This window comes from Saimiri boliviensis, chromosome 4, assembly GCF_048565385.1.
Source record: "Saimiri boliviensis isolate mSaiBol1 chromosome 4, mSaiBol1.pri, whole genome shotgun sequence".
Classification (NCBI taxonomy): domain Eukaryota; kingdom Metazoa; phylum Chordata; class Mammalia; order Primates; family Cebidae; genus Saimiri; species Saimiri boliviensis.
The window spans coordinates 133336255-133403159 of record NC_133452.1 but is presented as its reverse complement, the minus strand read 5'-3'; the positions used below and the strand labels follow the sequence as shown (position 1 = coordinate 133403159).

The 66905-nt window shown below is 53.1% G+C and overlaps 4 protein-coding genes across 29 annotated transcripts; 3 read left to right on the top strand and 1 right to left on the bottom strand.

The window, feature by feature from the left end:
- The first annotated feature begins 6316 nt into the window (after positions 1–6316).
- Positions 6317–26296, top strand: DDR1 (discoidin domain receptor tyrosine kinase 1). Of its 21 annotated transcripts, none has more exons than XM_039465046.2 (22): positions 7980–8296; positions 8390–8538; positions 9414–9501; positions 9830–10002; positions 10910–10965; positions 14897–15023; positions 15117–15219; positions 15413–15641; positions 17178–17325; positions 17586–17685; positions 18204–18390; positions 18500–18746; positions 19317–19412; positions 19521–19672; positions 20750–20915; positions 21580–21690; positions 22778–23022; positions 23178–23305; positions 23520–23738; positions 24214–24448; positions 25030–25179; positions 25298–26296. In XM_039465046.2, the coding sequence occupies exons 6-22, from the start codon at positions 14939–14941 to the stop codon at positions 25436–25438; spliced, it is 2742 nt and encodes a 913-aa protein (XP_039320980.2). In that variant the 5' UTR covers positions 7980–8296; positions 8390–8538; positions 9414–9501; positions 9830–10002; positions 10910–10965; positions 14897–14938; the 3' UTR covers positions 25439–26296. The 21 variants fall into 21 exon arrangements, with proteins under 21 accessions (XP_039320993.2, XP_039320980.2, XP_039320970.2 ...); XM_039465036.2 differs by having other exon boundaries at positions 8387–8538; XM_039465052.2 differs by lacking the exon at positions 8390–8538.
- Positions 26297–34856: 8560 nt separating this feature from the next.
- Positions 34857–41333, top strand: GTF2H4 (general transcription factor IIH subunit 4). Its single transcript, XM_010332618.3, has 14 exons — positions 34857–35094; positions 35686–35825; positions 36070–36174; positions 36565–36696; positions 37905–38001; positions 38076–38164; positions 38381–38492; positions 38651–38719; positions 38897–38980; positions 39208–39340; positions 39519–39649; positions 40300–40347; positions 40504–40582; positions 41027–41333. The coding sequence occupies exons 2-14, from the start codon at positions 35689–35691 to the stop codon at positions 41197–41199; spliced, it is 1389 nt and encodes a 462-aa protein (XP_010330920.1). The 5' UTR covers positions 34857–35094; positions 35686–35688; the 3' UTR covers positions 41200–41333.
- Positions 41334–41402: 69 nt separating this feature from the next.
- Positions 41403–53936, top strand: VARS2 (valyl-tRNA synthetase 2, mitochondrial). 6 transcript variants are annotated; one of them, XM_010332622.3, is made up of 30 exons: positions 41403–41515; positions 42005–42232; positions 42354–42435; positions 42551–42651; positions 42937–43058; positions 43162–43228; positions 43323–43420; positions 43994–44075; positions 44221–44340; positions 44811–44922; positions 45976–46064; positions 47184–47274; positions 47534–47661; positions 47777–47880; positions 48112–48193; positions 48508–48584; positions 48684–48759; positions 49041–49143; positions 49377–49447; positions 49565–49690; positions 49912–50016; positions 50163–50231; positions 50355–50433; positions 50549–50676; positions 50806–50958; positions 51824–52030; positions 52732–52843; positions 53001–53176; positions 53337–53465; positions 53569–53936. In XM_010332622.3, the coding sequence occupies exons 1-30, from the start codon at positions 41477–41479 to the stop codon at positions 53668–53670; spliced, it is 3258 nt and encodes a 1085-aa protein (XP_010330924.3). In that variant the 5' UTR covers positions 41403–41476; the 3' UTR covers positions 53671–53936. The 6 variants fall into 6 exon arrangements, with proteins under 6 accessions (XP_010330924.3, XP_074254406.1, XP_010330923.3 ...); XM_010332621.3 differs by having other exon boundaries at positions 41460–41515; positions 42000–42232; XM_010332620.3 differs by having other exon boundaries at positions 41513–41577.
- Positions 53937–59392: 5456 nt separating this feature from the next.
- Positions 59393–60758, bottom strand: SFTA2 (surfactant associated 2). Its single transcript, XM_039467771.2, has 3 exons — positions 60370–60758; positions 60044–60126; positions 59393–59613 (listed from the first exon to the last, which is right to left on the bottom strand). The coding sequence occupies exons 1-3, from the start codon at positions 60524–60526 to the stop codon at positions 59527–59529; spliced, it is 327 nt and encodes a 108-aa protein (XP_039323705.1). The 5' UTR covers positions 60527–60758; the 3' UTR covers positions 59393–59526.
- Positions 60759–66905: the final 6147 nt, after the last annotated feature.

Below are 66905 nucleotides of genomic sequence, written 5' to 3'. Positions count from 1 at the left end.
CACATTCCCAGATGGTTAAGGCATTCTAAGTCACAGGATGAGATAGGAGGCCGGCACAAAATGCTGGTCATAAAGATCTTGCTGATAAAACATGTTGTAGTTAAGGAGCTGGCCAAAATCCACCAAAACCAAAATGGCGACGAGAGTGACCTCTGGTCGTCCTCACTGCTACACTCCCACCAGTGCCATGACGGTTTACAAATGCCATGGCAGTGTCAGCCAATTACCCTATATGATCTAAAAAGGGGGACCGGGAGTGGTGGCTAACGCTTGTAATCCCACCACTTTGGGAGGCTGAGGCAGGTGGATCATCTGAGGTCAGGAGTTCAAGACCAGCCTGGCCAACATGGTGAAACCTCGTCTCTACTTAAAAAAATACAAAAATTAGCCGGGCGTGGTGGAACACGCCTGTAACCCCAGCTACTTAGGAGGCTGAGGCAGGAGAATCACTTGAACCCGGGAGGTGGAGGTGGCAGTGAGCCAAGATCTCACCACTGCACTCCAGCCTGGGCAACAAGAGTGAAACTGTCTCAAAAATAAATTAAAAAAAAATAAAAAATAAAAAGGGGAGGCACGAATAATCCACCCCTTGTTTAGCATATCATGAAGAAATAAACATGAAAATGGGCAACCAGCCGCCCTTGGGGCTGCTCTCTCTACAGAGTAGGCACACTTTTATCCCTTTAGTTTCTTAATAAACTTGCTTTTACTTTGCACTGCAGACTCGACCTGAATTCTTTCTTGTGCAAGATCCAAGAACACTCTCTTGGGGTCTGCTTCTGAATCGAGGTCTTTTTCCTGCATAGGATTACAGTCGTGAGAAACCTCACCTGGCCAGTTCTTGATTCTATCCTGTAAATTGTCCTTGGAGTTTTCCACAGGTGCCTGCCCTATGACTTCCTCACTTTGTGACTCAGTCCTTCACATCCTCCTCTCTCAGTAACCCAGAAGCCCCAGGTTCTAACTTCCTTGTGATACAGGAGTTAAAAAGAAATTACGTAGGCAGACCGTGAGGGTACGGAAGTCCTTGGTAAGGTTTCTCTTTTAATGAAAGCAGGCCCAAAGCATTTTCCCTTGTAACAAAGAGCAGCCTGTAAAATCGGGCTGCAGACATAGCCGGCGGCAGTTGTGCCAATCATGTTCAAAATGGCAGCCCCATCTTCCCTTCTCTGCCAGCCACGTGTACAGTAAGGAACAGACATGATGGCACCAGCCAAGGGGTGGGTGAGTTCATTTGCATAACAAACTTAGTGTGGGGTGGCCAGCCTTCCCAGCTCTGGAAACATCGAACCTGATCAAACCAATCTGTGAGCCTTACCTAAATCAGACACCGCCTCCTCAAGCTGGACTGTAAAGTCCAGCCAGCCTTTTCCTCTTGGAAGTCCCTTCTTTCACTAGAGAGAGAGAAAGCTGTTTTCCTTTCTCTTTCTTTTGCCTATTAAACCTTCCCTCCTAAACGCCTGGTTAATTTTTGTATTTTTAGTAGAGACGGAGTTTCACCATGTTGGCCAGGCTGGTCTTGAACTCGTGACCTCATGACCCGCCCATCTTGGCTTCCTGTGCGCGACCGATTTTTGGCCTTTAACAGGAACTCCAACACTTCAGCTTTTCCTTGGAGACTCTTGATGGCCCAGGTTTAGTTTATACCTACTGTGAGAGCAAGAACTTGAGTAATGTATGGATGGACCCTTTTGGAAAGAAAACAATTTTCATGGACTTGACTTAAATTTTTTCTATAATTTAAATGCGTACAAACACGAGTAACTATGAACTCCGTATGCTTCAGGTATTTAAGCAGTTATAAAACCAAAGCAAAGTAGCAATAGATACAAACAAATATATAAAGGCAAGGTTAACATTAACATTAATTTAATGTAATAGTGTTTTTTCTGAAGTGAAGTTGCTGCTGGCAACAGACCAGGTACTGCCTGATGAAGGTTCTTCTGCACTTGGCACAGGATTCCACTGTGTGCCTGGCAATGACTCAATTCTTCCCCTTCTTGTGTCTATTCAAATTACTGCGAAATCCTTGTTAGTACTTGTCTTCTGGCCTTCACTTGGTACAAATGCGACCAAGACAATTAAAGCGATACACAGGTAAATGCAAATGCAGGCACTCACAAGCAGGGCCAGGATCAGTTACAAACTGCCCAAAACACGCTTATAATACTTTTCAAAAGCTACTAAGGAAAGTTAGACGTGGAACTTAACAGTTTTCACAGGTATTCATGGGTCCTCAGGAGTCCAGGGACCTCAGCTTGAGAAACACTCTCCCAGCACTGACCTTGACTTCCAGTGTGACCTTGAGGTATTGACCATTTTTGGATCTCTGTATATTTTTTGTACACAAACAAGAGTAATATGGGCCACCAGTTTTCTTGGGAGATAAAAGAAGCTAGAGGAGTTAAAGACAATGTTCCAAGATGTTCAAGGATTCGAGGGAAAGGATAGAATGTATTACAGACCTCGAGAGCTGGAAAAGAATGGTGGCTGAGATCCTCCAGCCTAGCTTTGGCTCTGGAGTCAAAAAGACTCAGATTTGGGCGAAGCACTGTGGCTCTAGCCTGTAACCTCACCACACTGGGAGACTGTGGCAGAAGGATCGCTTGAGTCCAGGAGTTTGAGACTAGCCTAAGTAACATGGTGAGAGCCTATCTCTACCAAAAAAAAAAAAAAAAAAAAAAAGAAAGAAAAAGAAAATTGGCCAGGCACGGTGGCTCACGCCTGTAATTCCAACATTTGGGAGGCCGAGGCAGGGTTATCACCTGGGGTCAGGAGTTTGAGACCAGCCTGGTCAACATAGTGAAACCCTGTCTCTACCAAAAATTATCTGGGCGTGGTGGTGGGCACCTGTCATCCCAGCTACTTGGGAGGCTGAGGCAGGAGAATCATTTGAACCTGGGAGGCAGAGGTTGCCGTGAGCTGAGATTGTGCTCTTGCACTCTAGCCTGGGAGACAGAGCAAGACTCCATCTCCAAAAAAAGCTGGTGAAGATTCTAAGATTCTGCCTACAAATGACAATATCTCTGATATGTGCAAATTAGGTTATTGCACCTTAAGCAGCCCCGCGGCTGCCCTAGGCTTCCAGTCAGCCTTTCTGACCTCTCTTTCTGTGGCTTTGGGGTTCTTCCCGCCATTTCCTGCCCAGGCCGGGAAAGCCGCTTTCACTTTCCTTCCACTTTCCAGTAATTGGAGTTGGTCGCCTGTGCAGCAAGCGCCCCCAAGTGGCCTTCCTGTTCACTGCTGGGACCATAGGCCGAAAGAATACTCCTGTTAAGTTTACCAAGGTGGGGCTTCCCAGAGAGTTAACAGTCCAGTCCAGAGGCCCAGCGAGCCATTCTACATCCCCCTTTCCCTTTTGGAAGACTGAGATGGAGGAATGCAGGGGAAGTTTTGGGTAGGAAGCAGCCACTTGCCATTAAGTGGCAATTAAATTGCCGTTGCAATTTAAGGTAAATTGCAGCGCCTCTGGGCCTAGTTTTCTTTCCTCTCTCTCCTTTTTTTAGTGATAGAGTCTTGCTCCATCACTTAGGCTAGTGTGCAGTGGTGTGGTCGTAGTCACTGTTACCTCGAACTCTGGGGCTCATGCCATCTTCCTGCCTCAGCCTATGGGTAGCTGGGATTACAGGGTTTTATTTATTTATTTTCTTTCTTTTTTGAGACAGAGTTTTGCTCTTGTTGCCCAGACTGGAGTGCAGTGGCATAATCTCGGCTCACCGCAACCTCCGCCTCCCGGGTTCAAGCAATTCTCCTGCCTCAGCCTCCTGAGTAGCTGGGACTATAGGCACGCGCCACCATGCCCAGCCAATTATTTTATTTTTAGTAGAGATGGGGTTTCACCATGTTGACCAGGATGGTCTCTATCCCCTGACCTTGTGATCCACCCGCCTTGGCCTCCCAAAGTGCTGGGATTACAGGCGTGAGCCACCGCACCCGGCCAGGGTTTTCTTTTTATGAAGAGCCCTGCCCCACTCATGTCAGAGGGCCTCAAGGAGGCAAACACAGGGAGGTTGAAAATGCTGGTAAAACACCTAGCATGTGCACTGCTGTTCTAGCTGGAGGATAGGGGAAAGCACCATGGGACGGCACAGGATAAATCGGGATTAACTCCTCCCTCCCCTTAGCCATTACTCTGAACTCTGTATCCCACGTGCTGCTGCCAAAAACAACTTTAAACACAAATCTGAACATGTCATTTCCCAGCTCAAAACCCCAAGGTGGTTTCTCCTCACCTTCAGAATGAGCCAAACGACTCAACAATAGGTTCCAAATCTGCCTTTCTGGTTTCACTCATGGGGTGGACCCTTCTTCCAGGCGAGGCTGCATTTGGACATAGCCATATTCACGACCCCCTGCCTTGGCTCCTCTGCTTCTCCAGCCAGGAATGACCTGACCTCATCTCTGCGCATCTCAGCACGACTTAAAGCCCAGCTCAAGCTCCAGCCCCTCCCTGAGGTCCTCCTAAGTCTTGCCTCCCGTCCCACTCAGTAGGCCTGGCCTGCGCCCTCTCTAGGTTCCCACAACCCTTTCCAGCTCTGCCTGTAGCACGGTATTCTGTCTTCTGTGACTAAATACATATATATGCCTAACACTCTCTAGATTGTAAAGGCCTGGAAGGTGGGGAGCGGGTCCATTACTGAATGCATCTTTCATAGCTCTCCCTATCAGGTCCCTGCCCTATGCAAACTTTTTTTTTTTTTTTTGAGATGGAGTTTCACTCTTGTTGCCTAGGCTGGAGTGCAACGTTACATTCTCGGCTCACTGCAACCTCTGTCTCTCAGGTTCAAGCGATTCTCCTGCCTCAGCCTCCTGAGTAGCTGGAATTACAGGTGCCTGCCACCATACGCAGCTGATTTTTTTGAATTTTTAATAGAGATGGGGTTTTACCACATTGGCCAGGCTGCTCTTGAACTCCTGACCTCGTGATCCACCTGCCTCCGCCTCCCAAAGTGCTGGGATTATAGGTATGAGCCACCACACCCGGTGCCCTATGCAAACTCTTAATAACAACTGTTTGTGGAATGACTTGGGAGGTGGCACTCAGAGATCCCAAGTGACACATGAGAAATCCAGAGAGCGATCATGTTTGTGGAGTCTGGATGGTTGCTTCCATCAATGGGCCTGTACCTTACAGATACCGTCTCATTATCTTCCAAACAGATTCCGGGTCAGTGATTATTACCTCCCTCTTATTGGTGTAGACTCAGCCAAGGGAAGCCAGATGGTGAGTCAGAATCGTAACTTTCCCTCTCAGCTGCAGAGCCCTGCTTTCTCCCCTCCTGTTTGGTCCTCTGCTTCCTCTTGCATGCTGTGAGAGGCCTCATTACTCCTCTTCTCTCCTCCAGCCCCTCCAAGCCTAATTCATCACCTTTGACTTAGGGATCATAGTTTCCAAACCAAGGATTTCTAAACATTGTCTGACAATGCCATTTTTTTTGGGGGGAGGGGCAGGGTCTTGCTCCATGGCCCAGGCTGGAGCGCAGCTGTGCAATCAGGGCATACTGCAGACTCGGCCTCCCGCGCTCCGGTGATCCTCCCTCCCAGCCTCCTGGCCGGGACTACCGGTGTGCATCACCACACCCAGCTCATTTTCGTATTTTTTGTAGAGACGGGGTTTTGCCGTGTTGTCCAGACTGGTCTCGAACTTCTTGGCTCAAGTGATCCATCCTACTTGGCCCCTCAAAGTGCTGGGATTATAGGCATGAGCCACCTCAACTGGTGACATTGCCCTTGGTCTTTAAGAGATGATGGTTTAGGCTTTGAAATTGGGGTTGTTTGTGAAAACTGAGAGTGTTTTTGGTCTCAGATACTTTCTATGGCCATTGGTGTAACTGGAGGGAAGCTCTCGCCATACATAATATTTTTCAGGCAGCCAACTAAGAAACTGGGATTCTGGTTCCCTCCAGGGCACAAAATCCTGTGAGAAGGAAGTGAATTCTCAGGGGCCCAGAAGGATTCTCTGTCCCTCTGCCAGTCAATTCCAATCTCTCTTCTCCCCCTCAAGTCAGCCCCCGCTCCTCCCCTGCTTCTGGCTCTTTCTCAGTCTCTCCTGGATTCTCCCCCTCTGGAGAGCCTGAGCTCCCGGCCACCACCAGCCAACACCGCTTTCTGCTTCCTCTGCCTCCCTTCATCTCCCTTTGTCTGGGGTTTCTTTGTCTGGGGTCTCCGTTTGGTTCTGTTTCACAGTTCTCAGCCTCCCCTCCCTTTCTCCCTGGCCAGGCTGCTCCCTCCCTCTCTGCGGGGGCCTCAAGGCTTGGTGAGGGGAGCGGGACTTGGTTGCCATGGTCACATCGAAGCCAGCCGCAGCTGGCCCGGGCAGCTGCTCCTGGGCCCGGGGCTCCGGACTCTCGGACAAAGCCAGGCGGCTTTGGCAGCCCCAGACCCGAAACCCCAAAGGCCTGAGACTGGGGGGACTTGGACCTAGGAGAATCCTGAGCTGGAGGTGAGAGGGAGGAAGCCAGAGCTGAACTGGGAGGGCAGGAGTGGGTGCTGGAGCTGGGCCCTCCCCTTGTGGGCAGGGACCAGGCTTCCTGGCTGGAGGTGCGGTGGGAGGAGGGGATCTGCCCAGAGCTCGGCAGGGAGGAGGGGAGGGACCGGGAATAGAGCTGGGGGTCATGGTGTGGCAAATGGGCTGAGGGGCTAGGGTGTCCCCAGCGGGGGGCTGTTGTCCAGAAACAGGTTAGATTCTCTTTGGGCCTCATGTGTCCATCTGTCCCGCAGGTGCCTCTTCCTTTCTCAGCCTTTTATACTTCTCATCTCCCCACGTCCCTTAGCTTCACGCTCTGCACCCCAGTCTCCTCCTCTTTCCTTCGACTTTGTTTCACTGCAGCCCCTGCTCTCCCCTTGTCCTTGCTTCATGTCCCCTTGGTCTGTCTGCCCAGCTCCCAGCCTCCTCCTCAGTTCCCTGCCTTAGGCTTTGTTCCCAGCACTGTTTCCCCTCTGAGTCCACTGCAGTTCCCTTAACCAGTTCAGCCCTTTTCTTCCCAAACTTCAGTCTCCTCCTCTGAGCCCCTGGGGCTTCCCACCTCCTTGCGTCCTGTCTCCATCCTCCTTTTCCTCTCTCGGAGCCGTCTGCTCCGCCTTGGCCTCAGTCCATCTCCCGTCTCTCTGGGAGTTCCCTCACCATCGTCCCCAACTGGCCATCAGCCTCCCCTCCCTCCTCTGGTCCCTTGCCCCTTTCTTCCCCGTCCCCCAAGCTATCCACAGCTGAGCTCTGTTTCATCTCTCTCCCAAAGCTACATCATCTCCATCTCCTCCTTCACTCCCTGGCCTCAGTTTCCAGTTTGTATTCAGTGGCATCAGGTCTGACTCACACCCAAGGCTCTGTCCACTCTTTCACCCTGCCCCCTACCCATCACTTCTCACTCCCCCCAGCTGCTGACCCAGCCTGCTCCCCCGGAGGCAGCTGCAGCTCCGGGAAGGGGACTGCGGTCAGTGGTTAGTGTATGCGTGGGGGCCCATCTGGTCTATTCTCTCGCTCCTGGTCCTCCTGGGCTTCCCTCCTGTGGCCAGGCGGACTGCAGGCCTGAAGCTGCCCTCTCCCCTCTCCTACGTGCCTCTTCTCACATTTTTTCAGCTGTTTCCCCTCCTCTCCTTCCTGGGCAGGAGGATGCCATTGGCTTGAAGGGGAGGGAAGCCCAGCATGGGAGGGCATGGTAGAGGGTCATTTGGGGGTTCTGCGGGACACGGGGGGCCTCTGGGATTGGGAGTGATGCAGGAGATATAGGACGGGCTCTGGGGATCACGGATGGGGGATCAGGCCCTCTTGGTCTTTGGTGCCACTCTCTGGGCCCCAGGATGGCTGGGATTTCCCTCTCAGGCCCCTGGGAATCTCGGCTCCGAGTCCTGCATTCCAGCTGGCTCCAGCTCCCTTTCTGTTGTCACTTGACTCCACTGGGCCCCAGCCCTGCATCCCTCCCACTCCTCCAGCCTGGAGCTGGGGCGAGGTGGGCATCACCACTAGGAATTTCTCCTGAGGCAGTGAGAAGAGGGGACAAAGGTTTCAGGACTCTCTAGCTCCCTCTGCTCTCCCTAGCGGACCCCTCTGTCTGGCACTGCCATGGCACTTAACCAGGGTCAGCGTGGGCCTGGGGTGTGGAATGTCCCACCAGGGTATGACGGGCTGTAGCTTGCCTGGCAGGCCTGTCGGGGCTTTCCCAGAGCACAGCTCCTGGAAGGAGGGGCTGCGGCTGCCAGGTGAGGTGACTTGGGAAGCTTTGGTCCCACCTCCAGCCTGGCCCCACCCCCAGCCCAGCGTCTCCTGGACCTAGATTCCCTAGCTGCTGTCTCCGGAGGGGTAGGTGCTCTGGGGGACTCCCTGGGGGCTTGGTGGGACCGGGAGGTGGGAAGAGGCTGCTCTCTGAGTGACCCTGGGGCTGTCTGTTAGCAGGTCCCTCAGCCGTTGGAACGTCCTTGGGCTTCTGAGCCAGTGCCCATGTGTGCCAAGGGCCAGCTTCTTCCTGGCAGTGCTTTTGTGTACTTGTCTGGTTGGGACTTTGTGTTTCTTTCTTAGAACTGTTGTCTGGGACTGCAAGCAGGGTATGTTTTTATCTACTGTGAGGGGCAGGGGGCGGAGATCTGCAGTGGAGAGGCCGTCCTATGACCGTGACATTGTCTCGGTAGTGAGCAGGGGTAGGGGTTTGGAGAGAGGTGAGGGGCTGAGGTAGTGCTGAGTAGGGAGAAAGCACCTCCCACCACAAGCTGTTCTGTCCCCTCCGCCCTCTGCCCAGTAGCTCTGCCATTTGCTTTGCCTACTCAGTCTCACTGTGTCATCTTCTCTGGGTCTCTTGGTGCCCTTCCTTTTTGACTGTGTCTGATTTTCCCTCTGCCTCCATCCTTCTCCTGTTCCTCTTCTTCCTCCTCCCCACCACCCAACTTGTCCTGGCCTCATTTTTGGCCTCTTCTGGCCAGTGATCAGACCCTCCAGCCCACCAGGGCCGGAGCTGGCTCGGGCTGAGGGAGGCTTGCTGTGAGGAGGACTCCTGACTCCCTTCCCCTCGCCACGCCATTGGGAGCCCAGGGGAATCAGAGCCTGGGAGCCTGGACCCCCGGGTCCCAGAGACGGCCCGGCAGAAAGAGGAACTGGGAGGAGAGGGGAGAGAGGAAGGGGTTAGAAGACCCTGCAGAAAGAGGAACTGGGAGGAGAGGGGAGAGAGGAAGGGGTTAGAAGAGAGTGGGCCCGCCATCAGGCTCTGGGACCTTCCAGGTTGGGCCGTAGGGGCGGGAGCGCACAGGCCGCTGGAGAGGAGCAAAGGTTGGTGGAGTAAGAGCGCTCTAGGGCCTGGCTGGACAGGTGATCCCTGAGCCCGGCTCCCTTCTCGGGGCGAACTCCCGCAGCTGGGCTGGGCCGAGCCTGTGGGAACCTGCTCCTAACTCCTTGCCCCGGGGCTGCTCCCCTTCGCCTCTCCCCACAGGAACCGAGCCCAGAAGTAGGAGGGGCGTCTTCCCCTCGTGGGCCCTGAGCAGGCCTGCAGCCGACCCCCTGGGGCGCCAGTTTTGGAGGTTCTCGTCCGGGGAGGCTGGCGGCTGGGCTGCCTGAGAGCGGCTGGGCGCGCTCGGCGGGCGGGTTACCTGGGGGAGGCCGGGCGCAGGCGCGCGGGGTGGGCGTGGCGGGCGCGGGGCCGGGAGCGCGGCGCCGGGCGTGGGAGCCACCGGGAAGACTCGGTCCGGGAGGGGGAAGGGAGGGCGGCGAGCCCGAACGCGCGGCGACAAGGCCGAAGGGAGGGAGCCGGGCGCCAGGAGCGGGCGGAGGAAGGGAGGGAGCCGAGGCGAGGGGGAGGCGGCGCCTGGGCCCGAGCCGCCCCAGCCCTGGCTCCTCTCCCCGGAACAGGCCCCCGACAGCTGCTCGCGGGAGCCGCCTCCCGACACCCGAGCCCCGCCGGCGCCTCCCGCTCCCGGCTCCCGGCTCCTGGCTCCCTCCGTCTTCCCCGCCCCTCGCCCCGCCGCCGAGGAGGCCCCGCTCCGGGGTCGGACGCCTGGGTCTGCCGGGAAGAGCGATGAGAGGTAGGGAGAGCGGCGGGCGGACCCCGCGGGCGGAGGCCGGGGGCTCTCAGGGTGCGGGCGCGCGGTGGTGGCTGCAGGGCGAGGGGCGGGGGAGGCAGGACGTCCCGGGCAGTGCTTGCTCGTCCAGCTCTTCCAAGCCTCCCTGCCCGCCTCCCCGACACTGGGCTTACAGTCTGAAAACCGGAGGCGGGGGCTGGGGGAGGCGAAGCCCCTGACCTCCCAGCATTGAGGGAAGTCCCCCTTCACTCAGTGTGGAGGAACTGAGCCCCGGGAGGAGGTGCTCCCGTGCGGCCCCACTGAGTCAGCTCATCTGCCCCCTGGAGAGCTGGCCCTGCCCTCTACCTGGCCAGTCCCCGCGGGCATCTACTAACTGCTAAGCCTCCACTCAGCCACGTCCCAGTGGGACAGCCTGGTCACAGTCCAGCAGAAAGAGGAACTGGCACGCTAGCCCACCAGTGACACCGCTCTTCCCGGCTGGATGGTCAGTTGGCTCTGCCATGAGGGAATGTCACTGTCAGTGAGCGCCAGCCTCAGGGTCCCACCCCCCACGCCTGGCTCCTGGCTGGACATTCCTTCCCAGCACTTCCAGCAGCCAGAGGCTGGCGCCCAAGGCCCCTGGCCGTTGCTGAGGGCCTGTAGGTGGGTGCAGGACTGAGGGGTGTGGTGGAGAAGGTGAAAGGAGAGCGACTGGAAAGGCAGGGAAAGGCTGTTGTCCTTATTGCCACTCTTCCCACCCAGCACCCACCTGTTCCCTGCCCCCTCTACCACCCTCTGGCTCGGTCACCCATGTGTGTTAGAGGCTGGGCTCCAGTTCTCTGGGGATCCTGTGCCCAAGGGCTGGGGCGTGTGAGTCTCACACTGTCTTCTGGTCATGGAGCATGTGGTGTCTGTTATTTCATGTTCACAGGTGTCTGAAGGTGGCTATTCACTGAGCGATGGGGTTGGACTTGAAGGAATGCCAAGGTGTGGACGGGCTGATGTGTGCATGAGCTTCTGTGTTTGCCGGGTCTCTGGAACTCTGTGAGGGTTGTCAGAGATACTGAGAGGGGGGTGTGCGCATGCCACATTTAGCCTCGCTGTTTAGAGCCAGCTCAGTAAGTTTGTGTGTCTCACCGTGTATTTGTGTGTGTGTGTGTGTGTGTGTGTGTGTGTGTGTGTGTGTGTGTTGTCTGAGTGGGACATGGGGTTGGGAGAGGAGCATGAAGGGCTTGAGGCGGGGTAGGTGGCCTGGCCCCTGGTTTGTCTTGGTTGTAATGGGGTGGGAGGGGGTGGGATTGGGGAAGGTCTTCTGGGCCTGTCCTCTCTTGCCCTCTGTGTGTCTGACTGTGAGCTGAAGAACCAGTGGAGAGAGAGGAGGTGACTGGGGGTGTTAGAGAATGGAGAGCCCAGATGTCTCTGTGCTTCTCTGTGCTCCTCTGCTTGGCTTTGTGCCCCGTGTTTCTGAGCCTGCTCTATTTACCTCTTGCATCGTGGCTCTCGCTCTGTCTCCCTGTGCCGCCTATCCTCTGCCTGCCTTTGTATCTCTGCCCCAGGCTCCTCTAGGCTCTGAGTGGCTCCGATGACTCATCTGGGATAGGCAAGAAGGTTACTCTGGGGAACAAGAGCCCCGCTGTTCCCGAGGGAGGTGGGGGTGGAGAGCGGCACCCAGGAATTCCGAGCCAGTCTCCTGGGACTCTGGGGGCCTGCTCCCCTGTGCTGGACCCTAAGGGACCAGGCGTGATGCCTGCTGGTTCTAGCCTCTAGCAACTGAGTGCCCCCCACAACTCAGTCATCCCCCTCAGCTGCTGCTTCAGAGCTCTGGGGTCTCAGCTGCCTCTTACATTCCTGCCCTAGTGCATTGTGGGAGCAGCTGGAGGAGGACAAAGGGATGGGGGAGTATCCCCCACTCCTCCTACCTCCTGGGGTGACCTGCCTTCCTTGTCTTTAGACCCGCCCTCATCTCCAAGGCAACTCAGCCTTTCCTCAGTCCCTCAGAGGCAGCCACCTTCTGAAAGTGGGAACTGGGGGGACGGGATGTCTAGGTCTCAGGAAGGCATAGCAGGAGTAACTGGGTCCAGGACGCCCTGGACCTATAAGAGGTGGCAGCAGAGCCCCTCAGGACTCTAGGGCCTGGAGACTTCAGTACAGGGCTCTGGGGCAGGGGAGAGTAGATACTTTCTGAGTTTGTAAGGAGATGCCATTTAGAATGGTTTTAGGTGGGATAAGCTTTCTGGGCCTGAGGAACAGAGTAGGGATTCTCAAACTTTAACGGGCACAGATCACCTGGGGATTGTGTTAAAATGTAGACAAATGCATTTATGTTACAGAATTTAGAAAAATAGTATAATCTCCCTGTCTTTTCTCTTTTTATTTGCTTTTCTTTTGCCTCATTCATGTTAACTCTTGTTACATTGTTAGATTCTATTATATATTCTCTCTCTCTAAGCATAAAAACAGGTATATATGCAAACATGGATGCTCGTTTATTCTATTTTTGAAAGGTGGGGCTGGGTGAGGTGGCTCATGCCTGTAATCCCAGCACTTTGGGAGGCTGAGGCGGGCAGATCACCTGAGGCCAGGAGTTTGAGACCAAAAACGCGGCTCTACTAAAAGTACTAAAATTAGCTGGGCATGGTGGCGGGTGCCTGTAATCCCAGCTACTCAGGAGGCTGAGGCAGGAGAATTGCTTGATCCTGGGAGGCGAAGGTTGTAGTGAGCCAAGATCACGCCACTGCATTTCAGCCTGGGAGACAAGAGCAAGACTCTGTCTCAAAAAAATAAAAATAAAAAAAAATAAAGGTGGGATAATTTTTTAGACTTCTGTAGCTTGCTTTTCATATGCAACAGATGCATGGGCTGGGCACAGTGGCTCATGCCTGTAATCCCAGCACTTTGGGAAGCCAAGGCAGGTGGATCAAGAGGCCAGGAGCTCAAGACCAGCCTGGCCAACATGGTGAAACCCTGTCTCTACTAAAAATAAAAAAATTAGCTGGGCATGGTGGCGTGTGCCTGTAGTCCCAGCTACTCTAGGGGCTGAGGCAGGAGAATCACTTAAACTGGGAGGCAGAGGTTGCAGTGAGCTGAGATCATGCCATTGCACTCCAGCCTGGGTGACAGAGGGAGACTGTGTCTTGGAAAACAAACAAACAAACAAACAGATGCACAGGGAAATTACACTGTTAGGAATTTATTGCCTCTTTGTTACTTTTCATAGCTGCGTAGTAGTCCATAAACTTATTTTTTAAAAAAATTCCAGACTGTCCCCTGTGGGCATTCACGTCTTGCAGATTTATGTCCTTACAAAAGGTGCCATAATAAACATCTTTGAACATATCTTCTTTTTTTCCCTTCTTTTTTATTTTTCATTTGATTTATTTATTTATTTTGAGATGGAGTTTTGCTCTTCTTGCCCAGGCTGGAGTGCAATGGTGCAATCTCGGCTCACTACAACCTCTGCCTCCTGGGTTCAAGTGATTTTCCTACCTCATCCTCCTGAGCAGCTGGAATTACAGGCATGTGCCACCATGCCTGGCTGATTTTTTTTGTATTTTTAGTAGAGACAGGGTTTCTCCATGTTGGTCAGGCTGGTCTTGAACTTCTACCTCAGGTGATCTGCCTGCCTCAGCCTTCCAGAATGCTGGGATTATAGGTGTGAGCCACTGTGCCTGGCTATTTTTTACTTTTCTAAAGAGATGGGGTCTCACTATGTTGACCAGGCTGGTCTTTAACTACTGGCCTCAAGTGATCCTTCCATCTCGGCCTCCCAAAGTGCTGGGGTTACAGGCATGAGCCACCAGACCCAGCCCTGCGCATGTGTTCTTACATCCTGGTGCTTCTCTCACCTCATTTGGGTAGATCATTAGGAGAGGGAATGCTGGGATGAAGAGGATGTGCATTTTTAATTGTAATAGACACTGCTAGATCACTTTCCCAATAGAGGATAACACTACATTTCTGCCATCGAGCATGGTGCCTCCCTTTTCATCATTCTCCACCACTTGTATATGTTACAGCCTTAAAAAATATCTTGTCAGCCGGGCGTGGTGGCTCAAGCCTGTAATCCCAGCACTTTGGGAGGCTAAGGCGGGTGGATCACGAGGTCAAGAGATCGAGACCATCCTGGTCAACATGGTGAAACCCGTCTCTACTAAAAATACCAAAAAAATCAGCTGGGCATGGTGGTGCGTGCCTGTAATCCCAGCTACTCAGGAGGCTGAGGCAGGAGAATTGCCTGAACCCAGGAGGTGGAGGTTGCGGTGAGCCAAGATCGCGCCATTGCACTCCAGCCTGGGTAACAAGAGCGAAACTCCGTCTCAAAAAAAAAAAATATATATATATATCTTGTCAATCGGCTTGGTATTTCCCTGATGCTCGTGAATTTGATCATTAAAAAAAAAGTGTTTGTTGGCAATTTGGCTTTGCTTTTCTATGAAATGACTATTCACATTCTTTGGCTGTTTCTTTGTTGGGTTGCTTATATATTTTTTCTTGTCAGTTCCTAAGGGGCCTTAGTTTATAGTACTTATTAACCCGTTTCCTGCTGTGTGTGTTATAAAGATTTTTCGTGCACTTGTTTCTCCTAAGCCATTGTTATTTTGCCCGTTTTTGATTGGAGAAATGGGGCTTTAGGAAGTTATCTGATTTCTGCCCCAGTTCCTTCATGTGTTAAATATGGAGAGTAATAGTATCTACCATATGAAGTGACTGAAGATAAAATTATGGATTCTGTTTAAGGGTTTAGGCCAGTGTCTGGCACAGGGGAAGCATTCTAAAAATACAGCTGATGCTGTTAAACAATGACTGTTGTTGTCGTTTTACTGTTATTATCCCCAAAGTGGCCCATTCTGTCTATTGCTGTCAGCTATGACTCAATCCCCCTGATGAACTTACCCACCACCCGTTTTATCCCCTGCAGAGATGCTGCCCCCACCCCCTTAGGCCTGCGGGATCAGGAGCTATGGGGCCAGGGGCCCTCTTATCTTTACTGCTGCTGCTCTTGGTGGCAACTGGAGATGCTGACATGAAGGGACATTTTGATCCTGGTGAGGAGACTGAATCATGGGTCCCTGAGGGACAGGGCTTGGGAGGTAGAGAGTTGGGGGCCTTGACCTGTCACATGCCTGTTTTTTACTCAGCCAAGTGCCGCTATGCCCTGGGCATGCAGGACCGGACCATCCCAGACAGTGACATCTCTGCTTCCAGCTCCTGGTCAGACTCCACTGCCGCCCGCCACAGCAGGTACTTAGCACACCTGGCACAGCTGCAGCTACCCCGAGGGGAGCTCCTGGGACCTCAACTTCCCCTCCAATCCCTCTGCCCATGCCAATGAAACCCCTGAAGTCTGAGGGGGCGAATGAAGTGGGGTTTAAGTACTGGAGACAGGGGCGGACCTGGGGCCAGATGTTCTCTGTGCCCCCTTTCACCCTCCCAGGTTGGAGAGCAGTGACGGGGATGGGGCGTGGTGCCCCGCAGGGTCGGTGTTTCCCAAGGAGGAGGAGTACTTGCAGGTGGATCTACAACGGCTGCACCTGGTGGCTCTGGTGGGCACCCAGGGACGGCATGCGGGGGGCCTGGGCAAGGAGTTCTCCCGGAGCTACCGGCTGCGTTACTCCCGGGATGGTCGCCGCTGGATGGACTGGAAGGACCGCTGGGGTCAGGAGGTGAGGCTGGCACGGGCAGCACCCAGAGGAGGGTGTCTCTTCTGACTTCCAGCTGTACTTTAAACACCACCTTTACACTGATGACTCGCCAGTGTATTATCTCCAGCCCAAGCCTCTCACCTGACCTCCAAACAGTATTGTAAACCTGGCCACGTTTTGGACTTCTCCACCTAGATGTCCATTTTTTTTTTTAAACAGATGGGATCTTGCTATGTTGCCCAGGCTGGTCTTCAACTCCTGGGCTCAGTGATCCTCTCACCTTAGCCTCCCAAAGTGCTGGGATTATAAGCACTTGTAGCCAGCCACCTAGATGTCTAATAGGCATCTCAAACGTACCTTTAGCTTCCCAAGTTGAATTTGATTCCCATTCACACCCTAACCCTGCTCCTCTCCCGGCATTCTCCACCTCAGGAATTGGTATCACCATTGCCTGGTTGCCCAGCTGTATGCTAAGATGATGTCCTTGATTCCTCTTTTTCTTTCACCTCCTTCCAAAGCAGCAGCCCAGTCTGTTCTACCTCCATGGTGTTCCTGAACCCAGACACTCCTCATCACCCCGCCTCTACTGCCCTAGGCCACCTGCCCACCATCTCCAGCTTAGATGAGGGCAGTAGAGATGCCAGATGGGTCTCCCTGCTCCTACCCTTTTCTGTCTGGAGTCAAATCTCCACCTGGGGGCTGCATCCAGTGGACCTTAGCGCATGTAAATCAGATACATCACCCCTAGCTTACATGCCTGTGCTGGTTTTCCACTCTGCCAGAACAAAAGCTGAGCCCATAGCTGGGTGCAGGGTGCTCAGCCCGACCTCGCTACCGCCTGCCTCTCTTGCTCCGTGTGCCTCCTTGGCCACACTGCCTTTCTTGTTGTTGCTGGAACACGCCAGGGCTCGTTCCCACAGCTTCCGGACATTTTCTGTTTTCTCTGTGCCTGCAAAGCTCCTCCCCCAGATAACCACAGGCTCTCCCTCCATTCAGTTCCCCGCCAGGTGTCACCTCCTCAGAGAGCCTTTTCTGGCCACCCACTTCACTGCTCTGTCCATACACCCTGCCTCCTTTTCTTCACAGCGTTTCCGCTGCTGGGATCTCAGTCCTGCAAGGGCAGGGACTGACGTTCACCATTGAGAACGTGCCTGGCACAGAGCGGGCAGTCAGCCAACTTCTGCTGAATGGACAGAGGGAATGGGCTAAAGTGAAGGGGAAGCTGAGGCAGGGGTGCAGCGCTGGGAGGATTGGGGAGAATCTGGGAACAACGAGATGACAGGCTTGGAGACAAATGGATGGAGCCAGGCGAGAAGAGGGCAGCTGAGCCTGGAGTCTGAGGACGGACCATCAGAACTGCGAGAGGGTCAGAGGTCTCAGCTGCAGACCTTTGGTTTCACCCATGCCTGGCTGCACCCCACAGTGCTGTATGCTTGGCACCACCCCTCACAGGTCTCCAAGTGGCCACTGCGGGCTGGGCCAAGGAGCAGCTAGTGGCTGGGAAGTTAGATCTGACCTGGACCCTATCCCACTCACCCCCCGTTTCCTGGCCCGCAGGTGATCTCAGGCAATGAGGACCCTGAGAGAGTGGTGCTGAAGGACCTTGGGCCCCCCATGGTTGCCCGACTGGTTCGCTTCTACCCCCGGGCTGACCGGGTCATGAGTGTCTGTTTGCGGGTGGAGCTTTATGGCTGCCTCTGGAGGGGTGAGTGGCTCAGCTCCCTGAGAATCTGTTTCCTGCCTCGGGGACTGGATGGTGGGGAGTGTGGAGAATGGGGATCCAGGATCCCCTTTCTCCTGCTGGGAAGCTGTCATTCCAGGGAGGGGGCTGGCCAGCATTATCTCCTCTGTGCCAGTGAGCCAGTGGAGAGATACGAGAAGGGACCTGAAACCTGCCCAGGCCTGATGCAGGGATGGGGACGGCTCCTTCGTGCCTCTGACCCTCATCCTCTCACCCTGCCCCAGATGGACTCCTGTCTTACACCGCCCCTGTGGGGCAGACAATGTACTTATCTGAGGCCGTGTACCTCAACGACTCCACCTACGATGGACATACTGTGGGCGGGTGAGAAAGGCCCCTGCAGGGCATGGAGTTTGGGATGGGAGGGAGCACTGTGTGTGTGTGTGTGTGTGTGTCTGTGTGTGTGTAATGGGGCTGGTAAGTAGGCTGTGGAGTGAGATGGAGGAACTGAGAAGAGGGATGTGTTAGGTGAGGCCTCAAAGGGTGGGACTGTGGTGACCACTAGCCCATGTGACGGTGAACAAAAAAGGCACCCCTTTGCTAACACACATTGTTGGAAATTGCCGCAATAAATATGCACATCATAGATTGAAATGGTGCCCCTTGGAGGTGGTGCCTTTGTGCTGGATGTGACCTGCAGAGTACATGTGATCGTGCTGGGGCAGGGGTGGAGAGAAGAGAAGGGCCAGCTGCATGAGCATGGGGTGGGGTGGGAGTGGGATGGGTGGATGGGAGCCGGGCTGGCCAGGCCACTGGGCAGGGGGGCGGTGTGGGTGCACAGTGCTGGATGTCAAGACCCTCTTCCCTTCCAACCTCCTCTTCCTTGGTCCCCTCTTCTGCAGACTGCAGTATGGGGGTCTGGGCCAGCTGGCAGACGGTGTGGTGGGGCTGGATGACTTTAGGAAGAGTCAGGAATTACGGGTCTGGCCGGGCTATGACTATGTGGGATGGAGCAACCACAGCTTCCCCAATGGCTACGTGGAGATGGAGTTTGAGTTTGACCGGCTGAGGGCCTTCCAGGCCATGCAGGTGAGTGAGGCCGGCTCTTGAAGAGGGCTCTGAAGCCATGGTGGTGCTGCTGGGGTGTCCCCAGCACTCTCCTAGCCTTGACCCTGTGCCCTGTTCCCTTCCCCCCCAGGTCCACTGTAACAACATGCACACGCTGGGAGCCCGCCTGCCTGGCGGGGTGGAATGCCGCTTCCGGCGGGGCCCTGCCATGGCCTGGGAGGGGGAGCCCATGCGCCACAACCTAGGGGGCAACCTGGGGGACCCCAGAGCCCGGGCTGTCTCGGTGCCCCTGGGCGGCCGTGTGGCTCGCTTTCTGCAGTGCCGCTTCCTCTTTGCTGGGCCCTGGTTACTCTTCAGTGAAATCTCCTTCATCTCTGGTAAGCCCTGGAGTAGCCCCATCCCCAGCCCCTGAGATTGACAACTGATTTAATTCCTAACTCTCCAGTGCTCCTAAAATATTCATTGCTCGCATAATATTTACCCATCAGCTACAAGGCTTCTCAATTAGGGATGCCCCAAATGGCTTGTGCCCCTTTCTGTCTCTTGCTCTCAGCATATCTGTGTTTCCTTTGTAAGCCCCTCGCCCGTGACTGTTACTGAGCCAGTGTGATAGTACTGATTGTTAAAATATTGAAATACTTCTGTATTACTTGAGAAATAGCCTCTTCTCTAAGCCTCCAGATACCCACCCTCTGCTTCCCCACAATCCAGCAACTATAGGGTTAACACCCACCACAGCTGGGGACTTCCAGGACCCTGCTCCCCCAGCTGCCACTGGTCAATGCTTGCCTATTGAGAATCAAATTTGTGAAGTGGACCATATTAAAAAAAAAAAAAAGAATCACCCCTGCTTCTGTTCCTTTGTACAGCAATCCACTGCCCCCCTCCCCTCCCCCCCGGCTTTCCCCCTCATTTACCTCCCTGCTTTCTTCTGTTCCTTCTCCCAGATGTGGTGAACAATTCCTCTCCAGTGCTGGGAGGCACCTTCCCGCCAGCCCCCTGGTGGCCACCTGGCCCACCTCCCACCAACTTCAGCAGCTTGGGTGAGCAGCCTTGGGTGGGAGTGTGGACCCTCTGCACCCTTCTCCCTGGGCCTCCCCCTCTGCTGGGGTGGGAGCTCCCTGTGGTGCTGACCCTGCTGCCTCCTCCAGAGCTGGAGCCCAGGGGCCAGCAGCCCGTGGCCAAGGCGGAGGGGAGCCCGACCGCCATCCTCATCGGCTGCCTGGTGGCCATCATCCTGCTGCTGTTGCTCATCATTGCCCTCATGCTCTGGCGGCTGCACTGGCGCAGGCTCCTCAGCAAGGTGGGCACAGCCGAAGCATGCGGGGTGGCGGGGGGAGGCCAGGCCCCAGCATGAGCCAGGGTCCAGTGGGGCCTGCAGGGCACAGCCCACTAGCATCCCAAGAGGAGGGCTTAGTAAAGAGACCACTTACACCATGTCGAAGGGGGTGTGGGGCTCAAGGAGGGCTGCTCCCCAGCCCCGGGCCTGCTAAGCAGAGAGGAGCTGGCAAATACCAGGACCTGGAGGAGAGGGTCTGTGGAGAGGGCACCTTGACAGGGGCAGTAGACTTTGGTTCTGGGATGCAGCTGGCCCGTGTCTACCCCTCAGGGAGGGCCTGGGAGAATAGATACCCTGACCTCACTTTCTGCCCCAAACTCCTGCTGGGCTCCTCTCTGGCCACCCCAAACCAGGTCTGTTGGTGCAGTCCCCACTGCTCAGCCTTGAGGCAGAAGCAGGGTGGAGACAGGTGGAGAGTGGGGCTGGAGGGGCAAAGGGAAGGCGTCTGGCACACCCCAAGCCACATCTTCTAGCTGAAGTCCAGTGGCAATGATAATATATTAAGGTTGATGGCTGGGCACAGTGGCTCACTCCTGTAATCTTAGCACTTTGGGAGGCCAAGGCAGGAGGATCACCTGAGGCCAAGAGTTCGAGACCAGCCTGGCCAACATGGTAAAATCCCATCTCTTCTAAGAACACAAAATTAGTTAGGCATGATAGCTTATGCCTGTAATCTCAGCTACTCGGGAGGCTGAGGCATGAATCTCTTGAACCCGGGAGGCGAAAGTTACAGTGAGCCAAAATCATGCCATGGCACTTTAGCGTGGGCAACAAGAATGAAATTCCATCTCAAAAAAAGTAAAAGATTGATAGTTACGGACTGGGCAGATGAGGGTTAGAATCCCATTGTGGGTCATTAGGGAAGTTACCTCCATGCTCTTGAGCCTCGCTTTCTCTACCTGTGAGATGGTGCTGATGCTGTCTACAGTGGTGGGACTCCTGTGAGGGCTGAGGGAGGGAACGTGGAGATGCACGCAGCGGCGGAGCGCCAGGCTGTGTGTGCCGAGCAGCATGGGTGACGCCTCCCATCCCCATGACAAGGCTGAGCGGCGGGTGTTGGAAGAGGAGCTGACGGTTCACCTCTCTGTACCTGGGGACACTATCCTCATCAACAACCGCCCAGGTCCTAGAGAGCCACCCCCGTACCAGGAGCCCCGGCCTCGTGGGAATCCGCCACACTCCGCTCCCTGTGTCCCGAATGGCTCTGGTGAGACCCACCCTGTTCCAGTCGCATCTCTGTTCTCTCTGCTGTTTTCTTATGGTATCCCTTTCCCGTTCTTTTTTTTTTTTTTTCTTGTCTTCCCCAGTTTCTACTTGTTTTCTTCTCTCTGTGCCCCTGGTTACTGTCTATATCACTCCTTGTCCCTACCATATAGTCTCTCTCCAGAGTTCCCCATGTATTACCCATAACCCCCCGTGGTCCCATCCTGTCTGTGTCCCACAGACATCTCTCCTTGTACCCTCTCGTCGTGTCTCCCTGGCCCCTCTGCTTTGTATTAGACTCAGTCCTCCGTCATCTTTCATTCTGTTTAAATTCATAAATCTATTCATCCATCCATTCACCCATATCCATCATCCATCATCCATCATCCATCATCCATCTATATTCACACATCCATTTGTCCATCTATTGTCCATCCATCCAACAAAATATCAGTTTACCATCCATCCATCTATTCATATGTCCCATCTGTCCATCCATTCACTCTCCAGCCAGCTGTCTGTCACTCTGCAGGTCCTTGTTTTATGTTGTCTGTCTCTTAATGCAATCGTCCCGTCAGCCCTGGTCTTGCCCTATTCAAGGTCTCCCTGTCTGTCTAGCCTTGAGTCTCATCCCTTCCCCGTGTTTCCCCTCCTCCTTCTCCCGACAGCGTTGCTGCTCTCCAATCCAGCCTACCGCCTCCTTCTGGCCACTTACGCCCGTCCCCCTCGAGGCCCGGGCCCCCCCACACCCGCCTGGGCCAAACCCACCAACACCCAGGGTAAGCCCCTCTGCCCCTGGGCTCTGCCAGGCTCCCCATACCTCTACTGGGGCAGGGAAAAGCCCTCACACCTTGCACTTCCTCCTCTCCCCACTGTGGCCTATTCTGCTCTCCTGAGCTCCCAAGGAGGAAGCTCTTGTGCCCTTAGCTCATCTCTGCTGCTGCTTGCTCTTTTTTAAGGCCTCGCCCTTGAGCTGAGGAGTAGAAAGCTTACTGGTCCCAGCTCTTCTCCCTCCTCCTCTTCCACACCATCTCTTCGGCTCTCCAGAGCTAGAGAGGAGGTTGCTGTGGTGGTCCCCAACTCATGTAACTCCTCCTTTATTCTCCCCTCTCTAGAGCTGGGAGGAGGAGGGCTCTCACCCCGGGCGCTTGCCCTCTCCCCTACATGTGTCCTTTCTCTGCAGTCCCAGAGGTGAAGGCTCATGCCCTGACCCTTTCCGTCTGCCCCTCCTCTCCTTGGTGTTGCCTTCTCATTGTGGCCCCTTCCCCAGGGCTAAGAGGGGACAGCTCTGCTTCCTCTCTTGTCTGTAGACAACTCGTGTTGGGGCTGTGAGCAGCTGTTACCCTCCCGCTCTCTGTGTGCCTCTGTCTCTGCTTGTTGTTGAGCTTGGTGTGTTGGGTTGAAAGGGTTGGGAGGGCTTGGCTGGGAGGAGCCAGGCTGAAAGCTTCAGGAGAGAAGCTAAGTGAAGGGGAGGGAGCTGGTGGTGAGCGGGACCAGGGTTTGGAAGGTGGAGGGTGCCTGGATGCTGGGACCGTCCTGAGGTTCGTGGATGAATTTTTCCAGCCAAGACTTATCTCATGGTCTTTTGAGAGACCCTAGGGAGGCCCTACAAAGTAATACTGTATGACAGATTTGCTCAGCCATACTCATTGCCTTGAAAACCTCTGGAATAGCTAACTCTCATCCCATGCCAGTGTCTTCCTGGTTTGAGGTCGGTGCATGGAATACCGGGAGGATACAGCATAGACCCAGTCTCTCACTGGACTGGGAGACTCGGGGCCCTCCAGAAGGCTGAGGCGGGGAGAACTACAGCTCTTGGGCTGTTCCTGACGCCTCGTCCTGTCTTCTTTCCCCTCATTCCTGCAGCCTGCAGTGGGGACTATATGGAACCTGAGAAGCCAGGTGCCCCGCTTCTGCCCCCACCTCCCCAGAACAGCGTCCCCCATTATGCCGAGGCTGACATTGTCACCCTGCAGGGCGTCACCGGGGGCAATACCTATGCTGTGCCCGCGCTGCCCCCAGGGGCAGTCGGGGATGGGCCCCCCAGAGTGGATTTCCCTCGATCACGGCTCCGCTTCAAGGAGAAGCTTGGCGAGGGCCAGTTTGGGGAGGTAAGGAGGGTGCCTACCCAGCCATCAGTCATGTCTGGCCCTAGTGGGTGCTCTGATGCCACGCCTACACATCCCCGCCCAGGAACCTCGTCATTTGTGACCATGTTAACCTGTTTGACCCTGTGACTGTCCAGTAAATGAGCTTCTTTCTCCAGGTGCACCTGTGTGAGGTCGACAGCCCTCAAGATCTGGTCAGTCTTGATTTCCCCCTGAACGTGCGTAAGGGACAGCCCTTGCTGGTAGCTGTCAAGATCTTACGGCCGGATGCCACCAAGAATGCCAGGTGAGGACCAGGGATGGCATCTGGAAGAAGGGAGGGGAGGCCATGAAGAGTGGGGAGCCACCTAGAGAGAATAATAGCAGAGCCCAACAGAGGGGTGGCATCTGGGGGAGGGGATTTGCGTTTACGCTGGGGGTGGGAGCGCCTGATCCACCTGAGCAGGAGGGGAGGTGCAGGCCACCCACTTGGCTCTCCTCATCACCTCCCTGTTCTCCAGGAATGATTTCCTAAAGGAGGTGAAGATCATGTCAAGGCTCAAGGACCCAAACATCATCCGGCTGCTGGGCGTGTGTGTGCAGGACGACCCCCTCTGCATGATTACCGACTACATGGAGAACGGCGACCTCAACCAGTTCCTCAGTGCCCACCAGCTGGAGGACAAGGCAGCCGAGGGGGCCCCCGGGGATGGGCAGGCTGCGCAGGTGCCCACCATCAGGTACCTGCCTACCCAGGCTGGGCCTTGCTGAGAATTCCCCAAGGGGGTCTCCTCATCTCCCCTCATTCTAGCCTGGGAGAAGAGAGGGGATTGTGGGGTGGGGAAGGCAGGGAGAGGTTCCAGGAAGGCCTGGGATGAGGAACATGTGACAAGTTAATCCAGGAACATGGACAGAAAGGCTGGAGGTGACTACGTGAGCGTGGTGAAGGGACTTGGGCCCTGTTGTGAAGTCCTTTTTGCTTTCTCTCACCCTTACTTCCCTGAGTCCAGACTGGGGAATAAAATAAAAGAAGAGCCCCCCAGGGTTGGATAGGCCTGGGAGACTGAGAGGGAACTGACGCCTGGCCTCACGTGGGCATTCTACCTCCGCATGGGGAGCCAGAGTGACCTGGCCCGGGGAGTGGGCTCTCTTTCCTCTCCTGGGTGGGAATCTGCGAAGCTGCCCCCAGTGACCCTCTGTCGGCTCCCTTCTCAGCTACCCAATGCTGTTGCACGTGGCAGCCCAGATTGCTTCGGGCATGCGCTATCTGGCCACACTTAACTTTGTACATCGGGACCTGGCCACGCGGAACTGCCTGGTTGGGGAAAATTTCACCATCAAAATTGCAGACTTTGGCATGAGCCGGAACCTCTACGCCGGGGACTATTACCGTGTGCAGGGCCGGGCGGTACTGCCCATCCGCTGGATGGCCTGGGAGTGCATCCTCATGGTGAGCAGCCTGAGGACAGGCAGGCGGGGGCAGGGCAGGTGAGAAAACACTAGCTGCCACTCACAGCCAGCCCTGGTCTCCGTCAGTCACGTACTTTCTCTGAATTGCATTTTACCGAACCTCTTCTGTAAAATGAGGTTCTCCTGGCCCGAGGGACTGGGGAAAGCAGGAGCTGCAGTGTGATGGGACAAGGGTCCAGGAGCCAGGAGTGGGTACTGGGGATGGAGACAGGGTGGCAGAGAGCTGGAGAGATGAGGAGAGGGAGGAAGCTGGAGATAGAAGGGGTTGGGTAGGGAGACCGAGGGTCAGGACCAGAATGTGGGGGTGGATGGAGAGGAAGGAGCAGCAGAAGGAAGAGGTGGGCCAGGGCCCTGGAGAGAGGACCAGAGCATGGAGAGGAAAGGCAGAGCCTGAGGGAGAGGAGGTGGAAAAGGTGGCCAGCAGAGGAGAGGAGAGCCTGGTGTGGGGAGGGATCAGGCCTGAGTGGAGCCCAGAGTGGACGTGGGGCTTCCGACAGGAAGGAGGAGGGTCTTGGTTGCCTGATGTCCCTGTCTGCTTTTGCTACCTTCTCTGCATCCCAGGGGAAGTTCACAACTGCAAGTGACGTGTGGGCCTTTGGAGTGACCCTGTGGGAGGTGCTGATGCTTTGCAGGGCCCAGCCCTTTGGGCAGCTCACCGACGAGCAGGTCATCGAGAACGCAGGGGAATTCTTCCGGGACCAGGGCCGGCAGGTCAGAGTGGAGGAGAGGGAATATGGGTCCGAGGTGGGGGACGGAAGGGGCAGAGCTCCTCACCTTGGGACTAAAGAATATTTGTTCCCTCCCTCTCATCCACACTTCCACAATGCAGGTGTACCTGTCCCGGCCGCCTGCCTGCCCGCAGGGCCTATATGAGCTGATGCTTCGGTGCTGGAGCCGGGAGTCTGAGCAGCGACCACCCTTTTCCCAGCTGCATCGGTTCCTCGCAGAGGATGCTCTCAACACTGTGTGAATCGCACATCTAGCTGCCCCTCCCTCAGGGAGGATCCAGAGGAAGCCAGTGACATTAAAACAAGAGGAGCCAATGGCACCCCTGCCCTTCTCCTCCCGACGGCCTATCACCTCTAATAGAGGCAGTGAGACTGCAGGTGGGCTGGCCCACCCAGGGAGCTGATGCCCCTTCTCCCCTACCCGGATACACTCTCATGTCCCCTTCCTGTTCTTCTTTCCCAGAAGCCCCTGTTGCCCACCCAGCTGGCCCTGTGGATGGGATCCTCTCCAACCTCCTCTAGCCATCCCTTGGGGAAGGGTGGGGGGAAATATAGGACAGACACTGGACATGGCCCATCGGAGCACCTGGGCCCCACTGGACAACACTGGTTCCTGGAGAGGTGGCTGCACCCCCAGCTTCTCTCTCCCTGTCACACACTGGACCCCACTGGCTGAGCATCTGGGGGCTGAGGAGGACAAGGAGGAGAGGAAAACCTTCCCTTGTGCCTGCTCCTGGACTTGTCCTCAGCTTGGGCTTCTTCCTCCTCCATCACCTGAAACACTGGACCTGGGGGTGGCCCCGCCCCAGCCCTCAGTCACCCCACTTTCCATCGGCGGTCTTGTAGCTAGAACTTCTCTAAGCCTGTACGTTTCTGTGGAGTAAATATTGGGATTAGGGGGAAAGAGGGAGCGACGGCCTGTAACCTTGGGGTTGGACATCTCTATCGTAGCTGCCACATTGATTTTTCTATAATCACTTGGGGTTTGTACATTTTTGGGGGGAGAGACACAGATTTTTACACTAATATATGGACCTAGCTTGAGGCAATTTTAATCCCCTGCAGTAGGCAGGTAATAATAAAGGTTGAGTTTTCCACAACTGTGAGTGGGTTTCTTGGGGATTTGGAAACTCTGCCCCCTGCACCTCCCTCTGAAACCACTTCCTGTCTTCCTTTTTTCCTCCCTCTCCCCATTCCATTCCCCATCACCTATTTTGCCCAGCATTGTGTTCTGTTTCTGCATAATCCAGGCCTTTGCCTGTGGGACCTCAGGAGATGCATGAATGTCTTGGCGCCTGAATCTTCTCAACCCAGAGGGGTGCTCTTCGGAGGCCTGGCAGGAATGCAGTCAGGCCAGGGCTTCCGAATCTTTTTTGTGCCATAAACCCCTTTGGTAGGCTGTAGAGTTCTACTGAGTCCTCCTCAGAATTAGGTTATAAAAGTCCTCCTCAGAATTAGGTTATAAACTTATAAAAGTTTTAAAATCTAATTCTTTTTGGAGAATTAGGTTTTAGCCACTGGGCTGGGCACAGTGGCTCATCCACGTAATCCCAGCACTTTGGGAGACTGAGGTGGGTAAATCACTTGAGGCCAGGAGTTCGAGACCAACCTGGCCAACATAGTGAAACCCCATTTCTACTGAAGATACAAAAATTAGTAGGGTGTGGTGGCGTGCACATGTAATCTCAGCTACTCAGGAGGCTGAGGCAGGAGAATTGCTTAGAATCCAGAAGATGGAGGTTGCAGTGAACCGAGATCCCACCACTGTGCTCCAGCCTAGGCCGCAGAGTGAGACTGTCTCAAAAACAAAAACAACAAAACCCATCAAATGTACAGGATTATAAAGAAAACCAATAGGAACAGTTTACCAAAATGCTAAAAAATTATGAAAGTAATGTGCTTCTTTTTAATATATTTAATAACAAGATCTAGAAACAGGTGTAATAACCTACTGACGTTTTCCAAATACTAATGAGCATAAGCCATACTTGAGATTTCCACAACAATCACAGTGAGACTTAAAAGTAGCTGTGGTATCAATTAGTGAGAAGTCGAAGGTACGGCTAAGAGTACTGGAGGTTTTACCCATATTCGTAATTGAAGGAAATGCTGAATTTCAATTAGAGGTTAGTAAAAATAAAGGTGTAATTTCTTTTTCCTGTCCAAATTCTAGAACCCATCTGGCTCCCCAGGGTCTGGAAATCCCAGGCTGGAATCCCTGGGTTAGGCCAGTCAAGTGTGCAAATGCCCCAGTGGGGGTGGGGGATGGGTTGTTGGGATGGAAACCAGAACCAGAAACCCGAACCAAGAGCCTCAGTTATCCCAGGCTTGGAAGGATGAGCTGCAACCACCAAGAGAGCAATTAACAGAAGGGTTTAAATTTGGTTGGAAAGAAAAAATCGGCTGTTGTAATCCCAACACTATGAAAAGCAGAGGTGGGAGGATTTCTTGAGCCCAGGAGTTCAGAACCAGCCTGGGTTGAACATTGCGAGCCCACTCTGGCCCCCATTTCTATTAACAACAACAAAACAATTAGCTAGGCTTGGTGCACACCAGCAACTTGGGAGGCGGATGTGGGAGGATGACTTGAGCCCAGGAGGCTAAGGCTGCAGTGAGCCATGACCGAATCACTTTACTCCAGCCTGGGTGACAGAGCAAGACCCTGTCTTAAAAAAAAAAAAAAAAAAAAAAAGTCAGTTGCAGGGATTGGACAAGGCAGTCTGATCTTGATGGCCATTCATGTGAAATAAAGACCCTGGGGTTTTGGTTGATGATGTTCACAAAATGAGCCAATTGGATAATGAGGATCACAATAAAGATAATTTAATGTGAAGCTGAATTAATAGGCTCTTGGGGCCTAGGTCACGGATCTAATAGTCCTGCTAAAACCTCCACGGGTCAGACCACTGTACACTATGATTTAAATTGTTAGATCCCAGAATAATGAGCAAAGGAAGCCACGGCAGTGAGCCTGATGACCCAAATCTCTCAGCCCAGAACTGTCTTTCAAGCTCTAGACCTACAGAACCACCTGGAGTTAATTTTTTTTTCCCTTGAGACAGAGTCTCACTCTATTGCCCAGGCTGGAGTGCAGTGGCGTGATCTTGGCTCACTGAAACCTCTGCCTCCTGGGTTCAGGTGATTCTTCTGCCTCAGCCTCCCAAGTAGGTGGGACAACAGGCACATACCACCATGCCTGGCTAATTTTTGTATTTTTAGTAGAGACGGGGTTTTACCATATTGGTCAGGCTGGTCTCAATCTCCTGACCTCGTGATCGGCCCGCCTCGATCTCCCAAAGTGCTGGGAGTACAGGTGTGAGCCACCGTGTCCGGCCTCACCTGGAGTTAATTTAAATGTCAGGCCCAGCTTGTCCAGACCTGCTCCTCCTCCACAGTCTCCTGATTCAGTGAGCGGCAGCATCATCCACTTAGCTGCACAAGCTGCACAAGGTGGCCTCCCTGACGCTCCCTCTCCGTTACCTTCCACCTCCCAAGTCCAGCCCAGCACAAAGCGCTGTTGATTCTGCCTCCCACATCTCCCTGGAACTCGTCATCTCTATCTCCATCGCCTTCCTGCCACATGCATCTTGCCTGGATTCCTACAGTGGTCTCCAAGCTGGTCACCCAGATCCGCCTCTGCTCCTCTCTGGGTTGTTTTCAGCCCTGCAACCACAGTTATCTTTAAAACACCTAAATTTGACCCTACTCCTTTCTTTCAAACCCAGCAGTGGCTTTTCATGCATCTTAAAGAACAAAATCTTCCTGGCCAAGATTGGCCCCCACATGCCTCTCCAATGTCCTCTCCCACCCGCTTGCTCTCCTCTGTGCACCACTGGCCTTCTTTGAGATTCGCCCAATGGGCCACAGTCCTTCCTACCACGTGGCCTTCGGAGCATGCTGTTACCTTACCTGGAACAATGTTCCCTGCAGTCTGTGCCTTGTTAACTCCTGCTTGCCCTCCAGCAGTCTTTCCTGACTTCCCCAACTGGGTCAAATCCCCTACTGATAATCTCAGAGCATATGAATCTCTTCTTTGCAGCGCACGTAGTTACACAATTACATGTGTAATTTTACATGTATTTGTGCATGTATATATATTTTTTATACCTGTCCCTCCCGCTAAACTATAAGGTGCGCAAGGGCAAATTTCTGGAATGCAGGGCTCAATATGGGTTGACAGAAAGAACTGTATCAAATATCTGATGGACTGACATAGATTCTGTGTAGTTACAGAACTAGAACTAGGATTAATAAGTGAAAGTTACAATAAGAATCATGATGACATATTACTGAGCATTCACTATATGCCAGGTATTGAAATTACTACATATTATCTCTTAATACAACAATAAATGAAGTAGTTAAAATTACTTCACAGAGAAAAGAATTCTGTTAGGTTAAGCAATTTGCCCAAAGTAGCACAGTTAACAGTGAAGCCTGTTGGAAGTGGGCCTGTGGGCTCCTGGCTCTCTGCTCTTTTTTTTTTTCTGAGATGGAGTCTTGCTCGGTAGCCCAGACTGGAGTGCAGTGGCACGATCTTGGCTCACTGCAACCTCTGACTCCAGGGTTCAAGTGATTCTCCTGCCTCAGGCTCCTGAATAGCTGGAATTACAGACACCTGCCACCACGCCTGGCTAATTTTTGTATTCTTAGTAGAGACGGAATTTCACCATGTTGGCTAGGCTGGTCTTGAACTCCCGACCTCGTGATCCACCCGCCTCAGCCTCCCAAAGTGCTGGCATTACAGGTGTGTGCCACGGTGCCAGGCCTATTTATTTAAATAATTTATAAGACACAGAGTCTAACTCTGTGGCCAAGTTGGAGTGCAGTGGTGTAATCGTAGCTCACTGCAGCCTTGAACTCCTGGACTCAGGCAATTTTCCTACCTCAGCCTCCTGACTAGCTAGGACTACAGGTGTGTGCACACCCAGCTAATTTATTTTTCTTTCTTTTTTCTTTACTTTTTTTTTTTGGAGATAGGGTCTCACTCTATAGCCCAGGCTGGAGTGCAGTGGCATGATCACAGCTCACTGTAGCCTGGACCTCTTGGGTCCAAACAATCCCCCTGCCTCAGCCTCCTGAGTAGCTGGGACCACAGCACCAGGCCTGGCTAATTTTTTAAAATTTCTGATATTTTGTTTAAACTTTCTTTTTGCTTTGGCCAATCTTTCTTTCTTTCTCGTTCCTTCTCTCCTGCTCCCTACCCCTTGCCAGTTCTCCCCTCCCCAATTCTCCCCTGTCCTCTCCTCTCTTCCCCTCTCCTTTTGAGACAGGGTCTCATACTGTTGCTCAGGCTGGAGTGCAGTGGTGCTCTCACTGCTCACTGCAGCCTCAATCTCCTGGGCCCAAGTGATCCTCCCACCACAGCCTCTGGAGTAGCTGGGACTGCAGCAGCACACCAGTACACCCAGCTAATTTTTTTTTTTAATTGCATTTTAGGTTTTGGGGTACATGTGATGAACATGCAAGATTGCTGCATAGGTACACACATGGCAGTGTGCTTTGCTTCCTTCCGTCCCCTCACCTGTATCTGTCATTTCTCCCCATGCTATCTCTTCCCACCTCCCCACCCCCCCGCCCCTCCCCCATTTCCCCCCAACGGACCCCAGTGTGTAGTGCTCCCCTCCCTGTGTCCATGTGTTCTCATTGTTCAACATCCGCCTATGAGCGAGAATATACGGTGTTTGATTTTCTGCTCTTGTGTCAGTTTGCTGAGAATAATGGTTTCCAGGTTCATCCATGTCCCTACAAAGGACGTGAACTCATCGTTTTTGTTGGCTGCATAATATTCCATGGTGTATATGTACCACATTTTCCCTATCCAGTCTATCATCGTTGGGCATTTGGGTTGGTTCCAGGTCTTTGCTATTGTAAACAGTGCTGCAATGAACATTCGTGTGCATGTGTCCTTGTAGTAGAATGATTTATAATCCTTTGGATATATACCCAGTAATGGGATTGCTGGGTCAAATGGGATTTCTATTTTTAGGTCCTTGAGGAATTGCCACACTGTCTTCCACAATGGTTGAATTAATTTACATTCCCACCAACAGTGTAAAAGTGTTCCTATTTCTCCACATCCTCTCCAGCATCTGTTGTTTCCCGATTTTTTAATGATCGCCATTCTAACTGGTGTGAGATGGTATCTCAATGTGGTTTTGATTTGCATTTCTCTGATGACCAGTGATGATGAGCATTTTTTCATATGTTTGTTGGCCTCCTGTATGTCTTCTTTTGTAAAGTATCTGTTCATATCCTTCGCCCATTTTTGAATGGGCTTGTTTGTTTTTTTCTTGTAGATCTGCTTTAGTTCTTTGTAAATTCTGGATATCAGCCCCTTGTCAGATGGGTAGACTGCAAAAATTTTTTCCCATTCTGTTGGTTGCCGATTCACTCTACTGACTGTTTCTTTTGCCGTGCAGAAGCTGTGGAGTTTGATTAGGTCCCATTTGTCTATTTTGGCTTTTGTTGCCTTTGCTTTTGGCGTTTTGGTCATGAAGTCCTTGCCTACACCTATGTCCTGAATGGTTTTGCCTAGATTTTCTTCTAAGGTTTTTATGGTATTAGGTCTGATGTTTAAGTCTTTAATCCATCTGGAGTTAATTTTGGTGTAAGGTGTCAGGAAGGGGTCCTGTTTCTGCTTTCTGCACATGGCTAGCCAGTTTTCCCAACACCATTTATTAAACAGGGAGTCCTTTCCCCATTGCTCGTTTTTGTCAGGTTTGTCAAAGATCAGATGGTTGTAGGTATGTTGTATTTCCTCTGAGGCCTCTGTTCTGTTCCATTGGTCTAGATCTCTGTTTTGGTACCAGTACCATGCTGTTTTGATTACTGTAGCCTTGTAGTAAGAGGTGGGGTTTCTGCATGATGCCCAGGCTGGTCTGGAACTCCTGAGCTCGAGTGATCCACCTGCTTTGGCCTCCCAAAGTGTTGGGAATACAGGCTGGAGCCACTGCTCAGGTCTCTTTTCTTTTCTCTTTCTCTCTCTCCTTCCTTTGTTCCTTCTTTCCTTTCCTTCTTTTCTTTCTTTCCTTTCTCTCTCTCTCCTCTCTCTTTCCTCTTTCCTTTTATTTATTTATTTTTTTTGAGGCGGAGTTTCACCCTTGTTACCCAGGCTGGAGTGCAATGGCACAATCTCGGCTCACCGCAACCTCCACCTCCTGGGTTCAGGCAATTCTCCTGCCTCAGCGTCCTGAGTAGCTGGGATCACAGGCACACGCCACCATGCCCAGCTAATGTTTTGTATTTTTAGTAGAGACGGGGTTTCACGTTGTTGACCAGGATGGTCTTGATCTCTTGACCTCATGATCCACCCGCCTCGGCCTCCCAAGTGCTGGGATTACAGGCTTGAGCCACCGCGCCCGGCTCTTTCCTCTTTCTTTCTCTCTTTTTTTTTTAGCTGCTCCTTGCTGAGCAAGGCTAACGACTAAGCAGTGGTCAGCCCCCATCTTTCTATTATGTTTCTTTTCCTTATTGCTTTGTAACAGCTTTTTGTTTTTTGTTTATTTCATCAACCATTTATTCCTAGATTGTAAATTGTCTTTCAACCTTACCACAAAGAAGCTTTGTCAACTTTTAGCTGTTCTTTGAAGATTTTAAAACATTGATTGCTGACTGGGCATGGTGGCTCACGCCTGTAATCCTAGCACTTTGGAAGGCTGAGGCAGGTGGATTACCTGAATGGGAGTTTGAGATCAGCCTGACCAACATGGAGAAACCCCATCTCTACTAAATGTACAAAATTAGCTGGGTATAGTAGCACATGCCTGTAATCCCAGCTACTTGGGAGGCTGAGGCAGGAGAATCGCTTGAACCCGGGAGGTGGTAGTTGCTGTGAACTCAGATCGCGCCATTGCACTCCAGCCTGGGCAACAAGAATGAAACTCTGTCTCAAAAAACAAAACAAAAAACAAACAAACAAAAAACCCAAAATACTGATTGCTAAGAAAACGGGGGCAACAGAAAACATGGATAAGCTACAAAGCATAACAAAGCCGTACACAGTCATTACCATTTTGATCCCTGGTCTCTTGCAAATGTGCTTGAAATCCCAGCTTGGGCACTTTCTGTCTGATTGTAGGCATTTTTTTTTTTTTTTAAGAGATGGGGGTCTCAGGCTGGGCACAGTGGCTCATGCCTATAATCCCAGCACTTTGGGAGGCTGAGGCAGGTGGATCACATGAGGTCAGGAGTTTGAGACCAGTCTGGCCAACACGGTGAAAACTCATCTCTACTAAAAATACAAAAATCAGCTGGGCATGGTGGTATGCGCCTGTAGTCCCAGCTACTTGGGAGGCTGAGGCAGGAGAATGGCTTGAACCCCAGAGGCCAAGGTTGCAGTGAGCCGAGATTGTGCTACTGCACTCTAGCCTGGGCGACAGAGTGAGAGGCTCCGTTTGAGAGAGAGAGAGAGAGAGAGAGAGAGAAAGAGAGAGAGAGAGAGAGAGAAAGAGAGAGAGAAAGAGAGAGAGAGAGAAAGAGAGAGAGAGAGAGAGAGAGAGAGAGAGAGAGAGAGAGATGGGGGTCTTGCTCTGTCGCCTAGGCTGGTGCAATCAGAGCTTACTGTAGCCTCAAGCTCCTAGTCTCAAGCGATCCTCCCGCCTCAGCCTCCTGAGTAGCTGGGGTCATGACTCTAAGCCACCTCGTGAGGTTGCAGGCCAATTTCTTAATTTTGCCAGGCTCCGGTCTTCCAGTCTATAAAGTGGGAATAACAGAATTTTCTTATAGGAATTTGGAGAAATGTGTAGTACTGGCTTTCGGTGAAGACCTCTGTCTTTTTCTGTAGCAGGTTCATAAATCAAATCAGAGAAAACAGCTGGTCCCTTAAAAACTGTATTTATCAGGGTCTTCTAAGAAAACGGTTTGAGGCGTAGTGGCGGCAGAAATTAAGATTTATTTAGTATTTAGGGTCAAGTAAGGCGCACTGGATGGCGTTAATCGTTAATTTGTGGAAACTGTCCGGAATGTGTATACTTTCTTTCTTTCTTTTTTTTTTTTTTTGAGACAGTTTCGCTTTTGTCGCCCAGACTGGAGTGCAATGGCACGATTTCGGCTCACTGCAACTTCCGCTTCTAAGGTTCAAGCGATTCTTCTGCCTCAGCTTCCTGAGTAGCTGGGATTAAAGGCGCCCACCACCACACCCGGATAATTTTTGTATTTTTAGTAAAGACAGTTTCACCATGTTGGACAGCCTGGTCTCGAGCTCCTGACCTCGGGTTATTCGCCTGCCTCGGCCTCCCAAAGTGCTGGGATTACAGGCCTGAGTCACCGCGCCCGTCCCGGAGTGTGTATTATCTCAATTTTACGAGGAGTAATTGTGTTCACGGAATCCAGTTTTGTGGCCTCTACCCGTAAACGGCTCACCACCAAGTCGCCACGGCGCGCCTCCGCCAAGAAGCCCTCCCGGCACTTCTACTTTCCCGGACCCGCCTCCTGCTCAGGCCGGTTAGACGCGCCGTTAGCAGCGTGGGCGCAGTTACTTCTGCCTTCGCGGAACCAACTGGCCTGACTTCTGGTGTCTCCCGCTCTCTAAATTAAAACCCAGCTCTTCTCCTTTCGGCTTCCCGACGGTGCCTTTCGGGATTTGTAGTCAGACGCGCTTCAGCCGGCTCCAAAGAGAGCGAAGACAAGACTTCAATTCCCAGCATCCCCCGCGCCGGGAGAGTGCAGCGCTTATTCTCACCCTCTTCACTTTTCCACTCCGTCCCTTACCTCCCTTCTCTTCTGAATTCTCCATTCTGGGCTCTTGTCTGTGAAATCTTTCGTCGCTTTCCCCATCTTTTCCTGGCATCCCCCCCCACCGCATCTTTCCCTCAATCTCCGGGAGCCAATGCGAGACTTTGGCTCCGATTAAGCGACTGCCCGAGAGTCGGGGTGCACGAGGAGGATCGACAGAGTGGTGAGGGGACCTAGGAGGGTGGGAGTGGCACAGGTATGAGAGAGAGAGAGGTGAGTGAGAGGCGAGGTGTGGGAGGAAGGCGTGGGTCAGGGTGAATGGGAAGGGGAAAGAGGTGACTTCAGATTTGGGAAGCGTGAAGGGGAGAGGTTATCGCCAAACTTAGCAGAAGTGGGCTAAGAGATAGAAGATAGGAAGGACCGGCAGATTTGGAGCTTATTGGCTGATCTGGACCAGGAGGGATGGGAAGAGAGAGGTGTGGGCTCAATTTTATTTGTCCCTGTTTAGCTAAAGATGAGACAAGTCATTGAATACAAAAACGATCTTGCAAACATAGGACAGTTAACAATTCTGTCACTTGGTAATTGAGGGAAGACTGGAGTTGCAGGGCAGAAGTAGGGTGAGGAGACAAGAAACAGGGAGAGATTGGTCAGGTTTCGAAGAAACCAGAGGAGATGAGTGACATGGGAAAGGAAGCCACAGAAAAGGTGGGGTTATTGTGGGGGCTCATGGATCTGGAATCAGAGTTAGAAAGGTCAGGGGTGACACTGGCATGGATGGTGGGGGTGCGCCTCTGACGTTTGCATTCCTCAGGTGATGGAGAGCACCCCTTCGAGGGGACTGAACAGAGTACACCTACAATGCAGGAATTTGCAAGAATTCTTAGGGGGCCTGAGTCCTGGGGTATTGGACCGATTGTATGGGCACCCTGCCACTTGTCTGGCTGTCTTCAGGTGAGGAAATGTAATAGGGTCTGCAGATTGGAATAAAATATCATAAGTAAAAGCACAGCAGTCTGGATTGGGGGTAGGGACTGGGGGTGAGGGTCGAAAATTGCTCCGAAGTGTGGGAGGCCAAAACAGCAGGACTGGTAAAGCTGTGGTGGAGCGAGATGAGATGTTTGAAAGGTAATTGAGGGCAGAGATGCAGATACAATGCAGCTTCTGAAATTAACCTTTGATCTCTATCCCTATACAGGGAGCTCCCATCCTTGGCTAAGAACTGGGTGATGCGGATGCTCTTTCTGGAGCAGCCTTTGCCACAAGCTGCTGTAGCCCTGTGGGTAAAGAAGGAATTCAGCAAGTAAGTCTCAGCCAGATACAGATTTCTCAACAGCAACATTTCCCAAACTGCTAATTCTTGGAGCACTCCCAGGAAATATTAATGTATCACAAAATTTAAAAATAAATACATGTAGGAAATGCTGCATATTGCGTTTTCCCTTTTATTTATTTCTCAGCTGACTTCTTGCTTTCAAATGTATCTTCCCTCTTAGAGAGTTATGTGTGTTATCTGCAATGAGGCTCTGATAGGTAATGCAGTAAAGACATTTGTCTTAAGAAGTTACTGATTTCACTCTGTGGAACAGTAGTTCAAAGATCAGCAAGTTCAGAACAAGCAGGAATGGTAACTTTTATGGGCCTTCTCTTTGTTCTCCAGACACCCCCACTCACCTCTCTGCTTCTGTTCCAGGGCTCAGGAGGAAAGTACAGGGCTGCTGAGTGGCCTCCGGATCTGGCACACCCAGCTGCTCCCAGGCGGGCTCCAGGGCCTCATCCTCAACCCCGTTTTCCGCCAGAACCTCCGCATTGCCCTGCTGGGTGGGTATGTCACTTCTATCTCTTCCTAAGCTAGGCCAAGGGAACTGCTGCTTATTAAACTGCTATTAAATTTTGGGAGGGGGGGCTTATGGGGACCTCCTTGGAACCCTGTGGTCTCCACCTTGGGGAGCTCCTTTAGGAATAAGTTGGACCAGATGTAGCTGTGTGGTGTAGGAAATGTCCCCCAGTCATGGACCCTGAGGATAAGGGTGGAAAGATGGCAGGAGGGCGGCAAGGAACACAGACAGAGTTCCTTACTCTTTTTCTGTTTTTTTTTTTTTTTTTTTTTTTTGAGACGGAGTTTCGCCCTTGTTACCCAGGCTGGAGTGCAATGGCGCGATCTCGGCTCACCGCAACCTCCGCCTCCTGGGGTCAGGCAATTCTCCTGCCTCAGCCTCCTGAGTAGCTGGGATTACAGGCACGTGCCACCATGCCCAGCTAATTTTTTTGCACTTTTAGTAGAGACGGGGTTTCACCATGTTGACCAGGATGGTCTCGATCTCTCAACCTTGTGATCCACCCGCCTCGGCCTCCCAAAGTGCTGGGATTACAGGCTTGAGCCACCGCGCCCGGCCTGTTTTTGTTTTTTTTTGAGACGGAATTTCGCTCTTGTTACCCAGGCTGGAGTGCAATGGCGCGATCTCGGCTCACTGCAACCTCCGCCTCCCGGGTTCAGGCAATTCTCCTGCCTCAGCCTCCTGAGTAGCTGGGATTACAGGCACGCGCCACCATGCCCAGCTAATTTTTTGTATTTTTAGTAGAGGCGGGGTTTCACCATGTTGGCCAGGATGGTCTCTATCTCTCGACCTCGTGATCCACCCGCCTCGGCCTCCCAAAGTGCTGGGATTACAGGCTTGAGCCACCGCGCCCGGCTTCTGTTTTGTTTTGTTTGTTTCTGAGACAGAGTCTTGCTGTGTCACCCAGGCTGGAGTGCAGTGTCACAATCTTGGCTCACTGCAGTCACCACCTCCTGGGTTCAAGTGACTCTCCTGCTTCAGCCTCCTGAGTAGCTGGGATTACAGGCACCAACCACCACGCCCAGCTAATGTTTGAATTTTTAGCAGAGATGGGGCTTTACCATGTTGGCCAGGCTGGTCTCAAACTCCTGACCTCAAGTGATCTGCCTCCTCGGCCTCCCAAAGTACATGGATTACAGGTGTGAGCCACAGTGCCTGGCCAGGGTTCCTTACTCTTGGCCCATCCTGGCTGTAGGGGGAAGGCCTGGTCTGATGACACAAGTCAGCTGGGACCAGACAAGCATGCCCGGGATGTTCCCTCCCTTGACAAGTACGCTGAGGAGCGATGGGAGGTAAGCACTTGGGACTTTGCTTCTACCTCCTATGGCCCTTGGGGCATGGTCTCCCTGTTCTTTCTGTTCTTCAGGTGGTCTTGCACTTCATGGTGGGCTCCCCCAGTGCAGCGGTCAGCCAGGACTTGGCTCAGCTCCTCAGCCAGGCTGGGCTCATGAAGAGGTAAGGAAGTTTGAGGTATAGCAGCTTGCTGCTGTGCCATCTCCTTGAGTCTCTGATAAATGGTATCTGGGGCTAGTCAAGATCAGAGGACATTGTCTGGAAAAGGCAAGCTGAGTAGAATACAGCCAGAGACACCCAGAAAAAACATGAGCAGACAAGTGGGCATAGCAGCCTTTCTCTGCATATCACCGTCATTGTCCCACTCTTCGTCCTTAGTACTGAACCTGGAGAGCCGCCCTGCATTACTTCTGCTGGCTTCCAGTTCCTGTTGCTGGACACCCCAGCCCAGCTCTGGTACTTTATGTTGCAGTATTTGCAGACAGCCCAGGTGAGGAGGTGGGGGCCACTTGCCAGCATGCTCTGCTCCTCTCAGGTCTCACTGAGAGACTCCTGCCTACGGACTGTTCCCTAATTTTCTCTTCTTTGTCCCTTTCTTCCCATTGTCTCCCTCCCATCGCTCCTTTGTCTCTGCCTCTTTCTCCCTAGAGCCGGGGCATGGACCTAGTAGAGATTCTTTCCTTCCTCTTCCAGCTCAGCTTCTCTACTCTGGGCAAGGTAAGCAGGGCTGACAGGTATGGAGATGCAAAGGGGAAAGCAAGTCGTGGGGCAGTAGAGCGAGAAGATAAGAATGAACACAGAACAAGCAGAGACGGATGGAGAAAGAATGAATGTGTGCGGTTGGGGGTGGGTAGGTTGTGTTTTGGACCCCAGCTGGTCACCTCTCATCCCCAGGATTACTCTGTGGAAGGTATGAGTGATTCTCTGTTGAATTTCCTGCAACATCTGCGTGAGTTCGGGCTTGTTTTCCAGAGGAAGGTAGGAGTGCCTAATAAGTAGCTTCCAGGGAAGAAACGGTGCTGTTGCCTTCACCATTAAAAAAGAGTGGGGTCTTGGGGTAGTAGTGGGACTGAATACGTGGGTCTCTCGGGGGAGAGAAGTAGGGGGTTGAGGTTTTGCATCTTGGGAGGGGTCTGATATTTCAGGCAGGAAGATGTAGGGCAGTGACTTCTGAGACAAGGCATCTGCCTTTCTATCCTTTCCAGAGGAAATCTCGGCGTTACTACCCCACACGCCTGGCCATCAATCTCTCATCAGGTGTCTCTGGAGCTGGGGGCACTGTGCATCAGCCAGGCTTCATTGTCGTGGAAACCAATTACCGACTGTATGCCTACACGGGTGAGGTGGGACAGAGGGCCCCTGGGAGAGCAGGCTGGGGGAGAGGGAATGCCAGTTTATGTTCCCATTTACCTGGCAGTTTACAGAGCTCTCTGATACCTCTCATGACACTTGAAAGGGCTGGAGGGAGTCTGGGTGTGGGGGTGGCCTCCTCATCCTCTTTCTATCCCTGGCTCAGAGTCGGAGCTGCAGATTGCTCTCATTGCCCTCTTCTCTGAGATGCTCTATCGGTTCCCCAACATGGTGGTGGCGCAGGTGACCCGGGAGAGTGTGCAGCAGGCAATCGCCAGTGGCATCACAGCCCAGCAGGTATTCCCACTTGGGAGAGGTGGAGCAGGAAGACAGGCCGCACTTGGGCTATGGGGTACAGGGTGGTCACATTATGGAAGACTAGCTCTGAGTCTGTTACAATAGGTGGTGGTGAGTTGTCTGTGTTTGAAGAGAAATCAAGGCTTTGGGTATGAGAACAGGCAGACCCTTGAGGGGGAGAAAAATGGAAGGCGGAAGTATAGCTCTGGATTTGTGCCTCGGCACCACCACATCCTAACTGCATAAACTAGACCTAGTTGTTTTGCCTCTGTGAGCCTCAGTTTCCTCGTCTAGTAAATAACAGTTCTCACCTCAGGGTTGTTGGGATAATTCATTGGAAGAATCGGGGTAAAGCATTGAGCTCAGCACCTGCCATGCAGTAAGTGCTAAAAAAATAGTAGCTGTTGCTATTTTAAAGAAAGAAAAACAAAACATTACTGGAAAGGGCAAATGTGCCAGAGAAGGAATAGCAGACGTGACCACTGGGAGCAGCAACTTCGGATAACAGCTGAACTGGGATGGGTGGAGTTGATGACAGCAGTTAAGAGTTTTTAGAGTAAGCTGATGTTCCAGTGACATTAGGTGACAGTTCAGATGGCTTTCCTGCCCTCTTGCTGGAGCCCTCATGCCATTCTTTTATGTTTTCCTAGATAATCCATTTCCTAAGGACAAGAGCCCATCCAGTGATGCTCAAACAGGTACAGACAGGCTGCAAGATGTTAGAGGCTGGCAGCTGGTGATGAGAAAGATGATGGAAAAGAAAAAGGGGCATCCAAATCTCGGGAAGGAGCGGAGGGCCGGGTAGTCTGGGGCAGTATTCCTGAGTCCCTACAGCCAACCCTTGCTCCTTGCAGACACCTGTGCTACCCCCCACCATCACCGACCAGATCCGGCTCTGGGAGCTGGAAAGAGACAGACTACGGTTCACCGAGGGTGAGTCGCTTTTGGTGGCCAAGTCTTGGTCATTGGTCAGAGGATGGGCAGACAATTCAATGCTGATAAGCTGTAAAAGCTTTCCATGCATTTTAATTTTTCCTTCATGAAATAGGAGAAAAAAGCTGGCAGGAGAGTTTTTTGTTTTGGGGTGAGTCGGTAGTAAACAAATCATCCCCAATCAATGTACTTTGGATTTGGCTAGGGGAGGGAATAATTCACAGTAATTTCGATTGGGCCTTTATGAATATGACCGATCACATTGGTATTAAGATAAACCCCTGAACAGACAAGCATAGATTAAAAATTAGTTTCTAAAACTGCAGTGGGGAAAAGCCCAGATGCTCTCCAGGGCTGCCACGAAGGAGCTGGGGGGATTTCCAGCAGGAGCTCCGAGCCTCACTTTCTCATCTCCCCGTGCCCCTCCCATTCTGTCGACCCCAGGCGTCCTGTATAACCAGTTCCTGTCGCAAGTGGACTTTGAGCTGCTGCTGGCCCACGCGCGGGAGTTGGGCGTGCTCGTGTTCGAGAACTCGGCCAAGAGGCTCATGGTGGTGACCCCAGCCGGGCACAGCGACGTCAAGCGCTTTTGGAAGCGGCAGAAACACAGCTCCTGAGCGTGCAGGACCTGGACCCGGGCGGACCTCGGCGGGCGGGACCGGGCGGGACCGGGCGGGGCGGGGCTTCAGAACTCAGGTGTTTTTTATTTACGCGTCGGGACTTCTCTTGTCTAATAAAATTGTGATAGTGAGCAGTGCGGTCCCGGGCGCCGCCCTGTGGGGTTCGCCTTAGCTGCGAGCGCCGTCCTCTCTGCGACGACTACCGCTGGACCGGGAGGGAGAGGGTGGGGCCAAAGCCAGCTGCTGCGCATGCGCCAGCCCGGGCTCCGCCCCCATGCGCCGCGCGGCTCCCGGGCCAAGTTCTAGCGTCGGGGTAGGTGGAGTCCCCAGTGCCTGCCGCCGCGGGGCGCCTTGGGATAGCGGCGGGCTCTCCCGGTGAGCGCACGCCGGGGCGGCCTCCGGGAAGTGAGAAGCGCTGCGGGGCCTGGGTCCACGCGTTGGGATAGGCGGGAAGGCCAGGCCGCGCCAGGCTGTGGGCGCTGCAGGAGGCCCTGCCAGGACTCCTTGCCTGCTCCTGGGCGCGCTGATGCCCATCATCTCCCTGAATTTCTGTGCCCTCTCCTCTCTTGTGTCAGTGGTTACGGCCACGTTCAGACACTCCGGCCCTGCTCCGGAAGAGCCCTGGTCTCCGTGACTCCACGGCACTGCCTGTCGACACTGTGCCACTCTGGCCCTCCAGGAGGAAACGTGGTGTGGGAGGGATTAACAGACCTGTGCTAATCAGAGCCGGGAAAGATGGAACAAGGAGAGTGAGCCTCCTCCACCCGCGTATCCTAATGTGCTCTCTCTCTGCCCAGAACAGATCTCGGCCTCTTTCCAAACACTCCTGATGCCTCATTTGCCTCTGTCCTCTTTTCGACCACCTATTTTGGGGCTGAGGCACTCACGGGGCCTCCCCAGGTTCCATCCCGTTTCTACACAGTCGGAACCCCATGGATCTCCCATCTCCCGGAGGAACCGTGAAGCCAAACAGAAGCGCCTGCGAGAGAAGCAGGCGACTCTGGAGGCTGGGATAGCAGGGGAGAGCAAGGTTAGGGGTCAGACAGCTTGTCCTTGGGTTTCTGAGATTTGGGAGGGGCTGGACGAGATGGGCTGAAATGCAGATGTCTGGGGTATACTGGGTCGCAGCCTCTTCTGCTTTCTCTTCTCAGTCGCCTGCAGAATCCATTAAGGCCTGGAGTCCTAAGGAGGTAGTATTGTATGAAATCCCAACAAAACCCGGTGAAAAGAAAGGTAAGTAGAATAAGTAAGAAGGCCTTTTCTTTCCCGTTTGTGTTACCCTTTTGGCCTGCCGAAATGAGCTTGGGAACAAGTTCAGTGGTTAGTGGAGCTCTCCTTGCCTCCACAGATGTCTCAGGGCCCCTGCCTCCTGCATACAGCCCCCGATATGTTGAGGCTGCCTGGTACCCGTGGTGGGTACGAGAGGGTTTCTTCAAACCAGAATATCAGGTTAGTATCTGGCGGGGAGAGGTCCTAAGTGATCTCCAGGACAGAGTGGCCCTTGAATACAACTGGAACCTCAGAATGGAGCTCACATTGTAGTCTTTGCCTTCTTTCTGGCCGTGGTGTCTCCAAAGATTTCTCTTGGCAGGTTGTCCCTGGCCGATTCCCTCCTCTCCACTCCTGTTATTTGCAGGACAGTTCTTCCCTGAAGTTTTTTTCTGCTTTGGAGACAGCAGAGGGTGCTATTTCCTCAAATTCTCTCTTGCCCTTTGACTTTTTTTCTTCCTCTAGGCCCAGCTGCCCCAAGCTACAGGGGAGACCTTTTCCATGTGTATCCCACCTCCCAATGTCACTGGCTCCTTGCACATCGGCCACGCACTCACGGTAGCCATACAGGATGCCCTCGTGCGCTGGTGAGAGGGGAGTGGAGGCAGCTTGATTTCTTGGAAGGGAAGTAGGAAGGGTAGGAATGAATGAGGATAAACATTTAAGCACGGGAGGGCATTTTTGTTGCAGGCATCGAATGCGTGGGGATCAAGTGCTGTGGGTCCCTGGTTCCGATCACGCGGGAATCGCTACACAAGTATGTCTTCTGGTATATGTTCCTTTTCTTGGGTGAAAGCAGTTTCTTCCCTGAAACCAACCTGACTGTTCATTTCCCCTGAATCCAACTGCAGGCTGTAGTGGAAAAACAACTGTGGAAGGAACGGGGAGTGAGGAGACATGAGCTGAGCCGGGAGGACTTCCTTAGGGAGGTGTGGCAGTGGAAGGAGGCGTGAGTATGATGGGCAGGGGTAGGGAGGCAGATTTGGGTTCTTACCTCCCACCACTATCACTTCTGATTTGTAGTCCCTGGCTCTTCCCAACACAGAGATGGAAGCTCTGGAGCCCCTTAACGTTTGGTGGCATTTCCAAGCCTTATTTGTGTGTGTGTGTGTGTGTATTATATATGTATTTGAATATTCGTGTGTGCGTGTGTGTGTGTGTGTGCATTTTTTCCTTCTCTCTACTTACCCCACTTTCTCTTGTGTAAATCTCAACTTCTTCCACTCACCCATTCCCACCTTCCAATTCCCATGGAATTACCCTCATTCTTCGGGTCCGTTATCTCATGTTACCTTCTCTGTGAAGCATCCTTGGATATCCCTCAATGTGGCTGTCCCTCCTCTCTTCCTATAGAATCTTTTGCCTCTTTTAATGTCTTAGAAAACTCCATACTGGGTTTGTGAGTCTGTTTCTATTAGCCTCTAGAGGTTTGACCTTCTTCCAGCACCTGGCATTGCTGGAGGCATTGCTGGGCCTGGTATGCTTGGGAAACATTTGCTGACAAGGATCTCTCTGGGCACAGGAAAGGTGGAGAGATCTGTGAGCAGCTGCGAGCTCTGGGTGCCTCCCTGGACTGGGATCGAGAGTGTTTTACCATGGATGCTGTGAGTGTTCCGTGCCTTGGTCCCTGTGAGCATTGGAGAAGGTTTAGAAATCTGTGTGGGGCAGGGAGGTGGCAATGCCTGGGTCCCTAAATAGGGTGATGGGCTAAGAAGTGGCTGTTAGAGGTGGACACTCAGGTCATTCCAGGGCTCCTCAGCGGCTGTGACTGAAGCTTTTGTGCGACTCTATGAGGCGGGGTTGCTGTACCGGAACCGTCAGCTTGTCAACTGGTCATGTGCTTTAAGATCAGCCATCTCGGACGTTGAGGTGAGGTGGAGAGAGAGAAGCAGGTTTGGGAGAACTCTGAGGCAGAGTGGTCAATGGTTAAGAGCTCAGACTCTGGAGCTAGGGTGCCTGGATTCAAATCTAAGGCCTGCCTCTGAGGGCTTTGTGGCTTTCGGCAGGCTGTTTGGTCTCCTTAAGCCTCAGCTTCCTCAGTCTGTAAATTAGAGATGATGTAATGCTTGCATCGTGGGGTGTTGTAAAAATTAAATGAGAATTCACCTAGGTGCTTGGCAAGATAACCTGGCCGTGGCTTAAGTGCTCAATGAATATTTATTAGAAGTGTGACTGCACAAGCATTGGGTGAAGGCAGACGGAGGTGGCTCCTGAATCCTCCAGATGGCTTTTAGATGGGTTGCAGGGAGGCTGGGCAGGTGGATGAGTGGCAGAGTGAAACCTGGGTATAAGCCTTGCAGAAAGGCTGCCCTCTGACCCAGCTTTCTCGGTGCCTCCAGGTGGAGAACCGGCCGCTTCCTGGCCACACAGAGCTTCGACTGCCTGGCTGCCCCACCCCTGTGTCTTTTGGCCTCCTGTTTTCTGTTGCCTTCCCTGTGGATGGAGAGCCTGGTAAGCAAAGTCCTCTGCAGGGTCACCCATTTACCTCTATTTTCCTTGCTTTCTGGAGCCCATGTTGGGCTGCTCGGCACCCATCAGTCTGTCTCCCACATGAACCTTGGTAGTGTTCACCTCAGTGTGGGCACTTACCCTGCCTGGGTCTTCTGGGGGATGTGCAAAAAGTGCATGTGGTCACTGCCCTTCGAGAGCTTGGTGTGACTCTGCAGGAGTGCGCTACCCAGGAAAGAGACATAAGATCAGTTCTAGGCCGGGCGCGGTGGCTCAAGCCTGTAATCCCAGCACTTTGGGAGGCCGAGGCGGGTGGATCACGAGGTCAAGAGATCGAGACCATCCTGGTCAACATGGTGAAACACCGTCTCTACTAAAAATACAAAAAATTAGCTGGGCATGGTGGCACGTGCCTGTAATCCCAGCTACTCAGGAGGCTGAGGCAGGAGAATTGCCTGAACCCAGGAGGCGGAGGTTGCAGTGAGCCGAGATCGCGCCATTGCACTCCAGCCTGGGTAACGAGAGCGAAACTCCGTCTCAAAAAAAAAAAAAAAAAAGATCAGTTCTAAGGTATGGCGTTTAGGGTAAATGTTCTGAAGAGCTCAGAGAAAGGGAAGACAGATGAGCTAGAATCGTCAGAGGAAGCTTCTGGTAGGAGGGGCTGAGTGTAGGTGGCGGGAGCACTGGTGTCCAGCCCCTGCACAGGTGCTCACCCTGAAGAATGTACAGCATTTGTGATTAGGGCACAGAATCCCCAGTGTCCTCTGGGCATCCAGCAAGAATTCTACTTTAGTTGATGTAATTAATGCTGCCCCCATTTCTTCCAGGCAAATTCCTTAGCACCAGACACCCTCTCAGGTCTCTGGTCATCAGCTTATGGGAAACCCTCGGTTCCTATAAACACTGCTCCTACTTTTTTCTAGTTATTCCTGGGGTCCTCTTCCACGTTGACTACTCCCTGCCCCTTCCCCTTTCCACTTCTACTGCCTTTAGCTATGCTGGCAGTGAGGGGTGAGGATGATGACCAGCTGTAAGTGCTTAAATGTTTGTCTCCAGACGCAGAGGTTGTGGTAGGAACCACGAGGCCAGAGACACTGCCTGGGGACGTGGCTGTGGCTGTTCACCCAGATGATTCCCGTTACACGGTAATACCCAGTGTACTACTGCATTCTGGCCTGCCCACTCCCATGGCCTTCTCTTGGGTTTTGTTTATTATTATTATTTTATTTTTAATTAATTAATTTATTTATTTTTGAGACAGAGTTTCGTTCTTGTTACCCAGGCTGGAGTGCAATGGCGTGATCTCAGCTCACTGCAACCTCCACCTCCTGGGTTCAGGCAATTCTCCTGCCTCAGCCTCCTGAGTAGTTGGGATTACAAGCATGTGCCACCATGCCCAGCTAATTTTTTTTGTATTTTTAGTAGAGACGGGGTTTCACCATGTTGACCAGGATGGTCTCGATCTCTTGACCTCGTGATCCACCCATCTCAGCCTCCCAAAGTGCTGGGCTTACAGGCGTGAGCCACCGTGCCCGGCTATTTATTTATTTTTGAGACAGAGTCTACTCTGTCACCCAGGCTGGAGTGCAGTGGTGCAATCTTGGCTCACTGCAACCTCTGCCTCCTGGGTTCAAGCAGTTCTCCTGCCTCAGCCTCCTGAGTAGCTGGGATTACAGGCACTTGCCACCATGCCTGGCTGATTTTTGTATTTTTAGTAGAGACGGGATTTCACCATCTTGGCCAGGCTGGTCTTGAACTCCTGACTTCGTGATCCACCGGCCCCGGCCAAAGATCGGGGATTCCGTGAGCCACCGTGAGCCACCGTGCCCAGCCTTCTCTTGGGCTTTCAATGGTGGCTCCTTCTCTCTTGCTTCTACTTCCTTTTCCTGAGACTTCTCTCAGACCTGCAGGGTCTCTGATTTGACTCCCTCACCTTCTTATACTTTTTCTCTAGCTCAGGGATTGACAAACTGGCCCATGGTCCTAATCCAGCATGCAGCCTTTTATATTATTTATGGCGGCTATTATATACCCTCTCCAACTCTGCTGCAGTGGCAGAATAGAGTAATTGTGCAGAGACTGAATTTGTCTCTAGGCCAAAAGCCTAAAATATCTCCATTCTGGCCCCTTAAGAGTTTGTTGACTTTGCTCTAGCTTGCTACCTTCCACTTTCTGCTCTCTTATTCCTGGGGTTCTCACACCCCAGCCCAGACCCTTTCACCTCACCCAGGTGCCTGTCCCTGATCCCTCTCCCTTCCCTTCAGCATCTACATGGGCGACAGCTTCGTCACCCCTTGATGGGACAGCCTCTCCCCCTCATCACAGACTATGCTGTTCAGCCACATGTGGGCACAGGTGAGTGAAGGGCAGGGAGAGAGAGAAAGTTGGGGGTCCTGGAGGAGAGGGGAGGGAACCAGGAGGAGGAGGAGGAAGGTGGGGGTGGGAGAGCCTCACACAGGGTGTTCTGAGTGGAGAATGGGAGGGAGGCACAGACAGAGAAAGTCGTGGGGGCTGGGGCAGTGCGGTGATGGGGCGGCGCGGGTGATGACGATACATCTGGAAAAGCAAAAGCCAAGGTCAGGTGCAGGACTCAACCATGGCTGTGCTCCCCCAGGGGCCGTGAAGGTGACTCCAGCTCACAGTCCTGCCGATGCTGAGATGGGGGCCCGACATGGCTTGAGCCCCCTGAACGTCATTGCGGAGGATGGGACCATGACCTCCCTCTGCGGGGACTGGCTGCAGGTGGTACCAGCCTGTGTTACCCCATCCTTTGGGGGCACCTGTCTGCCTACTTCTCCCCTGAGTTTCTTATTTCTCTAGAGGACTTTCAGCTTTACTCTTGCTGCTTTTTCTCTAGGGTCTTCACCGGTTTGTGGCCCGGGAAAAGATAATGTCTGTGCTGAGTGAACGGGGCCTGTTCCGGGGCCTCCAGAACCACCCCATGGTACTGCCCATCTGCAGGTAACCTCATTTCAGCTCCTTTACTAAGGGCTACCCCCAAAAGGGAATGCATGAAGCTTAAGAGTGACAATAGGGTGGGCTCTGTCTGCACCCCTCCATTAGAATACAAGCCCCGTGTTCGTTCACTATTCTATCCTCAGTACCAAGGGCCTGGCATGGCATAGGGTCTTGTGCCCCTGGGAGAAGTCACAGGGCCAGAGGAGCAGTGGACTCACCCTGTCTTCCTTTCAGTCGTTCTGGGGACGTGATAGAATACCTGCTGAAGAGCCAGTGGTTTGTCCGCTGCCAGGAAATGGGGGCCCGAGCTGCTCAGGTGAGGCTGCAGTGTAGGAAGGACCGGGCCAGGGGTTGGGGGAGCTCCCAGAGAACAGAAATGAAGAAGTGGGAGGCAGAGGGACCTCTGCCCCGAAGGCCTCTCCAGCTGTGGTAATTGAGAGGATGTGTGGGAGGGAGGCCGGGCAGCCCAGAAAGGGCTGGCTCATATCCTTACTCAAGCCCAGAATCTTTGCAGGAGACTTGAGAGGTTCTTTCTGAATTTTAAAATGACCTCAGAGGCCGCCTGTTGTATCCATGGAGGTGCGGCCGTGCAGGAAGGGAAACATTGTCTAAAGGCCCCATTCCCTCCAGGCTGTGGAGTCGGGGGCGCTGGAGCTCAGTCCCTCCTTCCACCAGAAGAGCTGGCAGCACTGGTTTGCCCACATCGGGTAAGGGTGGGGTAAGGGTGGGGTAAGGGGAGCTCTTGTGGAGATGGGGAGGAGGGACCGACTGGTTATTCTAAGACTTCATGGATGTCCTCCCGGCAGGGACTGGTGTGTCTCCCGGCAGCTGTGGTGGGGCCATCAGATTCCAGCCTACCTGGTTGTAGAGGACCGTGCGCAGGTGGGTAGGAAGAAGCCCTGGGAGGGCTGAGTGGCACAGAGCACCTGGCTCAGGAGTCGGAGCATTGCAGTGCCAGGCCCGCTCCTGCCTGTTCAGGTGCTTTGTGCTCGTAGTCACTTAACCTTCTGCGCTATTAAGTCTCCCTGAACTGGGGTTTCTTTATCTCACCCCAGAGGAACCTGGCCACTCTAAGACCACATGAGAAGACATGAAAATGAAGTGACATTTACACCTGTCAGCTGTTCTTTCTTACCCTCCCCAACCCCTTACTACTTCTGCAGGGCGAAGAAGACCGTTGGGTGGTTGGACGGTCAGAGGCTGAGGCCAGAGAGGCAGCAGCAGAACTGACAGGGAGGCCCGGGGCAGAGCTGGCCCTGAAGAGGGGTGAGTGCCTGAGCTGGGGAGGGATGTACAGGGGAGCGGGAAACTGGGCATTTGGGCCTTTGAAGGGAACAGATACCGAGATGGAGAAGGTAGGGTCAGGAAAGCTGGGAATGGAGCCAAAGGGGACAGTCCTGGTCTCTGGGGGTGGGAGTTGGCCTAGAATGGTGGCAGCAGTGGTCTGAAGTCCTGGAAGCCGAGGTTCCAACTGTCCCCATTCCTTTTCTGTTTCCCAGACCCTGATGTCCTGGACACATGGTTCTCTTCTGCCCTGTTCCCCTTTTCTGCCCTGGGCTGGCCCCAAGAGGTGAGGCAGGTTGAGAGGGCGAGAGTGAAGGGGAAACTGAGGAAGGGATGGCTAGTCCCTTTCATTGGCTTGAGGAGGGCCCGGGGCCCGGGCCTCTTACTGCTGTCTTCCCTCTAGACCGCAGACCTTGCTCATTTCTACCCGCTGTCACTTTTGGAAACGGGCAGTGACCTCCTGCTGTTCTGGGTGGGCCGCATGGTCATGTTGGGGACCCAGCTCACAGGGCAGCTGCCCTTCAGCAAGGTAACAGCCCGTCAGTGCCCCACCCCTTTCTGTGACCCCAGTATTCCTCAAACCTTGTCCTCCCTTATTCTAATTCCTAATGTGGTTGTTTCCATGTTCCCAATTCCTTTTTCCTGATTCACTTCCCATCACCCCCGAAAGTATGGAGGCCAGAGATCCCAAGGGACCCCCAAGGAAAGGCTTGTGGAGCCCCCCCTCTGCTGACTCCTCCCTGCCTCCAGGTGCTTCTTCATCCCATGGTTCGGGACAGGCAGGGCCGGAAAATGAGCAAGTCCCTGGGGAATGTGCTGGACCCAAGAGACATCATCAGTGGGGTGGAGATGCAGGTGAGGACGAAGTGCCCACAGGAGGGACAGGGTTGGCAGGGTTCGCAGGAGAGAGGAAGGGAGGCTGAAGGAGGAGTGAGGCCCGTGGGTGTGACCCTTGTAGAGGCGAGGCCTTTGACGTGGGTCGTGAATAACCCCCTCCCCAGGTGCTGCAGGAAAAGCTGAGAAGTGGAAATTTGGACCCTGCAGAGCTGGCCATTGCGGCTGCGGCACAGGTAAGTGGGTGCTGCCTGCCGCCTCCCAGCTCTAGCTCACCGCCTCTGGCTTCCTCCGCAGCCCGGGTCCTGGCCCTGCTGCCGCAAAGGCATCTGCCACCCTTCTTTTTCCTCTGGTTGCAGAAAAAGGACTTTCCTCATGGGATCCCTGAGTGTGGGACAGATGCCCTGAGATTCACACTCTGCTCCCATGGAGTTCAGGGTAAGCCTGCATGAGGGGTGTTGGGTGAGCAGAGGGCAGCGGGCACCTGTGCAGGGGCAGGACATCCAGTGCTGCCGCCACCTACACGCAGACTAGCTCCATTCTCTTGTTCCAGGGGGCGACTTGCGCCTGTCCGTCTCTGAGGTCCAGAGCTGCCGACATTTCTGCAACAAGATCTGGAATGCCCTGCGCTTTATCCTCAATGCCTTAGGGGAGAAATTTGTGCCACAGCCTGCTGAGGAGGTAAGAGAAAGCCGAGGTGCTTGGGAGTGGGGGTAGTCAGGTGTCAGGCCTGAGGTGGCATCTGGAAGGAAAGGAGGCAGGGGAGGGGGCGTCAGGCCGTCCTGGGCCTGACACCCCCTCTGTCTGCAGCTGTCTCCCTCCTCCCCCATGGACGCCTGGATCCTGAGCCGCCTTGCCCTGGCCGCCCGGGAGTGTGAGCGGGGCTTCCTCAACCGAGAGCTCTCACTTGTCACTCACGCCCTGCACCACTTCTGGCTCCATAACCTCTGCGATGTCTACCTAGTGAGTGGGGCTGGAGGAGGCTCGGCATTCCCAGTCCTGCAGACCTGCTTCTCATTCCTGGCATAGAGCTCTGGAGTTAATAAGTTCCCAACTGTCCCATCAGGAGAGGGGAAGAGAGGGGAGGAGAGGAGATGAAGGAGTTCCCCTCTTCCTGGGACTGCTTTCAGCAGTGCGGCCAGGCACTGTTGCCTGCCTGTCACCTGGTGAGAGGACGAGGAGGAGACTTCTAGAAGTGTCTGACAAGTTGGGGTCAGAAGGCAGAGAGGCATTTTTTCTGTCCCTGTAGTTGCTGAGTTTGGCCCGTGGGCAGGCTGCGTGCAGAGAGGCCTGGGAGTGGGTAGCAGTGGGCTTTAGACCAGGAGTTCTCACGATGTCCTACGCCCAAAGCACCCGTGGGGCTTGTTGACCATGGATCCCAGCTGCCCCTGAGCGGCTCCTTCAGCAGGTTGGGGTAGGGGTGGGGGTGGGTGTTAAGAATATTCATTTCTTGTCCCAGGTGGTGCTGCTGCTTCTGGCTGCAAACCACTGCCCTAGCTCAGCCTTTTAAAAACTTTTGACCCCTTTTGATAAGCAAAAATCTAAAAACAAATCAAAAACTCGGAAAAACGCAATGATTTTTTTTCCCTACACTACGCATTTCCCTGGAAATCTTATCCCCGTGTACTTCTGAGAATTGCTGCCCTGGGTTTCCCTTCTTTGCGCTGAGTGTGTCCTGGGACTGCGGATCATATTGGACGTGCTAAATGCTTCTGCCTGTTCCTCTCTCCCAGGACCCATGGCCTGTCCCGCTGGCGGGTAGGGCACTGGCTGTGGGGTGGAGGGCTCTGGCTCTGGCCTGTCTTCTGACCATTGGCTTCCTCTCCAGGAGGCTGTGAAGCCCGTGCTGCGGCGCTCGCCCCGCCCCCTGGGGCCCCCTCAGGTCCTGTTCTCCTGCGCTGACCTTGGCCTCCGCCTCCTGGCCCCACTGATGCCCTTCCTGGCTGAAGAGCTCTGGCAGAGGCTGCCCCCCAGGCCTGGTTGCCCCCCTGCCCCCAGCGTCTCGGTTGTCCCCTACCCCAGCGCCCAAAGCGTGGTGAGTGCCAGGTACATGACACCTCGGAGTGGGCTCTCTGGTGAAGGATGGGGAGCGGCTTCTGAAAGCGTTCGCTGCAGGGGCTCATCTGCAGGAATGGCTTATACTTTACTTTGGATGCCTGGGGGGAGGATGGACTGTTCCTGCACGGTGGTTGCGATGACCCTAGGGTCTTGAGGGACAGTGTTAGCATAGTGCTCAAAAGCAGGACTTGCTAGACTGATATTTTTGAGCTGTGTGATCGAGCCTCAGTTTCCCCCATGTTTAAACTAGGAACAGTCATAGTATATGTCATGGTTGTGATGAGGGTGGGTGTCCCCAAAATCTCAGTGCAGCTTTAATAACTTCAGAAGGATAAATGCTATAAATGCACCCAAAAATTATTTTAAAATTTAACTATTTAAGTATCTTTTATACTTATTTGTTTTTGAGTTTTGACTAATTCATTTTAAATTCTAATTTATTTTTGGTTGGCCATTTCGATCAGAGCAACTAGGCTGACATCAAACACTGATCATCTGGAACCTCTAGATGACACCTCACTTTTTGTCATGTTCCTTGAGATAGTGGATTTTCTGTGGTGTTGAGGACAGATCTCCTTGCCCTAAGGAGATGGGGCAGATGGGTCGAGGACAGAGTCAGAGGGTTGGTACTGAGTCTCCCAGGAGCCCCTTTGCTAACTCTGGGTCCTTCATCTCCAGGAGCACTGGCGCCAGCTGGAGCTGGAGCAGCACTTCTCCCGGGTCCAGGAGGTGGTGCAGGTGCTGAGGGGTCTCCGAGCCACGTACCAGCTCACCAAAGCCCGGCCCCGAGGTGAGGCAGGGTGGGTCCTGGACTCGGTTCTTTGCAGGAAGAGGGAGCTGGTGGGGAAAGGAGGAGAGCCTGAAGGGTAGACCCCGTCATTAGGAGGTGCAGGTGGGACGGCAGGCAGGAGCCTAGACCTTGCCCCTGACGGTTTCTGTCTTTCCAGTGCTGCTGCAGAGCTCAGAGCCGGGGGAGCAGGGCCTCTTTGAGACCTTCTTGGAGCCCCTGGCCACCCTGGCCCACTGTGGGGCTGTGGGCCTGTTACCTCCAGGTGCAGCAGCTCCCTCTGGCTGGGCCCAGGCTCCACTCAGTGACACGGTTCAGGTCTACATGGAGCTGCAGGTGACCAGAGGGGATGGGGAGGCTTAGGGCAGGCTTGGGAAGCATGCTGGGAGGAAGATGGGGGCTGGGCTGTATAAAGTGGGGGAGGGAACCTTCTAATGGAGGACGGAGGCCTGGCAGCATGCGAGTGTCTGAGCCCTTTCTCCCTGTTCTTCCCCAGGGCCTGGTGGACCCCCAGATCCAGCTATCTCTGTTAGCTGCCCGAAGGCACAAGTTGCAGAAGCAGCTTGATGGCCTCATAGCCAGAACCCCATCAGAAGGGGCGGCAGAGACTCAGAGGCAACAAAAGGTAAGGTTGGGGAGGCCCCCAGAAGGCCTGACCCCGGAGGGAATGGGGGCCAGGAGTGGTGGGCCTCATGCCTGGATCCTCACCTCCTTTTCTCCTGGTCCAGCTTTCTTCCCTCCAGCTGGAAATGTCAAAATTGGACAAGGCGGTTTCTCACCTCCGGCAGCTGATGGATAAGCCTCCAACCCCAGGGAGCCTGGAGCTCTAACTCATCGTCTCCATCAGTTTTCTCCCTCTCAGACCTGTCTTTGAGGACAAACAGATTTGTCAGCTGTCAGGATGCAGTAGGACATCAGAGATTATGTGGCCCATTGCCTTCATTTCGTAAATGAGGAAACAGACTGATTTGGTTGTTGCAGTGACTGTGGTGTCCTTGAGACACCACACGTTGAGATGCTCACGTTACTGCCTGGCCTGCCTCCCACCTGGAAGTTTGGGAATGAGGAGATTCAGATAAACTTTTAAAATTCCAAACATGTCTGCTTATGGCTCTTTGGTCCCCTTTGCTCCTAGTGGTGACTTCTGTGCTTCTCAGTTGTCCCCTGAGAATTTGGTCTGGGAAAAGAGGAGGGGGGCTTCCTTGCTGGAGGAAGAGGGGCTTTCTAGTCACGGGGTAGAGCATAGGTATGGTGGTTCCGGTTCTACCTACCTTCTGGACTGACTGACAATACCCCGGCTTTTGCAGGCCCTTTCTCCTCTACTTCTCTCTGAATGGAAGCGTCCTTGTTCCTTGGCTCTATCCCTAGAGGTGCTGAGAGAAGCAGGCCCCCTCCAGACCTGATGGGCTGCAGGCTGTGCTGTAGACGGCGTGCCTCCACCTTCTGTGCTCTTGACACCAGAGTGCCAGAGACACTGCCCAGCCTCTGAGTTCACAGTCACAGGAGCACAGCCAGCCACCTTACCCACCCCAAACACTGTCTCATCTCCATGGAATTCAGGGGCCTGGCCCTTCCACGCCCAGGGTACATTCTGTCCAGCAGCTCTGAGTAGCCTGTCCTGGGCTGGGTCCTCTATGGTGCTAGATGTGCAATGCCATTTAATCCTACTGAAAACCTCACGAGGTGGGCGTTAACTCCGTTTTGGAGATGTTTAGTTTCACTGTATTTTTGAGACAGGTTTTGCTCTGTTGTTCAGGCTGGAGTGCAGTGGCACAGTTGTGGCTCGCAGTAGCCTCAACCTTTTGCCTCCTGAGTAGCTGGGAGCACAAGTGTGTGACGCTGCGCCCTGCTAATTTTTTTTTTTTTTGAGACAGAGTTTCATTTTATCACCAAGGCTGGAGGGCAGTGGTGAGATCTTGGCTCACTGTGACCTCTGCCTCCTGGGTTCAGGTGATTTTCCTGCCTTAGCCTCCTGAGTAGCTGGGATTACAGATGTCCACCAACATGCACAGCTTTTTTTTTATTTTTTATTTTTAGTACAGACAAGGTTTCACCATGTTGGCAAGGCTGGTTTCAAACTCCTGACCTCAAGGGATCTGCCAGCCTCAGTCTCCTAAAGTGCTTGGATTACAGTGGGAGTCACCATGCCCAGCCCTGCCCTGCTAATTTGTAAAATTTTTGGAGAGACAGGGTTTTGCCGTGGTGGTCTTGAACTTCTGGGCTCAAGTGATCCACCTGCCTCGGCCTCCCAAAGTGTTGGGATTACAAGCTTAAGCCATTGTACCCAGCCCCATTTTGGAGATGAAGACACGTGCTCAGAGAAGTCTCCACTGGGACCTAACCCAATAAATTAGGTGCAGGCTCTTTCTGGCTGCTATAACTAAACTTCAAATACAGTAGTGGCTTAGATGAGGGGATGTTTCTTTTGCTGGGCATAAGTAGTGCAGAGCTCTGCAAGAATGGCCCACACCTCCTTTAATCTTATTTTCCTGCCATTCTGATACATTGTCAAACTGCACGCCCAAGGTCTGCACCAGCTCCCATCACCGTGTCTGTGTTTTCACCCAGAGGGAAGAGGGAAAGAAGGGGATGGGCAGTTTCCTTTTTTTTTTTTCCACTGTTTCAATAAAGTTTTTTTTCTTTTTTCCTTTGAATAAGGCTGGGCCTTATTCTGGACACTTGGATTCATCAGTGAATGAAACACAGTTCTGTGCCTTTGTAGTAGTGTCGTTCTAGCAGGACAGTGAGAAATAACATGCAAATAAGTGAACTACATACTATGTTTGAATGTCATGAATGCAGGGGAGAAAAAGGATATAGCAAGGTAAGGCAACTCGAATGTGTTTGTGTGGGGGTGCAGGTTGTAGTTTTAAATAGTGGATCATGGCATTATTCACTGTAAAGGTGAGGTTTAAGCAAAGGCTTGTAGGAGGTATAGGAAGAGTGTTTCAGACAAAGGGAAGGGCCAGAGGAAAATTGAGATGGAGGCACACTTGGACAGCTTGAAGAGTAGCTGGAGACCAGTGTGGTGGGGCAGAGTGAGAAGGGGAGGATGGCGGGAGGTGGAGTCAGGGAGGTGAGGGTGGGGAATTGGTGGGGGGTAGGGAAGACTCAAGGCGGACAATCTGGGGCTTGTGTCCAAAATGGTAGCCAATTAGCTATCTAAAGTAAATACAATTAAACATTCAGTTTCTCAGTCATACTGGCCACATTTCAAGTGTTCTGGTAGTTGCATGTGGCCAGTGGCTTCTATGTTGGTCAGCACAGTTATAAAACATTTCCATCACCACAGAAAGTTCTATTGGAAAGTGCCGATCTAAGACCTTATAGGCTGTTTTAAGAACTTTGCTTTTCCTCCTCTGAAATGGAAGCTCCTTTCTTTTCAAGGATATTACCAGGAAGTTGCCCACCTCCTTTCTACTTGCATCCTATTGGACAGAAGCTGATCACATGGCCATACCTGGCTGCAAGGGAGGCTGGGAAATGTAATGAGCCACATGCTGAGTTGAAATCTACATGACTATCCAAAAGGAGGAGGATGGCTATTAGAGGGCCAGTTAGCAGTCTCTGCCACCCCCAGGTCTGGTGGACTCCAAAGCACTCTTCACTGTTTTGAGCCTTGGGAGACAGTTCTTTGAGAAAAATAATCTGGAAATCACATCCTGGTGATCTCAGGCCCTGAGATCTAGGAACAGGGTTGAGGTGCATTTAGCTGTCTGCTCCACCAACCTCTTGGACATTCAGATATCCAGTCCCTAACTTGTTTGGAGATCCTCACAGCTGCCCCATGGGCATCACCTGCCCACTGGTGCGGGCTAGGGCAATTCGTAAAATACTAGTTTCCTTTGCAGCCCCTTGCTACCTCTCCTTGGGGCCTGACTGTCCCAGGACAGTTGTGAATGAAGGTAGACCAATTTTTTTTTTTTTTTTTTTTTTTTTTTGAGACGGGGTTTCGCTCTTGTTACCCAGGCTGGAGTGCAATGGCGTGATCTCGGCTCACCGCAACCTCCGCCTCCTGGGTTCAGGCAATTCTCCTGCCTCAGCTTCCTGAGTAGCTGGGATTACAGGCATGTGCCACCATGCCCAGCTAATTTTTTGTATTTTTTTTAGTAGAGACGGTGTTTCACCATGTTGACCAGGATGGTCTCGATCTCTTGACCTCGTGATCCACCCGCCTCGGTCTCCCAAAGTGCTGGGATTACAGGCTTGAGCCACCGCGCCCAGTCTAGACCAATTTTTAAAGTGTTTGTTTCCACTCTCCCACTTTCTATGCTCCCCTCACCTTCAGTGATGTTCCATACTGAACTCTTGTTGTCTTCTCTCTCCAAAGGAGTCAGTCTCCAATTTCATATGGTGGTAACAGAGGGTTGGGTAGGTGTGGGGGGGCGGGTGGGTGCCACAGAAGACAGAAATCCTACCAGTACCACCCCCAACTGTGTTCAAGTCTGAGCTGTAAGTTTGTGTTTTGACAGCTGGTGAGAAGTCAAGATAATCTTTTTTTTTTTTTTTTTGAGACGGAGTTTCGCTCTTGTTGCCCAGGCTGGAGTGCAATGGCGCGATCTCGGCTCACCGCAACCTCTGCCTCCTGGGTTCAGGCAATTCTCCTGCCTCAGCCTCCTGAGTAGCTGGGATTACAGGCACGCACCACCATGCCCAGCTAATTTTTTGTATTTTTAGTAGAGACGGGGTTTCACCATGTTGACCAGGATGGTCTCGATCTCTTGACCTCGTGATCCACCCGCCTCGGCCTCCCAAAGTGATGGGATTACAGGCTTGAGCCACCGCGCCCGGCCAAGATAATCTTTTTTTTTTTTTTTTTTTTTTTGGGACAGAGTCTTGCTCTGTAGCCCAGGCTAGAGTGCATGACCCCAGCTCATTGCAGCCTCCACCTGCCGGGTTCAAGCAGTTCTGCCTTGGCCTCCTGAGTAGCTGGGACTACAGGCACACACCACCGTGCCCAGCTAATTTTTGTATATTTAGTAGAGACAGGGTTTCACTATGTTGGCCAGTATGGTCTCGATCTCCTGACCTTGTGATCCACCTGCCTCAGCTTCCCAAAGTGCTGAGATTACAGGCATGAACCACTGTGCCTGGCCAAGATAATCTTGAGGAGGTGGTCAGGAGTGCCTGCCTTAGAAATTAGGATAAGGAGGACCCTGAACCCCAGGGGACTAGGACTTACGTGTTGAGACTAGGTTTCCATCCTAACAGCAATGCCTACCATCCTGCCAACATCCTATAAGACAGGCTGTGGCACGTCCCTAAGTAGCTTACCCCTGTGATCCTCACAAGAATCTGATGGTGCAGGTATAATGAGAAAAACTCAGAATTGTGTTAAAAAAAAAAAAGAAAAAAGAAAAAAGAAACACCTTCCCCCAAACTGGGAGGGAGCTCAGAGGCCGAAGAGTAGCTCTGAGAAGTCCAGCTTGGTGAGTAGATGAATATTTTAGGACTTACACACAGGGCCACTCCTGGATGGCAGCAGGACAGCTTTAGAGATCTGTGCTGCCTCCCACCCCAAAGCTGCTTTCAAGCTAATTTTCTGACTCTTTGCCTACTGTGTGTGCGTGACGCGACTGCTTTCCTTGATGGGTTCCCAGATACTCTCCATGATGTTTGGGTTATCAGGGACACCTGCTCCTTGGCCAGGCACCGTGACCTTGGCTCATCACCTGGCCTTCAGGAGTCAGGCAGCAGCAGCATACACCCTTAAGTAACCTGGTGGAAGACGTGTCACCCTGAAGCAGGTACCATCCTTGTCCCCATTTTGTGAGTGAAGAAATGGAGGCTTTAAGAGTATAAGAAACATGCCCGGGATTCACGTGTGGCCCCTTGTGGCCTGTGTGGCCTCATGCTCACGTGGCCCAGCATGGGCTCGGCTTGCACCTGGCCACCACTTGCACCTCCCCACCACTTGCACCTGGCTGGCCATCCTCTCACAAGCCGAACCCCTCATCTCTCACCTGAGTGCCCCCCAACCTCCTACCCTGATTACCTGCGTGGGTCCTTGGGTTTGGGGGACCTGGGGGTGTTCTGCCTATATCTCTGTTTGGTTTTGAACCTCCCAGCCCCAAAGCTTAAGTAAAGGGAGATGAAATTAAAATCTTGCTTAAACCAAGACATCTGTCTGGTACCTGACTTCTCCACTGCTATGAGACCTCAGGAGAGTGACTTGCCCTCTCTGAGCTTCAATTTCCTTATCTGTAAAGTAGGATAATGGTACCTTTGTCACATTCAAGACTGCTGCAATCATCAAAATAGGGAAGCAGGAGAAAAGCAGGACTTCAGTAAATGCTGCTTCTCTTTATTCCCAGGTGCTCTGAAGATCTCAACTCAGTGTGTGTTCATGTGCATGCGTATATGTATGCGGTGTGTGAGTGTCCCCAAACAACTTCCCCAGATACCTTCTAGGCCTGTGACACTGGTGTTGAGGGGGAGAGTGTCCATCCCTGGAACCCTCTGCTCAGCAGGGGGACAGTCAGAGACTTGAGCACCCAACCCCCTCTTCCTGCCAGCTCTGTGCTCAGGGACCCACAGAGTCAAGCAAGTTACTGAATTCGGCATACTGAATTTTATTTGTTGCCACTCAGCAGGATGGGGGCTTGCTGAAATACAGGGTCAGGGCCCGCCCCTTGTACCCCCGGCCCAAAAGCCCAGGCCAAGAAGAACACAGACTTCAATGGCTCTCATGTGTTGCAGACAACATGGTGTTGGGATCTTGCATGGTGGAGGGTGATGTTGGTCCCTGAAGGGAGATGGAGGAGGAGGCAAAGCTGGGAACAAAGGGTTAAAGGGCGAGATGTAAGAGAGCTCCCTTGACCTGGCTGGGTGGCTCACGCCTGTAATCCCAGCACTTTGGAAGTCCAAGGCTGGCAGATCACAAGGTCAAGAGATCAAGACCATTCTGGCCAATGTGGCAAAACCCCATCTCGATTAAAAATACAAAAATTAGCTGGATGTAGTGGTGGCCCCTGTAGTCCCAGCTACTTGGGAGGCTGAGGCAGGAGAATTGCTTGAGCTCAGGAGGCAGAGGTTGCAGTGAGCTGAGATCGCGCCACTGCGCTCCAGCCTGGCGACAGAAGGAGACTGTCAAGAAAAAAAAAGCTCTCCACTCCCACCATGGAGGCGGCCAGACCTCAGCAGAGAGGCTCAAACTGACTCACAAACACACAGCCCCATCATTTCCCCCTCCCAAAGAATTACCTTTTCAAGCAATTCCAGGAAACTGGACTCATAGGAGGAATTTCTCAGAAAAGACTCCTTCAGCTTCAGTTGCAAAGTCATACCTGGCCCGGCGGATCCAGAAGTAACGCTTAGGACCCAGCCGTCAGGGTGATTCCCTGGAGACCAGCACGGTCCTGCCCACGCTCCCCGCCACAGTTCCTCTTCCTCAACAGTGCCCCCCAAGAGCCTCTTGGAAGCTCAGAACTGGGGTGCCTCTGTCTCTTTCAGGGACCTTGGAGTCCCACTCCCTTTCTCTGGCCTCTTCTTGCCACAGGGACCCGGGAGTCCTGCCCTCTAGCCCTTACCTGTTCCATGTGAGCTACCAAGGAGGGTCAAGAGGAAGACGAGGGGCAGCCCAGACCCCATAGTGGCCACCGCGCTCCTGGGATGGAGGAGACACTGAAGTCCTGGTGGCCTCTCCTTACCAGGCCTGCTTTCCACACCCCACTCAAGCCTTAGCATAAGTGTCTGGGGGGAAATGGGAGGGGGAGTCTGGCCAACTGGATTTTCCAGTTTTCCCAGCAAGAGAGGACCCAGGAGAGGACCATTCACTATGCTCTTGGGGAAAACAGAGGGAGGTCCCCTCTCCTCAACTCTGTCTCCCACTCCTCCCTTGTGTCTCTAGGTTTGAGGGAGTGTTGGTCCCACAGAGAGGGAAATCGAGAGGGGAAGCGGGGACCAGGGAGGCGTCCCTCCTGCTGGTGTCTGGGCCCCACCCATGCTTGGGCCTCCCAAGGCTCTTTAGGTATTAATTATTAACTGCAGTTAATTTTCATCTTTCTTGACACCGAAGGGCTCAGGAATGTGGGCCCAAAAGGGAGGGGATGGAGATTAAGCCAAGTGGATTAAGCCAAGTGGCTTCCCGAATCCAGGTGTTCCTGCTCCCTCAGCTTTTTAATTTAATTTAATTTAATTTTAAGACTAGTCAAGTGCAGTAATGAAAAGGGGAGAAAGAGTAGAACAGGAGTCGGGTCTATAATGGACTGTGAACACTGCTCCCCCAGGCTTTCTGGATGAGAAATCTGGTAATGGGAACTTCCATTGCTGAACATTCTGTTTTACTTGCTCTAACGCCTCCTAGATTGTCAGGTGGAGACACGAGTTTCATCAGACATCCTTCCACCCCTGCCCTGTGCACCCACGGAAAAGGGACGCCCACCTACTCCCGGCTGAGACCCCCACAGGCAAGCATTGGGACAGTCAAGCACAGGAGAGAGGGAGGTCCTGACCCTCTTTATAAACTAGGAAAGGAAGGTACAGAGAGGGTAAGTGACCTGCTAAGGCCACCCAGTCAACCAGTAGCAGAGAGATTAGAACCCATCCCTCATGCCAGACACAGGGACACACCAGCCACGAAACTCGATGGAACACATAAGAGGCCTGCATCTTCCTATCTGCCCCTTCCCTATGCAGCCTCCCCACCTTCCCCGAAGCCAGTGGAACTGAGCACAGAGAGCGCTGGGCAGAGGCAGGGAGAGAGCCAAAAGCAAGACCGGGAAACAGAGACAGGGCCTGGTCTGCACTGTAAATGTGAAGGCAGCCAGTGACTCCCGGACCTGCACAGGAGCACAGGAAGACCTTAGTGGGAAGACAGCATGGAGGAGAAGAGCAGGCGCAGGAGGAGTGAGCAGGAGGTAGAATTTGGGAATGCACAGAGATCTTCCTTGGAGAAGAGTAGGAGCACCCCCACACTTTCTTCTTCTTCTTCTTTTTTTTGAGACAGGGTCTCGTGAGACAGGGTCTCGCTCTGTCCTCCAGGCTGGAGTGCAGCGGTGTGATCTTGGCTCACTGCAACCTCTGCCTTCCAGGTTCAAGCGATTCTCTTGCCTCATCCTCCCAAGTAGCTAGGACTATAGGCATGCACCACCACACCTGGCTAATTTTTGTATTTTTTTTTTTTTTTTTTTTTTTTTGAGACGGAGTTTTGCTCTTGCTGCCCAGGCTGGAGTGCAATGGCGCGATCTCGGCTCACTGCAACCTCCGCCTCCTGGGTTCAGGCAATTCTCCTGCCTCAGCCTCCTGAGTAGCTGGGATTACAGGCACACGCCACCATGCCCAGCTAATTTTTAGTATTTTTAGTAGAGACGGGGTTTCACCATGTTGACCAGGTTGGTCTCGATCTCTTGACCTCGTGATCCACCCGCCTCGGCCTCCCAAAGTGCTGGGATTACAGGCTTGAGCCACCGCGCCCGGCCTTAATTTTTGTATTTTTAATAGAAATGGAGTTTCACCACGTTGGCCAGGCTGGTCTTGAACTCCTGACCTCAGGTGATCCACCTGCCCTGGCCTCCCAAAGTGCTGGGATTACAGGCATGAGCCCCTGTGCTCAGCCCACCGTTACACTTTCTACAGGCATGTGCTAGGCTTATCACAAACTATTCCTTGATAGTTCATAAGGACCTGTGAAGTAGATTTTAGATTTTAGAGGTGAAGAAATTAAGACTTAGGCCTCGTGACTTGCCAGAGGGCACACAGCTCGGCCGTGGTGGATTCCAGCACAGTGGACTCAGCCCTGATGTTGAGCTTCCGGGGATTCAGGGCTCTCTGGCTCCAGAGCCAGGTTCTGACCTTCCATACTGCACTGTCCCCAAACATGACACGTATCTTTCTTGGTGCCCCTCGTCTCCCCTTTCCCCTTCCCTGTCAAAGGAACAGAAAGCTCTGTGAGTTGCAGTAATCTAGGTGACAGACGGCTCAGGTACTGACCTTCTCAGCCTACCCTTAGGTTTCCAGAAGGTCAGCCGCACAGTCCCAGACCCTCATGGTCTCCCTACAACCCCAGCTTCCAAATCCTGCTTCCCTGAGGGACTCGTATGTCCCGACTTCGAAAGGTTGTACTTCTAGGAGCAAGACATGACCTTGGGATAGGATACTTGGGTCTTCCCTTTTAAGGGAGGGTCTGGGCTGTGGATTGACTCAGACCTGGGGGACAGATCCCTAGTCTGGGAAGAGCCCAAGGGCCAGGTGGGGAAGCCTGCAGGTGCTTCCTGGGATCAGGCTGGGACAGGTTAATCCCCTGGGACAGCTTGGTGACCTCTCCCTGGGGATGGAGATTCTGGTGTTGATGGAGGCCCTGCACACCTGGCTCTCCTGAGACTCATAATAGTCCCCAGAGCCTTTAAAAGAGAGCCTGGGAGATGGGCCTGGCCAACACTCTTCGACTGGGGCCGTGGACACTGTGCTGGTGCTGCTTCTGAGCCTGCAGGCCTTGACCAGATCCGGTGAGCACTGGGGCCCAGACGGGATCTTGCGGGAGGACATGGACTTGGGACCCAAGAGGATGGCCAACCCTTCTAACTCCGTTCTGTGGCTTATTTTTTTCCCAACAGCTCAGCTGACCCTACTAGGGACTTCTGACACGGTATCCCCAGGTCCCCCTCTGTCTCTGGAGCTCTCCCCACTGTCTCTGGAGCTCTCCCCTCTGTCTCTGGAGCTCTCCCCTCTGTCTCTGGAGCTCTCCCCTCTGTCTCTGGAGCTCTCCCCATTATCTCTGGAGCTCTCTCCACTGTCTCTGGAGCTCTCCCCTCTGTCTCTGGAGCTCTCCCCTCTGTCTCTGGAGCTCTCCCCATTGTCTCTGGAGCTCTCTCCACTGTCTCTGGAGCTCTCCCCTCTGTCTCTGGAGCTCTCCCCATTGTCTCTGGAGCTCTCTCCACTGTCTCTGGAGTTCTCCCCACTGTCTCTGGAAGTCTCCCCTCTGTCTCTGGAGCTCTCCCCTCTGTCTCTGGAGCGCTCCCCTCTGTCTCTGGAGCTCTCCCCACTATCTCTGGAGCTCTCCCCTCTGTCTCTGGAGCTCTCCCCATTGTCTCTGGAGCTCTCTCCACTGTCTCTGGAGCTCTCCCCACTGTCTCTGGAGCTCTCCCCTCTGTCTCTGGAGCTCTCCCCTCTGTCTCTGGAGCTCTCCCCTCTGTCTCTGGAGCTCTCCCCATTGTCTCTGGAGCTCTCTCCACTGTCTCTGGAGTTCTCCCCTCTGTCTCTGGAGCTCTCCCCACTGTCTCTGGAGCTCTCCCCTCTGTCTCTGGAGCTCTCCCCTCTGTCTCTGGAGCTCTCCCCTCTGTCTCTGGAGCTCTCCCCATTGTCTCTGGAGCTCTCTCCACTGTCTCTGGAGTTCTCCCCTCTGTCTCTGGAGCTCTCCCCTCTGTCTCTGGAGCTCTCTCCACTGTCTCTGGAGTTCTCCCCTCTGTCTCTGGAGCTCTCCCCTCTGTCTCTGGAGCTCTCTCCACTGTCTCTGGAGTTCTCTCTTCTGTCTCTGGAGCTCTCCCCTCTGTCTCTGGAGCTCTCCCCACTGTCTCTGGAGCTCTTCCCACTGTCTCTGGAGCTCTCCCCGCTGTCTCTGGAGCTCTCCCCTCTGTCTCTGGAGCTCTCCCCTCTGTCTCTGGAGCGCTCCCCTCTGTCTCTGGAGTTCTCCCCGCTGTCTCTGGAGTTCTCCCCGCTGTCTCTGGAAGTCTCCCCGCTGTCTCTGGAGCGCTCCCCTCTGTCTCTGGAGCTCTCCCCGCTGTCTCTGGAGTTCTCCCCGCTGTCTCTGGAAGTCTCCCCGCTGTCTCTGGAGCGCTCCCCTCTGTCTCTGGAGTTCTCCCCACTGTCTCTGGAGCTCTCCCCTCTGTCTCTGGAGCTCTCTCCACTGTCTCTGGAGTTCTCCCCTCTGTCTCTGGAGCTCTCCCCTCTGTCTCTGGAGCTCTCTCCACTGTCTCTGGAGTTCTCTCTTCTGTCTCTGGAGCTCTCCCCTCTGTCTCTGGAGCTCTCCCCACTGTCTCTGGAGCTCTTCCCACTGTCTCTGGAGCTCTCCCCGCTGTCTCTGGAGCTCTCCCCTCTGTCTCTGGAGCTCTCCCCTCTGTCTCTGGAGCGGTCCCCTCTGTCTCTGGAGTTCTCCCCGCTGTCTCTGGAGTTCTCCCCGCTGTCTCTGGAAGTCTCCCCGCTGTCTCTGGAGCGCTCCCCTCTGTCTCTGGAGCTCTCCCCGCTGTCTCTGGAGCTCTCCCCTCTGTCTCTGGAGCGCTCCCCTCTGTCTCTGGAGCGCTCCCCTCTGTCTCTGGAGCTCTCCCCTCTGTCTCTGGAGCTCTCCCCACTGTCTCTGGAGCTCTCCCCTCTGTCTCTGGAGCTCTCCCCTCTGTCTCTGGAGCTCTCCCCTCTGTCTCTGGAGCTCTCCCCACTGTCTCTGGAGCTCTCCCCACTGTCTCTGGAGCTCTCCCCTCTGTCTCTGGAGCTCTCCCCACTGTCTCTGGAGCTCTCCCCTCTGTCTCTGGAGCTCTCCCCACTGTCTCTATAAGTCTTCCCATTGTCTCTGGAGGTTTCCCCACTGTTTCTGTGACTGTCCCCGTTATTTCCAGAAGTCTCCCCACTGTCTCTGGAAATCTTCCCTCTGTCTCTGCAGGTCTCCCCACTATTTCTGCAACTGTCCCCACTCTCTCTGGAAGTCTCCCACTGTCTCTGGGAGTGTCTCAGCAGCTTCTTCAGCCTCTGGGAGTTTTCCTGGCAGTCTTCAGCCTTCAGCTCCAGCTGTTTCTGGGAGCACTTCAGGAACAGTCTCCACATCAGCAGGTGATATTTCTGTTGCTCGGCCCTTCTCTGGAGAACTCTTCAGTTCAGCTCCATAGCTCTGGGGCGGGGCTTCCTGCAAGCCTGGCAGTTTCCCAGTCCTCAGTGGAAGCAGCTCCCTTGCCTTCGTGGCTATGCAAGGGCCCCTCTTACTGTTTTCCAATTCATCACCTTTTCCTGTCAAGATTAGTGCTTTTTGTCCTAGGACTTTTTTTTTTGCTTACTTCAAGGTCATGAAAATATTCTCCTCTGCATTCTTCTAGAAACGTTATTATTTTAGCTTTCAAATTTAATTCCTATTATCCATCTCAAATTGATTTCTGTGTATGGAGTGATGTGGAAGTCAAGATCCAGAACCATTATTTCCAAGGACCCTCCCCCGCCCCCGCCCCTGTCATTGAACTGTGAGCACCTATCCTGAAAGTCAAGTGACTATATTTGTGTTGGTCTACTGGTCAGGTTTTTTTTTTTTTTTTTTTTTTTGAGATGGAGTTTCATTCTTGTTGCCCAGGCTGGAGTGCAGTGGTGCAATCTTGGCTCATTGCAGCCTCCACCTCTAAGATTCAAGTGATTCTCCTGCCTCAGCCTCCCCAGTAGCTGGGATTACAGGTGCCTGCCACCATGCCCAGCTAATGTTTTGGTATTTCTAATAGAGACAAGGTTTCACTATGTTGGACAGGCTAGTGTCAAACTCCTGACCTCAGGTGATCCACCTGCCTTGGCCTCCCAAAGTGTTGGGATGACAGGCGTGAGCCATGGTGCCCGGCCTACTGCTCAGTTCTCACTCCAGGGCCACAGTGCTTAAGGACTGCAGCTTTGCAGCAAGTCCTGAGATCTGATAGTGTAAGTTCTCCTTTTTTTTTTTTTTTTTAAGAGACTGTCTTGGTTATTCTCAAGTCTTGATTTTTATCCTCTCAGTTCATCAACTTATTCAAAAAACTTGCTAGGGTCTTGCCTGTGGGTGCCTTTGATGTGACTTCTGCCTTGCCCTCGCTTGGATCTCTTCTAGCTGTTTTTGCCCTCTACCCTCTTAGGACCTGCCTCCTCTGGTGCTCCTGGAACTGCTCCAACTGTGCGGGGTCTTCAGCACTGAGTGTGGCTGTCTCAGGAGGTTCCACTGCCGCAATGGCTGGAGCGGCCACCATGCCCCTGGGCTCAGCATCCTGATCAGTAAGGCAATCTTTTTGGCAATGGGTCACTTACAGTAAAAAGTTGGTGAGCCCATTTTCTCTCATGGTTCCTCAGGAGGAGTTCAGTGATTGTCATTAGCGCCTGCTTTCAACTGTGTTTTAAGTCTGTCTGAGGATGTGTC

Excerpts from the sequence above, each read along its gene's own strand:
- DDR1 (XM_003944639.4), top strand. The coding sequence starts at position 11,061 with ATGCCACATTTAGCCTCGCTGTTTAGAGCCAGCTCA. Across the intron at positions 18,391-18,499 it reads GGGCCTTCCAGGCCATGCAG|GTCCACTGTAACAACATGCA; the intron begins GTGAGTGAGGCC and ends CTTCCCCCCCAG. Across the intron at positions 24,449-25,029 it reads CCTGGGAGTGCATCCTCATG|GGGAAGTTCACAACTGCAAG; the intron begins GTGAGCAGCCTG and ends TCTGCATCCCAG.
- GTF2H4 (XM_010332618.3), top strand. The coding sequence starts at position 35,689 with ATGGAGAGCACCCCTTCGAGGGGACTGAACAGAGTACACCTACAATGC. Across the intron at positions 38,165-38,380 it reads CAGGCTGGGCTCATGAAGAG|TACTGAACCTGGAGAGCCGC; the intron begins GTAAGGAAGTTT and ends CTTCGTCCTTAG. Across the intron at positions 38,981-39,207 it reads GGCTTGTTTTCCAGAGGAAG|AGGAAATCTCGGCGTTACTA; the intron begins GTAGGAGTGCCT and ends TATCCTTTCCAG.
- VARS2 (XM_010332622.3), top strand. The coding sequence starts at position 41,477 with ATGCGCCGCGCGGCTCCCGGGCCAAGTTCTAGCGTCGGG. Across the intron at positions 46,065-47,183 it reads CAGATGATTCCCGTTACACG|CATCTACATGGGCGACAGCT; the intron begins GTAATACCCAGT and ends CCTTCCCTTCAG. Across the intron at positions 47,275-47,533 it reads TCAGCCACATGTGGGCACAG|GGGCCGTGAAGGTGACTCCA; the intron begins GTGAGTGAAGGG and ends GTGCTCCCCCAG.
- SFTA2 (XM_039467771.2), bottom strand. The coding sequence starts at position 60,526 with ATGCTAAGGCTTGAGTGGGGTGTGGAAAGCAGGCCTGGTAAGGAGAGG. Across the intron at positions 60,127-60,369 it reads TGGTAGCTCACATGGAACAG|GTATGACTTTGCAACTGAAG; the intron begins GTAAGGGCTAGA and ends CCGCCGGGCCAG. Across the intron at positions 59,614-60,043 it reads TCCTGGAATTGCTTGAAAAG|CTTTGCCTCCTCCTCCATCT; the intron begins GTAATTCTTTGG and ends CTTTGTTCCCAG.